The sequence below is a fragment of the Ursus americanus genome, chromosome 3 (assembly GCF_024610735.1).
Source record: "Ursus americanus isolate L20-20 chromosome 3, mUrsAme1.1.p, whole genome shotgun sequence".
NCBI lineage: Eukaryota > Metazoa > Chordata > Mammalia > Carnivora > Ursidae > Ursus > Ursus americanus.
The window spans coordinates 79,030,825-79,102,913 of record NC_142129.1 but is presented as its reverse complement, the minus strand read 5'-3'; the positions used below and the strand labels follow the sequence as shown (position 1 = coordinate 79,102,913).

The window sequence follows — 72,089 nt, the reverse complement described above, 5'->3', positions numbered from 1 at the left end:
TATTTATGCTTCTGTTTTGGCACATTTTGTTGTTGCTTTTGTTGTTCTTACTTTCCTTTTACTTTTTTTTTTTTTTTGTCTTTTTCTTTCTTTGTTTCTTTCTTTTCTTTTCTTTTCTTTTTTTTCTTTTTGAAAAACCAAGATGGTTTCATTTGTAGGGCCAAGAGTCATTTGTTCCTGATTATAGGGCTCAACATGCAAATTACATTCACCTTTTAGTACAGAAATGACAGCATACTACTTCCCTGGGATATTTAGTGCAGACAGAATTTTTCCTGTGCAACCTTTATCTATATGTCTGCCATCAATTACCTTTTTCCTATTCTCAAAATGATCTGCAAATTCTCTCTTATCCAGAATATTTGAGAAATGAGGTCTTTAGTTCAGTTGAGTAGCTATAGATGGTGCAGAATCACTGATTTTTCAATAGATTGATATATTCTCAACTTTAGCTCAGAATTTAGGCTTGTTTAATTTATTTTTTGATGATCTCAAAGGCACTCGAAGATGAAAATCAGTTTATACCACTATCATATTGCAGAGTATCAATCAAATTCAGATATATCTGCTTCTAAAGCTATTGTTTTATCATAATTTGAATTGATAATTAATTACATGTAGCATATTCATGTTCAGATTATTAATCTCACCTTTGATTTTACCCCAAATCATTTATATCCTTTATTACTTTTTATTATGTTGCACCACTCTGAAGTCATACAATAATCCAAAATGTCTAAGAGCCCTATTAATACTCTAAAACAAAAATTCCAAGTCTCAATTCACAGATTCTTATATTCTGTGTCTACTTCATAGTCATATAGACAACAACACCAAAGTTTATCAAACTAGAAAATTCAGACAGAAAAATTAACTATACGGTGCATAGTAAACATTGAGCAGTCTAATGTAGGCTTCTCATTTTTGTTTTCTAATCTGCTTTAGCCATTCAAAATGTTACTATGAGGAATCTCTGACAATGATAATGAAAACAAACAAACAAACCCAGAAGATGTATTTGGAAAGTGTATCAGTCCAATATTAGAGGCTTATATTATAGACTTCTTCATATTAATACTCATGAAGAAATCATCTCATGTCTCGCTTTCAATTCCTCACTGGTCAACCATAGTGTAGATTCTTGTCATACTTAACAGATCTTCCCTCTAACATTTGTGTCTAGTTTCCTCCCTTAATTAAGTGGTTTATGTTTTTGTGTGAAGATATTATACTGAGAGTAAGTCCATAGTCTGTGAGCTTATCCAAAGTTCATGATTCTGGATACATAGTTGACAATAATTTTAAAATAAATACATTAATAAAAAATCCTTGAGTATTACTTTAGAAGTTCAGTTATCTCTTATCACATAAGCATAGTTTGTTAATGACTATACAATTTGAATTTCCTGAAGATATTCAAGTGGACAAATAGTCTACAAGCAGATTTATTTTGTATCAGAAACTGCTCAGACACATTCAATGATTGGCAGAGGAGATTTGCTCCCCTACTATCATAAAGTTTTTGTTCTAATGCAGGAAACTATAAACAAATTAGATTTAACAATTAACAGATTATTACTGTCACTAAGAAAAACAAATAAGAGAATAGTATGGGAAATAATAGAATGGAGAGTTATTTATATAGGGTGGTCAAGTAAAGCATCTCTGATTAGATATTTTAAGCTGATAACTTGAAAATGAAAAAGAACTCATGTGAAAGGGCAATGGAAGAACTTTGCAAGCACCCTGAAGAAAATATATTTTGGTTTGTTCAAAACCTGAAAAAAAAGACCAATGAGGCCAGAGTACAGTGACTGAAGAGAGAGAAGTATATTCAGTAAATTTAAAGAGATAAGTAATTGCTACATGGTAGAGGGTCCATAACCATGGGAAACAATTTCAATATTGTTCTAAGTATAAGAAGAAATAATTGAAAGGTTTTTATCAGAGAAATGACAAGACTTAATGAATTAGAAAAGGGAAGGAGCAGAAGTGGGCAGCCCAGTCAAAGGCTTTTGGTCTAGTAAGAGATAATGGTAAAAAAAAAAAAAAAAAAAAAAAAAAAAAAAAAAAAAAAAAAAAAGTTGTGGCCTGTGTTTAGAAGGTAGCAGTGGAGGATAATAGAATTGGCCAAAGTTGAAATATATTTGTTAAGTATTGTAAACAAGACTTTATGCTGGGTGGGATGTGGAGGGTGGGGAGATGTATGGAATGTATGGTGACTTCTGTATGTTTACTTTTAACAGCTAGGTAGATAGTGATACCATTTGTTTAAGTGTGAAAAATTGGAGGTGGGTGAAAACTGGCAGGGGGAGGGGAGGATTCTGTGAGATAAGTAAGTGATGTCTAGCAGGCAAGTAGGTAGAAGGAATGCAACTCAAACACTGGGTCTGAGCTTGAGATAAAAAAAATTGTGAGTTAGATTTCCAATAATTTAAAAACATGAGTATGGATGACATCACCTAAAAAAGAAAGTTTTTTGTTTTTTTTTTGTTTTTTTTTTTTTTTTTATGAGAAGATGACCTGGAACTGAATCATGAAGAATATCAAAATTAAAACCTCAAGTAGAAAAACAGGAACCACAAAGCAAGGAAGAAGACTAACAGGGTACAGTGTTAAGGAAATTAAAAGAAAATGGAGTTTCAAGAAAGAAGGAAGCTGAACATCCATGTTAATGGTTACTGAAAGATCTAATATATGAGGATAGGGAATTATTCATTGGCTTTGGCCACATAGAGGTTACTGATGATCTTGATGTGTGCTTTCAAAAACGTGGTGGAAATAGAAGGAATGAAGTACATTAAAGGTTATTGGGAAGTGAGCAAAAGTCAACATCTTTTCAATGAAAACTATTAGAGAATTGGAGTTGAAGGCAGATATGAGGTCAATGGAAGGTTTTTCTAAGCCTATATTAGAACATGTTTGTGTGTTTATTGGAATGCTTCAGAAGAGATTAAAAGTCAGATATTGCTGAAAAGAGAGGATACAAACTAAAGGTCATTCATTGGGAAGGCAAGAGTAGGGCAGGTCCTGAGAACACGTGGATGAATAGATGTTTTTGATAAAAGGTGGTGGGTGTGGGCATTCTCCATTGTCACATTTGGGAAGAAGATGAAATATCTGTTAATGCAGGTAGGTCTACAAGTTCACTCACATAAGATGATGGGATTTGAGTTTAATGACTTCCATTTTTCAAAGAAAGATGAGTATAGATAATAACATAGAAAAGATAAAGTTTAATAATTGAAGAGGAGATCTGAATTTTCTTTTTGGTGTGTGGAAGAGTGGGAAACATTAGATTTTCTGGATAGAACTGAGTATTTATTTGAAGTTTTTACCTTTAGTATCTATGAATTTAAATTGAAAGTAGTTAGTTCCATTATATAATTTTCTTTAACAATGTTCATCTAGCTCTTTAGGGTTATACTTGAAGAAGCCAAATGATGGGTATAGTATATTCCTAGGGGTGCCATGACAAATTACTGCAAATTTGGTGGTTTCAAACAACAGAAATTTATTCTCTCATCATTCTGGAAGCTAAAAAAAAAAAAAAAAAAAAAAAAAAAAAAAAAAAAAAAAAAAATCAAGGTGTTAGCAGGGCCACATTTCCTCCATAATCTCTTGGAAAGAATCCTTTCTTGCCTCTTCCAGCTTCAGGTGGTTCCAGGTATTCTTCAGTTTACCAATGCACAGCTTCAGTCTCTGCCTCTCTCTTCATGTGGCTTTATCTTCTTTGTCTTCACATAGCCTTCTCCTGTGCCTCTTTGGCTTGGACTTCTATATCTGTGTCTTCTCCTTTTCTGTTTATAGGGATACTTGCCATTGGATTTAGAGCCCACCTGGATAAACCTAGATGATCTCATCATGAAATCCATAACTCAATTACATCTGCAAAGATGTTGTTTTCCAAATAAGGTCACATTCACATGTTCTGGTAGAAATATCTTTTGGGACATATTATTCAACCAGCTCTAATAGGGTTCACCCAAGAGCTAATATTTTATTTACCGGACTATCTGATAAATTGTGAATACTCCAGACTGAATGCTCAAGTATCAAGTATGTGTCAAGATATCATAAGAAAATGGATTATCAGAATATGGTGGCATTATTTTTGAATACTGCACAAAAGTCAACAGACTGAACATCTTACCTTTTAGGCTTCTCATTTTTAATATGGAAATAATAAATGTACCCACTTGAAGACTAGGAGTTAACGTAAATGATATTCTGTGGTTTCTTTTGATTGAAATACCTCTGGTTCTCTAACTAAAGTATTTTGTTTTTTAAATGATCTTAAAACATGAAGGTGTGGTACAAAAACAATGAAATAGTACACATTTTTTCCTTCTGAATCATAACATGCAAACAGGGAAAGCCTCCTATTAAATACATAATTTTTCTTAAAAGTAAAGACAAAGAAGTATTGGTTGTTTATCACTGAAAATTTACTTTAAACCCATGTTGTAGATTGAGGGGCTTTGTTTATCTCAAGTGTCTGGCCCAAAGAGTAAGAAAATCATTCTCACATAAGTTACTTAAAATGTATTAAACTCAATTGACATTTGAAGTAATAAAAAGATCATTAAAACACATGTTAAGAAGTTTTTTGTTTGTTTGTAGACAGATCATTTTTTTATTTCAAGTTTTTATTTAAATTTTAGTTAGCACATATGGTGAAATTCATTTCAGGTGTAGAATTTAGTGACTCATCACTTACATCTAACACCCATTGCTCATCACAACAGGAGTCCTCCTTAAAACGCATCCCCCACCCAACTCCCTCCAGCAACCCTCAGTTTCTCTATCATTACAATTCTCTTATGGTTTGCCTCTCTCTCTGTTTTCCTTGTATTTTATTTTACCTTCCCTTCCCCTATGTTCATCCGTTTTGTTTGTTAGACCCCACATATGAGTGAAATCATGATATTTGTCTTTCTGTGAATGACGTATTTGGCTTAGCATAATACCTTCTAGTTCCATCCACATCATTGCAAATGGAAAGATCTCATTCTTTTTGATGTTGGAGTTATATTCTAATATATATTTTATAAATAAATATATATTCTTTATTAAAACACATGTTAAGTTTAAAAATATATTGCAATTCTATATTATTGTCAGCTAAGAGAAATTAAGACCCAAGGAAAGTGAGAAAATTGGTGTATCCAAATAATAGAGAAATAAATATAAATGAGCAGAAAGAGAAACAGATAAATTCATCAGAAATGAATCTTGATGAACTAGAGTCACTCATCACAACTTTTCCATTGCTAATCAGTGTTTTGTCAGAGTACACCTGTTATCCATATTCCTTCAGGGATTAAAAGATATTGCTATTCAGGGCACTTGAGATATTGGAGGAAATGGATTCCTATTCTCAAATATTTAATTCTTCATCCTTAAGAATATACCTGTGATACCTTACGGTTTTTGGTGCAATTGTAAATGGGACCAATTCCTTGATTTTTCTTTCCACTGCTTCATTATTGGTATATAGAAATGCGACAGTTTTCTGCATGGCGATTTTATATCCTGCAACTTTGCTGAATTTGTGTATCTGTTCTAGCTTTTTTTTTTTTTTTTTTTTTGGTGGAGTCTTTTGGGTTTTCTGCGTAGGGTATCATGTCGTCTATGAAGAGTGAAAGTTTGAGTTCTTTCTTGCCGATTTGGATTCCTTTTGGGTTTTTGTTGTTGTTGTTGTTGTTGTTGTTGTTGTTGTTGTTGTCTGATTGCTGAGGCTAGCAATTCCAGTACTGCATTGAAGAGCAGTGGTGAGAGTGGACAGCCCTGTCTTGTTCCTGACTGTAGAGGAAAAGGTCTCAGTTTTTCCTCATTGAGGATATTAGCTGTGGGTCTTTTGTATATGGCCTTTATGATGTTGAAGTATGTTTCCTCTATCCCTACTTTTTTGAGAGTTTTTATCAAGATAGGATGCTATATTTTGTCAAATGCTTTTTCTGCATCTATTGAGAGGATCATATGGTTCTTATCCTTTCCTTTATTTGTGTGGTGTATCACATTGATTTGTGAATATTGTACCACCTCTATAGCCCAGGAATAAATCCCACTTGATCATGTAAATAATTCTTTTAATGTGCTATTGGATTTGATTTGCTAGTATCTTGTTGAGAATTTTTACAGCCATGTTCATCAGGGATATTGGCCTGTAATTCTCCTTTTTAGTGGGGTCTTTGTCTGGTTTTGGAATCAGAATAAATCTGCCCTTATAGAATGAGTTTGGAAGTTTTCCATCCATTTCTGTTTTTTAGAACAGTTTGAGAAGAATAGGTATTAACTCTTCTTTACATGTCTGGTAGAATTCCCCTGGGAAGCCATCCGGCCCTGGGCTTGTGTTTCTTGGGAGATTTTTGATTACGGATTAAATTTCTTTGCTGGTTATGGGTCTGTTCAAATATTCTATTTCTTTCTGTTTCAGTTTTGGTTTTATGTTTCTAGGAATTTATCCATTTCTTCCAGATTGCCCAATTTGTTGGAATAAACCTAACCAAAGTGTTAAAAGATCTGTACTTTGAAAACTATAGAACACTTCTGAAAGAAATTGAAGAGGGAACAAAGAAATGGAAAAAGAATCTATGCTTATGGATTGAAAGAACAAATATTGTTAAAATGTCTGTACGACCGAAAGCATTCTATACATTTAGTACAATCCCTGTCAGAATAACACCATTTTTCATAGAATTAGAGCAAAGAATCCCAAAATTTGTATGGAACCACAAAAGACCCCAAATAGCCAAAATAATCTAGAAAAAGAAGAACAAAGATGGAGACATCAGAATTCTGGACTTCAAGCTATGTTACAAAGCTGTTGTCATCAAAACAGTGTGGTACTGGCACAAAACAGACACATAAATCAATGGAACAGAATAGAGAACCCAGAAATGGACCCACAATTATATGGTCAACTAATCTTTGACAAAGCAGGAAAGAATATCCAATGGAAAAAAGATAGTGTCTTCAATAAAGGATGTTGGGAAAACTGGAAAACAACATTCAGAAGAATGAAACTAGACCACTTTCTTACACCAAATACAAAAATAAACAAAATGGATGAAAGACCTAAATGTGAGGTGGGATACCACCAAAATCCTAGAGGAGAACACAGGCAACAACCTTTTTGACATCAGCCATAGCAACTTCTTACTAGACATGTGGCTGGAGGCAAGGGAAAGAAAAGCAAAAATGAACTATAAAGACTTCATCAAGATAAAAAATTCTGCACAGTGAAGGAAACAACAAAACTAAAAGGCAATTTACAGAATGGGGGAGTATATTTGCAAATGACCTATCTGATAAAGGGTTAGTATCCAAAATCTATAAAGAACTTACCAACTCAACACCCCAAAAAACAAATATTCCAGTTAAGAAATGGGCAGAAGATATGAATAGACTTTTTTTTTTTTTTTCTGAAAAAGACATTCAAATGGCCAAAGGCCACATGAGAAGTTGCTCAACATCACTCATCATCAGGGAAATACAAATCAAAACCACAATGAGCTACCACCTCACACCTGTCAGAATGGCTAAAATTAACAACACAGGAAACAACAGATGTTAGTGAGGATGTGGGGAAAGGGGAAACCTCTTACAGTCTTGGTGGCAATGCAACCTGGTGCAGCCACTCTGGAAAATAGTAAAGAGGTTCCTCAAAAGGTTAAAAATAGAACTATCCTATGACCCAGCAATTGTACCACTAGGTACCCAAAGGATACAAAAATACTTATTCAAAGGGGCACATGCACCCCAATGTCTGTAGCAACATTATCAACAATAGCCAAACTGGAAAGAGCCCAAATATTACTAACATATTCTGAATACATACTGTGTACCAAACTCATGTTTAATGCATATATATTATATATGTATGTATTAACATATATGTATATACATATAGACACATACGTATGTGTCTATATGTTCTATAGATTTTCACGTATAAACATACATATGTATATATATGTTCTTTAGATCTTAATGTTGTTATTCTCAAGGAGAAAACAGGTTAAGTGATATCAAGCTGCTGGCCCAAGGTTCAGATAACAAATAGGAGATATAAATACAAATTCAGATCTGTTTGACACACCATCTTTTACAAGGGAACATTTTCTAGCATACTTTTCTTATCTAGCAGTTTAAACAGCTGGTAGTTCAGTAAGTTTTCCTAATACAGATTGATAAACTTCAGTGGTCTCTTGAGGTACCATAAAATACAGCATTTGTTAGAAGCCAAACAAGTCATCAGATAGTTGTCCACAGAAGGCTGGCCAGGTATACCTCCTCCACTAATTGCACATTAATGTTGTTGTCAGTTTCTCCTATTTAGTGTTTCTTATCTGGCTGTCTTGTCCTCTTCTAAACTTGAGGAGGTAAGAGACTGGTAATGGTGTCTTGTACACTCACAGCTATGTCTCAAACAGGGATAATTCCCAGTGTCATGGGCAGAAATTTATAAATTGCAGAACCTAGGTTTGATTTACTAATTCTTCTTTTAATCAAGTTGTTTATCACAAAATTCCAAAATTGGAAGAAATGTATAATTTCAAAGTTTTCTACTGCATATTTACATCCTTCTGATAAACATTTTTATACTTTTTAAATGAGAAAATATCCTCAACCATGTCAACTTTAATATTATAATTCATATGCACAAATCTAATACTTGTAATACATTAATTAGGTCATATCAAACAACTTTTTAAATGCTTGTTTGTGCCTATCACTGTTACTCTTACATTATAGCTTCACAACTAATATTGGTTAACAGTATATAAATGGTTAACAATATTATTTCTAGTGCAAAGTGAAACTGAGGAATAAAGTTCAAATCACCTGCTCAAGGGCTGAAGCTAGTAAATTGAACCGAGGTACTCAGAATCTCTTTAAAACTGAAAAAAATGCAAGAGCTTTTATTTTATTTTTATAAAAATTTTAAAAATCTTTATTTATTTTAGAGAGAGAAAGTACACATGCGCAGGGGCAGGGAGGGGCAGAGGAAGAGGGAGAGAGAATCTCAAGCAGACTCCATGCTGAGCAGGGAGCCTTATGCGGGGCTTGAACCCATGACCCTGAGATCACAACCTGAGCCAAAATGTTACCCAAACAAGTTAAATTGTTACATTTGTTACCCAAACAAGTTAAATTGTTACATTTAAATATGTGTATATGTAGAGCTTGAAATATCTCTAAATTTAAATTAGAACACAGCCAACGTATAAAATTTTTAGTGGTGTTCTATAATATGAAATAATTATATTGATATTTGAACATAATGAAGATTCTAGAGGAAATATGTTTTAATATTTGAGCTCTATGTTATTCATTGTGAATACTGCTACCTTGGTATATATTAAAAATTCAGCAAATGAGTGTTACACGAAATGAGAGTATTTACTCTTAAAGAAATCATTGGTAATTTTTATTTAAACAGATGAAGATTTTAGAGCCTATTAAGAAAATAGTTCTGGCAAAACAAGTCATAACTTAGTGGTCCTCCTTTTACCCAGTGCCCTTAGAATTCTGCTTTGCTTTAGAACTGTGCTGGAACCACATGTCATGTGAGTACTTCAACAATGGAAGGGACTCTCTGAGACTTTCCTGAGAAGACCAAAAACCTCTCTTTAAAATCACATTAAATTTCTAGATTCTTCAAGTCTTCCTATGGCCACATTTCCTAATCATTTGTATTACTAATTTAAATTTGAACAGGGAAGATACTCTAAAATATCAGAACTTTCTTTCTTATGAATGAGGAAGACCATTTACCACATGTATAGTTAATAGCATAATCAAAGGCAGGGATGAAAGCTATTTACGTCTTCTAACATGTATATTTTAACAAGAGACATAAATATCTATGATCTACTTATAACCTATTTATATGTTCCCAAATTGTTTTGTTTTCTAAACTTACCCTAAATATGGTGTAGTAACGAAGACCATAAAATGTCCTTCCCTTCCTATCCCTATGACTTGAAATATATTATAAAATGAACTTTCTCTATAAAAATAATAATGTATGAAAGAAAATATTACATACATTTTTTATTATTACATTATTAAGCTTGTAATATAGTCTTTTTTTATACTCATGGGTAAGTCATCTTAAAAATAGTTTGGCTTTGTCTCCTTTTTTCATTTTCATACCTATGTACAATCACACGTGGATTTGTGATATTCAGAATGTTCCCTTCCTCATATACCTAATTTATAATGCATTTGAGATATTTCCATGGTTTCATTGCCATGTTGGGAGTTTCATTTCCACATGAGGATATATTTTGTGAATCTAGAAAGAATTTTTTTTTTAAGACCAGTGAAACACTTAGGTGTCTTATTTACTTTCACATGTCTCCTATTTGCCCTATTAGTTTGTATATTATTGTTTGGGTTCATGATTAGTTCTGGTGGTAGCTGATTTTACTTTTAATACTTTAAGCAATGTAATGTGATTTATAGAGAAGGCAGAAACTGAGGGAAAGTTGATTAAGGCAGTTTCGGATAAGCTTAACTTCCCTATGGTCCTTTCATAATCACTAATACCCGTGTCTTATCAAATACACTCTTGAATGAATTTTTGGACTGAGATTTACCAAGTTTCTGGGCAAGGATCCATGTCAAATGAAGTGACGCATTCCTCTGTGATGGATTTCTGCATGCATCATTGGTGAAATGCTGGAAGGGCCAGTTGAACTGATGGACCATGTTCTTTATGTTCAAGGTAAAGGCTGCGTAGGTTCAGCACACACTGGAACTCTTGATTTGGCTTGAACTTGTTTTGAGCCAAATAGTCCCACACACATACAAGAAACACAAACACTACCAAGGGATTTATTTTCCACAAGAAGCTATGCAATACCAGCCCAAAAAAAACAAACACCAAGAAAAAGAAAGCTCTTATGATGTAACCAGAACTGACTCCAAATTCTATTTCTCCTTTTCCTAGAGAACAATGGAAGGCAGTTCAGTGGTCAAAGGTCAATCTATGCCTAAAAGGATTTTCTGTGGAATTTCTTGACTTCTCTTTTACCACATGCTTGAACAATAGGATAAAACTCCGTATTTGCCTGAAACAAAAGTTTCTGCAGGAGGTCAATAATCTATTATTCTTTTCCTCCACATTCTTTCCTGAGGGGAAAAAGTTAGAAAAGTTACACTGTCTTTGGTACTGAGATTTCTTTTCTTCCTTTGAACACATCTATAACAATGTTATAATTTATTACTTATTTCTTATCAGTTTGGTATATATAAATATTAGAAAAGTAACTGTAGTCTGAACTAAAATTCATTACCATTTTACACTAAATTATAATATGAGCAGCTTCTCCTGGGTATAGATTTCAGGACTTCACACGTTCTGATGTACACAATTTCAGAGAGTACAGTGTATGTGTACTAGAATGTGAATGCCCTCCCAGAAATTATGTGACTAATGGAGCAAATGAAACGGCACAACAGAAATACCATTTTTATAGAATGAAGAAGAGAAAAGAAAGGAAGGGTGAAGAAAAAAAGGAAGGTTGGATGGAAGGAAGAGGAGAGTAACGAGAAAGCAGTTTTAAATTTTGTATATATGCATCAAAGTATTGCTTCCTTCCCCTTATAATAATAAACAAACAAACCCTCTTTCATTCAGATCAGTGTTTTAAGTCTAGAACTTCCTTGAACTAAATGCAAATTGAGACTCAAACCAAATTTTGTAAGATAACATATAAATTTACCTTATAGACAAATTAATTGAAAAAGCAGGATATATGCTGTTTGGATGATAGTTTTTTCTGATAAAATATTTTGATGAGTTAAAGGCAAGGTATTCAGAAACAAGCAGATTAAGTATTTTCTTCAAATACACAAGGGTTTAAAGAAATAGAGGTTAGACATTTGGCAAAATACTTCGCAAATTTTTTGAAAAGTTATCTGGCTTAAAATATGACTGGGTTTGCCCATCCCTTTAGGAGACCAGCTGTTGATGAGTCATGAAAGGAGAAAAAAAAATAAAGGTCAGTTCAGCTGTGTCTGCAAGCAGGCATGCCAGATGTAGACACTAATACTGTAAGAGGTCACTTTATGTGTGTCTGCATTGACAAAAAAAAAAAAAAAAAAAACCCACTAAAGAAAAGAAAAAAAAAGTGTTCAAACTTTAGGAGCAAAGATATAAACTTATATTAGTAGGAGAGGTGTTTACAGAACATAGCACATTCTTTTCAAAGCATACATTTTTGGAATGGCAACAAGGAAGAATTTCATCTCCATGGAGAACCCATTTGTACGCCTTGTGGGGCTGGCAAATGTGCCAAACCTGCCACCATGAAATAATTGGCAGCAAGGGTGGGAAAAAGAAAAAAACCTCATTTTAATGGTGAATTTAAATCTCAGGAGTCCACAGACTGCTTCCTCCTTAGGGGAAATGCAAACAGTGAGGAACTTGTTGAATAGGAATTTTCAAAGACTGTGATCAAAAGCAAGCCTCAGCAATGTTGCCCAACAAGCAGGGCTGGCTGTGGGAATAGATAGCAGAGGAGCTGGTTGCTTATGTGGTGAGTTTTGTGAAGCTACTGACTGTTTATCAGTCAACCACCGTTATTTGTTATTGTCCTGAATGTTAATTCTGAAATTAAACTTAAATCCTTATGAAACAACCTTCTAATTTTCCAGCTAATGATTTAACAAGGAATAAAATAAGGAATTGCTGATGAATGGGAGCTCCCCATAGCAAACCCTGCCCAACTGATAATTTTGCCAAGATTGGGTCTAGATAGATATAGGATGGTAGATAGAGCCACTGATATGCTCTGTACTCTTAGAGAAAGTGGAAATTCAACAATAGTCAGTATTTACTCAGAGAAACCCCGGTGGTGAAAGCAGTCAGGTGCTAAAGTGTGAAAGGGTAAGGGTCATTAGAAGAAAAGATAATAACATATTAGGCCTTTTATTTGGAGGTTTATAGTTCTCCAGGAACTTTCAAATGAATTCACAGATTTGACCTCTAATTGGTGAGCATATTATATATCTATTCCTGGCTCCAGAAGAGTTTGAGAAATATGTGTGAAGCTGGACTGGAAATAATGGAGTCAGCCAACCTACAGGGTCTGTCACAGACCCAATTCTGAATTTCACCGCAACAGTGAGAAGGGTAATTAGGGTCTTGTCCAGAAGCTATCAAACCCACCTAACTTCATGATCTGACTGAAAATGTTATTTCTAACCTTCTTGTGGTCGTTCAAGTTAAAGAAATAGGAAAACAACAAAAATATAAATAAAAAGTAAAAAAACCCAAAAAACAACAAAAAAAACCCCTCTATGGCAACCACATAGTTTTTTCACAAGCGCACATATTTCTAATCGGAATAGGAACAACTAAAGGGGCAGAGGCTAAGGACTGATGGAGGATAATGCTTCATGGGAAGTATAGAACCTCACTTCTTCTGCAGCTGGGACAAAATTCACAGCAGAATGAGGCCTCTGAAGTTCAGAAATGGCTGGGATTGGGCCTTATTGGTGCTTCCTTTGACTACCCAGTTTGAACTCCTCTGAAATCCTCTGAGAAAGTACACTGTAGACAGCCTTAGGAGATGAAGGTGTAACTTGGGTAAAGTACATGGAATGTCTGATCTAACTGATCTCTGTTTCCACAATGTTCAGCAAAGTGTGCTAAATGAGGTAATGAAATCTTGTCTAAACGCTGATAGTAACACTGTGTCATGTCCTTGAGCTTCAGTTTCCTAATTTGTTTCAATGATAAAAATGTATAATGTGCATAAACTCACTTTGACATTTCAAAATACTGTATATATTATATGTTACAAGAGCTACATGTAAATGTATTATATATACATATAATAAATATGTACAATTTACAAATAATATACTATATTGTATATATACATATGTATACATAATGTAGGTGTGTGTGTATGTATATGTATGTGTGTGTGTATATGTATACACATATATATTTATGTGTGTGTATATACACCCATTGCTGTTTCTTAATTATTACTGACATTAATGACTTCAAATATTCTCCTTGACATCTTTCCGTAACATAAACATGTAAAAATATAGTTCTATTATCTTGTAAGGCTTAGTAAAACTAGTTTTTATTTTTAGTTAGAAAAAAAGTTTTTAGTATTTTTATATTTTCTTAATTGGCATTTGTGAAATGAAAGTTACTTATCAAAGGCATAGACCAGGAGAAGAGCTTGCAAATCTTCTGAAATAATAGTATAACAAATACCAATGAGGAAAGCAATTCTTTTTTTTTTTTTTCTCTTAAAGATTTTATTTATTTGACACAGAGAGAGAGACAGCCAGTGAGAGAGGGAACATAGGCAGGGGGAGTGGGAGAGGAAGAAGCAGGCTCCCAGGGGAGGAGCCTGATGTGGGGCTCGATCCCAGAATGCCAGGATCATGCCCTGAGCCGAAGGCAGATGCTTAACGACTGAGCCACCCAGTTGCTCCGCAATTCTTATTTTGATAAAGATTGATGAAATTTCAGTTATAATCTTAACACAGATATACTTTACAAGCATTTTTCTTTTTATTTATACTAGGCACCTGAACATTTGTTCTGTTTCGGAGAGAATACTCTCCAGTATGAGTCTTGGTGAGAAGAAATATTCCTTATGCAAATAAATAAGCCAAGGGAGACAAATACAGCTTCTTCCCACCTATGACAAACTAGGAGATGGACATGTGCCCTAGACTTGGCCAGTCAGATCCTCATTGGAGACTTTGGATTTTAAATTTGTAATACTAAGTTGTAGAAACAGTTGCAAAACCATTCATGGCAGTGGTGGTGGTAACGGCATATAGTTGCGAAACCAAACCTATGGTAGCCTTGTGAGCCCAGCAATGGCAGTAAGTGCCCAGTGGCGGAAATGTCACCTTTGCTGCTACTGATAGAATATTGATTAGACAATTCCTGGGCCTGGTCTTGGCTATACACCCAGCTCTTGCCTGTTTACTAAAACTTTGTTAAGTCTATCAATGCCGCAAGTTACTTGATATTGATACGATATATTATTTTTTTTCTTTTGTTTGTGAGTATTGGTTGCTATTCCTTAAAATAAGACCCCTGTCTGATCCAAAGACAGACTTCTGTATGTATATATTTGTTGGCATTTTAATGGCACATATAAAACGATTTCCTGCCTTGTTAATGATTACCTCCCATGTACTTTACTTACTATCTGCTCTATGATTAGTTTAAATCACTAAGAGGTTCTTGAATAGGTGACTAATGAGACCTGTAGTTATCATCCAAAGGTTAAAAATAATTATATACTATTCATTGAACAATCTTAGTACTTTGGCAAAATCAAGTATAATTATTTTGTTATAACATTTGCTTCAAAATAGTTAATTTTGACAAATAAGTAATACTGTGACCTTTAGGAAAGAAATGGAGAATTGTTAAACTGAAAATAAATGAACAGAGCTAGTTGGGATGTTTAGTCTAGCATTTCCAAGTATTTTTTAAAATATATTACTTTAAAAAATTATCATATTTTGTAGACCTTATGGCAACTTGGAATGATTGCATTTTTAAAAAAATACAGGGGCACCTGGGTGGCTCAGCCGTTAAGCATCTGCCTTTGGCTCAGGTCATGGTGGGGTTGAGCCCTGCATGGGGCTACCCACATCGGGCTTCCTGCTTGGCGGGAAGCCTGCTTCTCCCTCTCACACTCCCCTTGCTTATGTTCCCTCTCTTGCTCTCTCTGTCAAATAAATAAATAAAATCTTTTTAAATAAATAACTAAGTAAATACAGAGTATTATTGAAAAATTCAGACATGTTTAACAATTTCTATATTTTGATTATTTTTTCTTGATTTTTTTTTTCTTTTTTGCAATTCTTATACAACAGTTTGTAATTTAACTGCTGGGAAATAGCTTAATGAAACAAATAAAAAAACACAAACAAAACAAAAAAATTATGAATTTAATCTTCACTTGAACCCAGTATTCACCTAATTACATATTTTATACATGTTTTCTTAAAATAATTATTTTCAAAATTTCTAATCTTTTGAATATAATAGTAAAATTGTTATTTTTGTTCTTTTAAAAACAGTTACCTGTAATTTCATTGCCATTTCATGAATGAAATAATTACTAATTTATCTTTAGAAATCATCCATTATTAAATTACCAGTGTCTTCACCTCTTTCCTAGCAGCCAGAATTGATATTTTATGTTTATACTATAAACAGAATAATATAATTCACAGATCACCTAGTCTGTTTTGATGTCAAGCTTATCAGTGAATAAATGAATTTTAGTTAAATCCAGGAAAAAATAAATAAATCAATGACTATAATGAGAACTAAAATTGAAAATCACGTGATCCATTGCAAATATCAACTCTGCACCTAATTCTTAATGTTTACATGGGAGATTTATTTTATTTTTCTGACTGGGCTGTGGTTACTTAATTAAAAAAAAGAGTAAATGTTTGAATTTAATGGTTTCTAAATTTCCTTTCAGTTTGGAAATTCTATGAATGTGATGTATATATAGGAAAAGTTTAGTGAAACAGCTATTTCTCTTATTTGGAGGATATATATTGGAGTCGATGGTACAGAAGTATATATAAGAATGTAATTACATAGAAGTGATCCTACTAGAAAGCAGCAATCATCAGTGTGGACAAGCTAGGGTAAACTCATCCTGGTGTGATATGTGAGGAGTGGGACAGTTCCACCTGGCCAAAGTATATTTCTTCCTTTCATCTCCCCAACTGTACTGCTGCCTTGAAACCCTCACAATAAAAGTAATGACAATAAACACATGTTAAGGCACCTTTTACCAAAAATGGGCTTTGTTAAAATGCAAATTTAGAATCCTATAGAAGACTTTGGGGTTCTTGTCTTTAAAACATCGCTGTTCATTACTGGTTAATTAATAGTAATTACATTACTGTTTCTGTGAAAGTATTACAATTTAGATATGAATATTATTAGACATTAATTATCAGTAATTATAATGCCTGACAATCTCAGGCTAGAAAATATGCACAGAGATGAAGAGGCTAAGTACCTATCCTTAGGAAAGTTATAGTATCAGCTGCACACAGAGAATAATGTGTAAAACACTACAGAGCAATATAATAAGATGGTAAATTACTTCTGAGTTCAGTATTTGAATTTTTGTCAGCAACTAAAAATCTTCAGGACTAAATATGCACTTTTCTTGTGAAAAGAAGAAATAAACTTCATAAAGTGATATCCACAATTCTTATTTAATCTTCATTAAAGCAAAACAAAACAAAAAAAAGCTGTTGTTTGGTTCCTAGACTATTAGTAACTCAGTGAAACTGGCAGATGCTGGAGGTCTTGGACCTTGTAGCTCAGAGTGAAGTCAGATTTTGAATTCCTGTTATCTGATTCTGGCCTTGAAGGTTGGCTGCAGGAGCTGCCTCAGAGAGGTGGAAGAGAACAACCTCCCTTAGCTCAGGAAATCTCCACCCTTCTTCAGTGAGTCAAGATTTTTTGGGTGGATCTTTGGCAGATTAACCCAGAGCCATCTGTTAAAAGAGAACTTAAAAAGAACCTGTCCTTTCTAGATTATTATGTCTTAGCCGAAGCAATGGGAGAAAATAGTACAAAAAATAAAGGATATAAAAGGAAAAATTAAGAAGTAGATGCTGCAATAGTTCAACTTTTAAGGAATATCAAACCCCATGTTTTAGACCATAGTTCCTGCATTTGCCAACTATCTAGTTTAATTTTTAATTAAAATAATGCATATTCATAATTTAAAAGTTAAATTGCTGTCTAGAGCTTAAGTTAGAAAAACAATGTTCCTTAATGTCCCCACTTCTTTCCCAGTATCCAACTCCTTAAGTACTGTTTTCTCCAGATCATGTTCAACTCTGTTAGCTATTCCTTCTGGTCTCCACTTCCACATATCTATAAAATGCTGCAGCAGGCACTTGTGAGGCACCATATCATTTCTCCTTGGGCCACCTGATGGACATTTCCTTACATGTTTGCCAGTGTTCCACATTTAGCTACTCTTGTTTCCACACAAAAAAAAGTCATTCACCTGTGGCTTTGCACAATCATGAAATGCAGGAGTTAATTTCCATGGGACAACCTTCAAATAATGAAGGACGCAAATGGATACTTAGGTGCCCCAGCCCCCTCATTTTCTGGTGGGTTAATTCTGTGGCAGGTTCTACATGATACCCAGATGGTCACCCAAGGGATAGTGTCTCTCAGTTGCTCACAGTACTAACCAACTAACCAACTTGGTAACACAGTCTTTATTGTCACTTAACTCTTCCTCATCTTACTTTTCCCATGTCCTCCCATTTTCTAAGATTGTCTTTCCAATAAACTATATACCTGTACCTCCTTTTCTCAAGTTTTGCTTTCAGAAGTAACCCTAACCAGAACAGTTGGTTCTTCAGAGCCTAGCTAGAAAACAGCCCTTTAAGTTAGGATTTTGGAATTGGATCACTCACCAGTCAGATAGCAATAAGAATAACATACCTGGTAAATGGAGTGATGATAACCTCTGACATGCTTCAGTTTCACATTTCCTAAAGCTCTCATTTGGACTGAGTTGAGATGAGATATAAGTGGAAGAAGCAGCCCTGATTACACCAATGATTCTCAAAGTGTAATCAGCATTCCTGGGTGGGGAGGAGGGAAGCAAGATCCAAAATGGTTGAATCTTTTCAATGTAATATACTTACAGCATAGAACAACACTTCAGAATAGAGAAAGAAATGAACATCTAACAAGGTAAAATTCAGTCTCTGGGATCCAGTAAAAATTATCAGACATTCAAAGAAGAAGAATACAACCCATGATGAAGAGAAAAATCAATTATTTGAAACCAACTTATAAGTGAAACAGATGAAAGAAAAATATTCAAGGACAAAATGACAGTTATAAATGTATTCCACATGTTCTAGAAGCTAGAGGAAAAGTTGAACTTATTAAATAGATACATGGAAGATATATAGAAGATATAAATCATATTTCTAAAGGTGCCATTATAATGTCTGAAATTTTAAAATACACTGGGTCTGATTAATGGCCTATTAGGATATATTAGATATACGGAGGAAAAGATAAGTGAACTTGAAGTCATAGCAGTAGAAACTATCCAAAATGAAACACAAAGAGAAAAATGAATTAAAAAAAAGTGAACTGAGAATAATTTTAAGCATTTACTAATGTATATATAATTAGCATCCCCAAATGAGAGGAAAAAGGGGAAAACAGAAAACAGAGAAGAAATGTTGCAGAAACTGTCCAAGTTTTATAAACTCACATATCCAAGATGCTCTATTAATCCCATCTTTAATAAACATGAAGATATCTGCACCAGAGGACATAATAATGAAATTACTTAAAATCAGTTATAAGAGAAAAACATAAAGCAGCAAGAGGGAAAAAAAAAGACCAATTACATGCTAAGGACCAGAGATAAAGATTTTATAGCAGATATCTTGTTGAAATCAATGCAAACCAGAAAACATTGCAGCATCTCTAAAGTACTAAAAGAAAAATAATGTTAATTTAGAATTCTAGACCCATTTCAAAAATGAAGGCAAAATAGTAATCATAAGAAAGTGTATGAAAAGGTAAAATAATTCAGCAGAAAACCTAAACTAAAACCTAAAACTAAAAACCTAAACTAAAACTTTTCCCCTAAAGGGAAAGTTTCTGGGTATAAGGCAAATGATACTAGATGTAAATCAGGATCCACACAAAGGAATGAAGAACTCTGGTAACTACCTGGGTAAATGTAATCAACTTTTTTCTCAATATTTAAACATCTTTTAAAAAATAGATTGTTTGAGTAACAATATAGTAACAATGCACTGTGGGGTTTTAACATGACAAAGGAAAATGTATGGTAATAATAGTATAAATGTTAGGATGGAAGAAAGGAAGTACACTCTTGTAAGCTTGTTAATACGGTTTGTATGCGGTACAGTATCATTTGAATGTAGATTGTAATAAGTTAAAGTTGTTTGTTATAAATCTTAAAGCAATCACAAAAATAATAAAAATAGTGTTAATAAATAAATAGTGGAGATAAATAGAACCAATTAAAATATTCATTAATCCAAAAGAAGGCAGGAAGTAAAAAGGGAATTAGCAAAGAATAATATGGGATAAGTAAAAAAAATAGTAAGATGGTAGATTTAAAAATACTATTTTAATAGTTGTATTTTATATATGATCCAAATGCTCCTATTCAAAGGCAGATGTAGGCTGGATTAAAAAAAAAATCGGACTTAACTGTATGCTTTTTACAGTAAACCTAATTTAAATGACATTAATAAGTTCAAAGTAAAAGGATGGGGACACATTTACTAGACCAACACTATTAAAGAAAATGTAGTCATATCAGACAAAGTAGATTTTGTAGCAGAAATAATACCATCAATATAATGGGTCCCATTTTTAATAATACAAGGGTCAGTTATTAAAGAGAACATAATTGCAAATGTTGGTACACCTAATAACGATGCTGCAAAATACACCAAGAAAAAATGATACGACCACAAGAGTAATAGACAAATATGTAAGTATAGTTGGTGATATCAACTACTCTGAATAGTTGATAGAACAAGTAAAGAAATAATCAGTAAGGATACAGAGACTTGAAAAACATTATTAACCAACTTGAATTAATTGGCATTTATACAATCTCCATTTCAAACAGAATGCACATTCTTTTCAGTTGCATACAGAACATTTACCAAGATGCACCATATCTTGGGCCATAAAATGAGTCTAAATTAATTTAAAGTGATTTAAGTAATAAAACATGCTGTGTGATCAGGATGGAATTATCTTACAAATCAATGGGAAGATCTGGAAAACCACCCCAAATTTGGAAACTAAAAAGGCATACTACTTAATACTGTGGGCCAAAGAAGAATTCAAAAGGGATATTAGAAAATATTTTGAACTAAATGAGTATGAAAATACAAAATATCAAAATTCATGGGATAGGGCTAAAGTCATATTTGGAGAAAATTTTATAGCACCAAATTATATGGAGAAGAAAATGAAGGTCTCAGAACAGGGACTTTAGCTTCTGCCTTAATTAAAAGGTCAGAAAAAGAAAAATGAATTAAACACAAAGTGTTAAATGAGAGTGGAAAACAGGAAAAAAAAATAGAGAAAATGAATTAAACACAAAGTGTTAAATGAGAGTGGAAAACAGGAAAAAAATAGAGAAAAATCAACAAAATCAAAAGCTGTTTCTTTGAGAAGATCAATAATATTAATAACCCCTTAGTCAGGTGGCTACACTGATAAGGGAAAAATATTGGGAGAATACACAAATTACCAATATGAAGAATAAGGATAATGACATCACTACAGATTTTAGAGATATTGAAAGAATAAGAAGGAATAATAAGAATAACTTTTTGCCACTAAATCTAACTTAGACAAAATTGAGAAATTACTAGAAATATACAAATTAAGAGAGCTGTCTGAAGTAATAATCTGAATATCCTTATGTCTATTTAAGAAATGAATTTGAAGTTAAAACACATCCGCCAAAGAAAACTGCAGGGTCAGAGGGTTTCACCGAGGAATTCTACATTTGAGGAGAAATACTGCCAATTCTACACGAAGTCTTCCCAAAAGTTGAAGAGGAAGGCCTACTTTGCAACTTAATATGGAGATCAGCACTACTCTGAAACCAAACCCAGACAAATACTTTAGGAAAAAAAAAAAAATAGAACTACGTTTCATTAATTTAGACAAAACGCTTATTAACACAATTTTACCAAATTCAGTAAAGTTCTAGAAATGGAAAAAAGGAGCCCAACAAGATCATTTTTTGAATCCACTTCTTTCCATGGACAGTTTTAAACTTTGGAATTTACCACTATGGGATCAATAGATTACTTATTTGCTTGAGTTAGTTTTAATTGGGTTTATTTCACTTATAATTTAAAATATCCCAATTGTATATAGAAAGATAATTACATAAACACATAGAAACATGTAATCTTCTGATTATTAAAGATAGTTATGATATATTGTTCTATTAACAATGACATTTTACAGATAGAAAAATAGAAGAATACATTAAATGAAATAAAAGAAGCTTATGAGATAATAAGACAACAGGGATAAGCAACTAGCAACAGGGATAAACCTATCAAAATATGTGCAAAACATTTATGAAGAACTAATTTATATTTCTATTGAATGTTGTCAATATTTTTATGATGTTAATTTTCTTTAGAACTATATATTTATTTAAGGCAATTCCAATCAAAATATAAATATTTTTAGAAGCTTGATGCACTTTTTCTGAAATACATAAAAAAGAGTTAATGTTTAAGAAAATACAAGACAATCCTAAAGAAAAATAATAGGGGTATAAATATACAAATTAAAATGTGACACTTTTATTTTTTTTTCAAGTATCAAAGATTTTTGTTTTTAATACTTAACGTGGACAGTGTTCTGTAGAGTGACAAGTGCTCTTAATGCTATCTTAATGTACCAATATATCACCACTTTGGAAGCATCCTATAAAAACCTTATCAAGTCTTTAATTATCTAATATTTCATTAACTCAAAGACTATATATAACATATAAATAAGTTATGAAGCATAATAATGAAATATATACCTATGAAACAAGTACTCAATTTTTGAGCTAAGCCATTATTACTAATGTTCTGAGTTCCTATATGATCCTTCTATTTAACCCATCCTCCTGCCCACCTCCCCTCCAGCAGTGCTCAGTTTTTTTGTTTGATTGTTTGTTTGTTTCTAGTTAAGAGTCTGTTTCTTGGTTTGCCTCCCTTCCCCCCCAGTATGTTCTTCTGTTTTGTTCCTTAAATTCCACATGAGTGAAATCATATGGTATTTTTCTTTCTCTGATTTATTTTGCTTTGCATAATATTCTCTTATTCCGTCTGTGTTGTTGCAAATGGCAAGATTTCATTCTTTATTATGGTTGAGTAATATTCCAGGGTATGTGCGTGTGTGTGTGTGTGTGTGTGTGTGTGTGTGTGTACATTATATGATCCTCCTATATCCTGTACCCTTGTCTCCATGCTGTTACTTTCAAGGATTTAGATTTTAGATTTTTCTCTATTATGTCTTATTTTTAAAATGAGGTTTGGGGACTCCTGGGTGGCTCAGTTGGTTAAGCATCTGCCTTCAGCTCAGGTCATGATCCAGCTGGGAGCCTGCTTCTCCCTCTGACTGCTGCTCCCCCTGCTTGTGCACGCTCTCTCCCCCTCTCTTTGACAAATAAATAAAATCTTTAAAAAAAAATGAAGTTTACCAAAATAGAAATATGTTCCTAAACATATATTGTTTAGTTTTCTGTTGTTCATTGGAAGCCCTATGTAGTCTGCAGTCAGTAACAAGAGATTTTTAGAGAAAGTAAGATTGGGGGAAAATAAACTAAAATTTTAATTGCTTATGGTGGATTGAGTAGTGGTCTCTCAAAAGATACGCCCACACCTTAGTTTCTAGAGCCTCTAAATGTTACCTTATTTGAAAAATAATCTTTGTTGACATACCTAAGGATCTTGAGATTATCCATGTGGGCCTTACATCCAGTGCCGAGAGTTCTTGTGAGAGTGAAACAGAGGGAGATTACACAGACACAGAGGAGGAGGCCACATGACCACTGAGGCAGAGGTTGGAGTGATATGGTCATAAACCAAGGAATGCCTGGAGCCACCAGAAGCTGGAAGAGGAAGGAAGGAAAGGAATTCATCCTTAAAGCCTCTGGAGGAAGTGTGGCCTTGCTGAATTTCAGACTTAGAGCCTAAAGAATTGTGAGAGAATACATTTCTGTTGTTTTAAGTCATCAAATTTGTGGTATTTTTTTTTCCAGCAGCCTCAGAAAACTAATTAAACTTTTTTGTATGTATTTCATTTTGTCCAGAGTTTCTATAATCAGTTTGCTTATTATAATTTTGATAATAACATAAAATATTTCTTTAATAATAAAAAAAATAAAGGACATTTAAGAAGATTCCATAATGGCAAATGTGTTATGCTAGGCTCTCCCCACCACCTGTGGGGGATGTGGAACCCTAAACACTCAGGAATTCTAATGAGAAATGCAAGGAAAACAACCTGAAACTGTTCTGGAAATTAACACAGGGAGCTCATATGGCTTTTTATCGCCAAGCAGTGTCACAGCTTAGCAAGGAATCACATAGTTTACAGGGCAATCAAGAGCACGAAGACAGTTGATACAACAGCAAATGGAAATTTAAGTGTCTGGGGAGAGCAGTCTCAAAGCCTGATACTAACCTGGGCTAAGATATGACAGGTTTTTCTTCACTTTAAGAATGATTTAGAGAGAGTTAGTTTTACTCAGCCTGAGAAGATCTCAAAATACAGAGATTAAGAATCATTGAAAAAAGTCTGAGTGGAGCCTAACTTTAGCTAGTTTATACATTGTTTTACATTGTTTCGCTAACATTTAAGTAAGTGATTAGATAGTCTAGTTTGATTGTTTTACTTTACTGTTCTAATATAAAATTCCATTTGTATAGGAAAAGCCCAAATGAGGTTGAAAGATTTGAAACCTGAAACCAAAGCCAAAGCATCCCCGTACATTTGTTGGCTACAAACCAAAATACATGTCAATACATCTATGAAGTAATAGTCTCTGGAGTGCTGCTTTGCAAATTAAAGTCAGTTGTTGGTAAACATCACCAACTCAAAGTAGTTCATTAATTAAAGAGTGTAAGATGTGGTCACTATCCTTTGGATGACAGAAATATAGTAAAACAGAGACTCTAGTTTTCTTATTTTACAACTACACTATGATACATTGCATGTAAATGTGATTTTGATAAAGAATTGAAGGAAATAAAAAGCTGTAGGCCACTTTATTAATTTGGCATTCATTTACCTTATGAAAAATGCATGAAATAATAATACACAAGCAAACTCTAAGGTAGATTTATTTAAGTTGATTAATTTCTAGATGAGCTCAGTTCTAAAATCTTTTCACATGCAATATTTCTCCTATTCTTTCCTATTGTCTTCAACATTAAGCTAAACTGCCTTCACTTATGTAAGTTGGGTATGTGTGAAGTGTGATTGAGACCATCTTTTTTTATTCAGAAAGCTATTTTTGATCCTCAATCTTGTGTAAGTCATCTTATTTTATTATACACCTTATTTTATTATACAATTTTATTATACATCTTATTTTATTATACACATCAAAGGATACATGATGACAAATTTTCAATTATGTCCGTTTCTCCCTATTGAGTTTTATACTCAGATTCCATTTATTTGCACGAGTTAAATAGATACTAATTAAAGCAACTATTAGAATAGAAACTATTTAAATATTCTATCTCACATCAGATTTTTATTTCATACTTCCTCCTTGTTGACAATAGCCTCCAGATGGGAATGTACATGTGTAATCTGGAAATTAGCTATCATCACTACCCCTAAAGGTTTAATTCACATTGTATGCATTTCTTTCCCCACATCTCTGAAAAATCCCAAGAGGACTTTACATCATCATAGTCCCTTCTGGCTCTATTTTTCTACTTCTGCCTAATTAGCTTAGTTTATAGATTTTCTTGCTTTTCCCCATATGCAGTTCGTATTTGGCCTCACATGGACCCAGCTGCGGAACTCAGACCATTTTCTTAATGTCCACAAAGATAACCTCTCTCACTCAAAATTGTGCTTGTGCATAGACTTTATGCATGATTCAGTGGAGGGAAGAAGGGAGAAACACCCCAGAAACACAAACAACTTTGTAATGAGAATTGAACATCCTGTTCCACAGCAATGGGAACTTTTTTTTCCCTGCCATTTTTTCTGACTACCTACTGCCATGTAACCAGTTTCTGTCTCTCGCTCTGTCTCCCTCTCTCTCTCTCTTTTTTTTTTTTTTCCCTCTATCATCTCTCTTCTCCCCATTCCTCCACCCTTCCAGGCCAACCAAGTAGATTCATGTCTGGACCTAAAAGGATGGCTTGATTTTGAAGCTCTAGGTTTAAGAGTTTTTAAAAGTCACTGGACTGGCAAAAAAAAAAAAAAAAAAAAAAAAAGTAGATAGAGACTATCCTATGACAGAGGGAAATCTAGCATTTCAAAGTGGAAAAGAGAGTGGTGTCAGCAAAGGAGACAAAAAGTGAACATTGATGTGGGACGAAACCTAGTAGAGTGTGGAATCATAGAAATCAATTTATAAAATTATTGAAAAAAAAGGAATTATCAATAGTATCAAATAGTGGTGGTAGTTTAAATTAGATAAGAAATGAGAATTGACAATTCAGTATGGCAAGAAAAAGGTCATTAATAACCTCATCAAGACCAGTTTTAGGAAAATGTTTTGAATGAAACTTTAGGATTAGGCAGATAAGAAATTTAGAGGTGAGACATTGGGGGTAAGAAGTATAGACAACTCCTTTAAGAGTTCTGTTCTAGTGCAGTTGTAATTGCAGGCTTCAACAGGACAATACGGGGTCTCTGGGACTTTATTATCTTAAGATAGGAAAATTTCTGAGTGATTGTAGATAGGTGGTGATGATAGACCAGGGAAGGAAAATCTATGGTACAAGAAAAAGAATAATTAAGTAAGATGTGAGCTATAGCTCAGTGGTGGGGTTGGTTTTAGATAGAAGCTGAGAGAATCTGTTTTGACCAGGAAGAAAGGCAAAATAATATTGCAATAGATACAAACAAGTATATAGATTGTGATATGTGATATTTCTTGTTTGATCATCTATATTTTTTCAATGAAATAAGAACAAATGCTATTTGATGAGCTGGGAGATTGGAGATAGGATGTTTCCACATAGCTTGCTATGGTATAAATTGTTAGCAGCAATTTACCTGAATATCCCCCTCAACAGTGTTAGTCATTTGGGATGATTTTTCAAATTGTAACTTGCTGTCAGTTAAATTTGTGTGTCTTTGATAATTTGCAAGTGAATTTTTTTTATATTACAGATCCCTATTAAAACATATAAATATATTTATATATATGTATATTTGGAGAATAAAATATAGTCATTAGAGAATAGAATATATATATATATTCTCCAATATATTTGAGAATAGACTAGAATATATATATATATATATGACTAGAAATAGAAAAAGGATCAATTTAATCCAAGATATGGCTTCTTGAGAAATTTGTGCTTAAGTTCTTTTCATTATTGGTAACTGTGTCTGCTGTGCTTTGGGATAGAGTCCAAGATTCTAAAATGACTTTGGATCTTACTCAAGACATCACTTATCCAAGAAATTCAGGATATATAACCATGTGGAGACAATCAACATCAGGTGAAGAGGCTACACAATCAGAGCTAATAAATGAATTTTAGGACACTGTTTCTGATTTTCTTCTTGCAATTAATAGAAATACATTTTAAAAAGATTTTATTTATTATTTATTTATTTGTTTATTTATTTGAGAGAGAGAAAGAGCATGTGAACAGGGGGAAGGGCAGAGGGAGAGGGGGAAGGAAAGAATCTCAAGCAGACTCTGCGGCTGAGCGAGGAGCCTGACTCAGGGCTCCATCTCATGACCCTGATCATGACCTGAGCCAAAATCAAGAGTCAGATGCTCAACTGACTGAGCCACCCAGGTGTCCCTAGAAATACATTCTTAATATCATGATGTGTTCTATCTCCACTGCGGAATATTCACAGAATTAATAAAACTAGTCACATTACAAAATACCAAACTCATAACTAGTTTTCCAGTCTACATAGTTAATGGTAACTGGATTTATTTCCCCTCTAATTTTTGTGTTATTGCTTTCCTTAGACATTGGAACAAAGATCAGTAAAAGAGAGGACTTTAAACCTGAATAAATGTAATTTTTCCAATTCTGTCATTATTTACTGGTTCAGTAAAGGATTTCCATGGTGTCTTACAAATCAATTCCCTAATGATGAAGTTATAAAATTTAGATTGCATGAATACTACCAGAGGTTAAATCTCTCATGGTGAGGTGGTTAGCTGAGGTGTACCCTGCCAAAGATGAAGCTTGTGAGTTTGAAATTAAGTGTGGTTTGCCAGAGATAATATTTTTGAAAGTAGCTTTGCCAAAATATTTTTTGAGTTAAAGTTAAGGTTTGCTCTCATTTACGATACAGTTACTTAGGTATATAAACTTTGCAATTCAAGATTTCAAGGTTCAGTTATGATTTACTTACTGCATACTTAACTGGATTGCAAGGGGTAAATTTAACCTTTGCATTGGCTATAAGGGATTTAAATGAAATAACTTAGGGAAAATTGTCAACTGTATTAGAAATGGATTATTAATACATCCATTCTTTAATATCCTGAACTAAAATAATTTTCCGTAACAATTTTCTTTTTAAAACAGAATACACACACATCATGTAAACATATTGTATATGTGTGTATTGTACCTCTGACCAAAGTGGTCTTAGACTTTTGCTTGTGAGTTTATTATTGATTAGTCAGATTCTTAATCTGATATCTACCCATATTTGCAACCTCGAAGTCTCAATGTCTTTCCTTTAATTTTCACCTTCATATTGAACTAATATCAAGCCCTACAAAGTAATCTTTCCTAGTATTTTTCATTTATTTATTCCCACCCATCTTAGTCCAAGTGTGTTGTTTCTTACTCCAGAGTTACTGAAACAGCCTCCTGCTGCCCTCTTCCCTCTTAGTCCTGTTCGTATAGCCACACTTCTTTTCTCTGTCTTCTTTGTGACTAGGTGTGCCATACAACTGACTAGTAGCCATTACAATATAAGTGGAAGTAATGTGCACTACTTAGCTAATTTTTTTTGTGCTTTGCTGTAGTGTGTGGATGCTCTAAGGTGGGAAAAAAAAGTTTGACAACTTCAACTTTAAATATAAAACTCCATTATGATTCAGTGGTAGCTCATTTTGATTATCTCATCAAATACATCATTTTATCAACTTTAGATTTATTTCCCCCCACATTCTCTAAAGTAAATCATATGTATATATACCAAATACTTTCATGACATTAAAATTAGAAATTAGCATAGAACTTATGCTAAGGTTATGTTAAAAGAATAAATAATATTGCCATTTATTTTGTTTCTCTAGATTCCAAGGAGGTTCCGATTCTTTGATTAAGAGTACATTTTTCTTCTTTATTTTTCCACAGTAAAATTGAATTTATTCTAGGTTATATCTGAGGGGGAAACAAATATAAAATACAGTGCTTTCAGAAGGTCATTTCCCAGACATGTGGCAAAACCTGACGCAAGTCCAGATTGTACTGGGTCCTCTATATACACAATTACAGAGTGTTCAGCATCACAATTTAGAAACAGTATCAGACAGCATGGCCATAAGCAGCATACATAGCATAGCTTTAGAGTTCTCACAGACACTTAGGTCAGTAACTAGATGAATCTAGAGGCTCTTCTGTCCAAATATAAATAGTACAATAAAACTCAATCTCTCTGTCCTTTGGTAGTCACTAGTATTGTTCCGGTAGGGTATGGTTATTGTCCTTTTTGAAGTGGCTCAAGTTCATTCTTCAGTCTTTCTTAGCCACTCCTCTTCTGTCTTTCCCCCCAAATCCTCTTCTCCTGTAAATAGGGTGATGATAAATTTTGGCTTGCTCCAGTCATTATTCTGGAAGAGCTGTTCCAGTTGGGTGATGAATTAAGATTGTCCTGCCTTTAAGCTTCACCTCAGTTTTTACCTCAGTTAGATATGGTCACTGCTTACACTATTTTATAATGTGATTCTTTCATATCATACTATTGTAATACAATTATAACTATTTTTAAAATCCTTGTAATAACAACTTTAGAGCGAGTTTTATATCTTATTTTTACCTCTGTATCCTCATAACCTAGAACACTTCCTCACATATGTTAATGCTTAAAGAGTACTTATTGAATGAATGAGTGAATGTATGAATATGTGAAATTTAAACAAGAAAGGAAAACTTGGAGGCTTTAGGGCACAATCAAGCATATGGCCTTGGGGAGGTACTGAACTTGCTCTTGCATAGTTGACTCCATACCAACATTTCCTTCATCAAAGGGTGTTTGGGTTAAAGAAATATGAAGTCTATTAAGATTCATGACTGAGCTGTGGTGGTCTGCTTTTATTTTCTAGTTCAACATTCCCACCTACTTCAAGAAATTTAGGTTGAAAATGTTAAAAGCACTTAGGGATGATATGGGGGAATGTTTTCTGTTTCTCAATAATAACTCACATTTGAGTTTGAAATACTTCAAAATATTTCAAATAACAGAAATCCTCTGAAACACTTTTTAATCAGAGTAAAAAAAAAAAGTTGGCATTTCTTTTACTGACGGTGTATTTTCATGTATTTACCTTAAGCCATTAAAAAATACTTGCCTAAAAATTACATACAAGAATACATAGCAAAACAGATTCTATGAGTGAAAAGAAATTAGTCTTCTAAAAATAGTGTAAAATACACATTTAAGATTCTCAATTTTGAATGGGACAGGTTTATTAAAAAAATTTTAATAAAGAATAAATGTTAATTTTCTACATGCTTTTGAAACTTAAATATTTGTTTTTGAGTAGTGTATGTTTCTAATACAAATTTGAAATAAAACTATTCTTTAATAGACTTTGCATTCAGTTAATTAGAATTAATAAATCAGTGACTGTATATGACACACATGTGCAGTGACTCCTTTAAATATATTTCTTGGATTTCTCCTTGTAAAAATTTCGATTGCATTTCAGTTATTTACTAAAACAATGATTTTTTTTCTTTTAAATCTAAATTGAAAATCATGACATCTGTATTTAGGCAAAACTTTGTTTCAAAATGACATAAATTGTATACATTCTTCATCGTTTTAAACACTCTACATTTTTTTAAACACTCCAAATTTTTTAAGTTTTTTGTAAAACTTTACACTGTAGAATTTTTCTTCAGTAATTTCTTGAGCAAACCACACAACTAGAAATATTTTGTTTGTGTAAATTAATTAACTACATATAAAATAATTTTTACTTAAAAAGCTAATTCATAAAAATACTTCAAGGACTTTGAAATTAGTATTGATTTTGTGTATAAATTCACTGAGCTTTCATTTTAATGAAAAACTATAAGTAATAACAACAACATATATCCTCTCATATGTATTTCTTATTTCAATCTTAAATATCTCTGGGAGATAGTAAGATTTTTTTCATTCTATTTTATGAGAAGGAGGTTGAAGTCTTAAATAACTTCGAAAATTTTAAATGACTTCTCCATTATTAAAATTGGTAAGTATTACATTTAGGATTCAGGCCCAGTATATGAGCAAAGTCCATATTCTTTATACTCTATCATGTTACCTCTCTTGTACTGCTACTGAAAAGGAAATATTTTTGTAGTGTAATTTATAATGGGTAGAGAAAAAGGATTGAAGTTAGAGAATACACAGATTAAATCCAAAAGTCAAATTGCATAAATTGGTCCTCTCAATTGTCTTTAGTCATCTAATTAAGCTTTATCTCTATTAAAAAATTATAAATTTTGATGTATCCAGCTATCTATAGTTAACATTTGTTAAAGGTCAGCTCTGCCAGACATTGGGCCATTTACATTTATTTTTTTTAGGTATTATTCAATAACAGTATAAATTAGGTACTATTTTGATTCCCATGATACCGATGAGGAAAATAAGACAGAGGTTACTTCACTTGTTAAAATTTATTTATTTAGTTGTTGGTGCAGCCAGGTTTACTAGAAGCAGGGATTGGTTCCCAGCCATCATTAACATACCCTCATCCGGTTACTGTGAGTTTACTTTATAGAGTGGGCTTTCAGTAAATAATTTCTGTGGAAAAATAAAATTACATCAATGAGACAGTAAATTCTTCTTATGGAAAAAGATTAAATTATAATTTTAGAGCAGTTACTTTTCAGTTCCAGCTAAATATCCATGTTATGCTTGTGAAATAGCATATGTGTATCATAATCTTATTATAAACTCATTTGTGGTTATTAAAAACATAGTGTATAATAAAGCATGTATAATTGCCCATTCAAACCTTGTGTTAATGTAGTGAATTAAAAATATACCTTACATAAGTTTAAAATTAGAACAATATTTTCCCACTACTTTAATGAACAAGGACCTATATTTAATTTTATATAAAACTACATCCATTTATTATACAGTAAAATGACTTTACTTATAGTTCTAATGTGCATAGAAGTCATATATATATATATATATATATATATATATATATATATATATATTACCATTTGGTATGATGATTATATAAATGTTATCACCATTTTTTAGATGTATCCACTAAGTTTTCAAAAATCACATAATTAGGACACACAGGATGATTACTAGGTTGTGTTCTAACCACTCTGTGCAGAGTTCTAACATGAAAAATAATATTACTTTTAATTAGCAATATTTCTTTTTAAAAAACAGGCTAAAAGTAATAATTTGCTATATAGTCATTCATACTCAAATGAGAATAGCAATGGGTAATGGCGTTATGTTTAAACTGGTAAAAGAATCACCAAGGCCACTCTCTTTCAATTATGCTTAATGAAATGTTTCATACTTTTTCTTTAACATAGTTTCATTCCTGAACAATAAACCAACAGATTCCTTACATGGAATATGATTAAGATTAGTGAATGGCACCACCTTTTTTGGAGGGGTAAGTCCCTTGTGATTTGTAACAAATAGGAAACAAAATTTCTGCTTCTAGATTTTACCATAATTTAATTCATATGACTATCCATTCAAGAAATACCTGTTAGTAAAGTTAGGCTGCTTCTTCTAGAAGCTCATGCCTCTATATATCTATTTATGTTTTCAGGAGGACTAAAGACACCTTTTCAAAAAGATTTACATTTATCTTTCTAAATACTATATACATTATTATTATTATTATTAGTTTGTTTCATTTTATTTATTTATTTACTGAAGTGTAGTTGACACACAATGTTACATTAGTTGCAGGTGTACGACATAGTGGTTATGTAAGTCTATATGTTATGTCATACTCACCACAAGTGTAGCTACAGTCACCATACAATACTACTATTTTTTAAATATTCATTTATTTATTTGAGAGAGAGAATGCATGGTTTCATGTGAGCAGGGGGAGGGTAGAGGGAGAGACAGTGAGAATCTCCAGGAGACTCCCCACTGAGCGTAGAGCTGGAGGGGCTCCATCTCAGGACTCTAAGATCATGATCTGAAGTGAAATCAAGAGTTTGATGCTTAACTGACTGAGCCACCCAGGTGTCCCTATATGAAGCTATTATTTTTAAGGCAGTAACTACATTTCGGCTATCTTTTATTGCTTCTCAATTATGATTAAATCCTTTTTCAAAGGGTATTTTTCACCTACATATCACTATCACTTAGCCCAATGTCTTGAATATATAATCACTCGGTATTTGTAGGATTAACTCATTAATTAAATACACCACCCATTATACAATGCTGAGTATAAAGTAGGCCCTTGATGGTAGGCCCTTGTGGATAGCTGAAAATTAACTTATTAAGATGTTCATTTTTATATGAAGAGTGAATATTTATATAACATGTAGGACAGTTCAACTTCATTGTTGCCTCCAGTGTTACACAGATTACATCCTCTTATATGTGTGATCTGAAGAATTCTAATGTAAACTTATGTAAAATTCCATTGATGTTTTGATGTATGGTCTTTTATATGTTAAAGAACCAACAGGATGTATTATTACTTAATATACCTCAAAACATGATCCCTTTGTAGTAAGAAATTGATTTTGTGGTGACTTCCAGATACACCTGATTTTTTTATGCCCTTCTGTACTGTTGAACTATCTCAATCTTTTGTAATCTGCTCCTTTATACCTAATTGACAGATGAAGTGAGAGCTCTTAAATATATTTATGTTCTACAGTAGAATACTCTTGCCCTGCATATTTATATATTTACAGATAGTACTCAGATAGTAGAGGAGTTACCATAGGCCAGAAGCAAAGAAAGTAAAATAAAATAGAGAGAGAAAGACAGACAAGTGCAATGGGTAAGGGAGAGGAGAAGGAGAAAAGAGGAGAGGGGAGGAGAAGAAAGAGGAGAGGAAGGAAGGAAGGGATGGAGGGAGGGAGGAAAGAAGGCAGAGAGGGAAGAAGGAAGGACAAAAGAATAAGTGGGCTCTTAAATGTGTATTCATTTGTAGTAGAGACGTATTTCTCCTCAACAAACCAGTTGGGGCAGGGCTGATCCAATCCAACAGAAAATTAGTTTCGTTTCTCCATTTCTCTTAAGGAAACTTTCAGATCACCACCAAAGTAGAACAAAAGAAATACACAGTTTTAAGGAGATCAGTTTATCTCATCTTGTTTACAAGAAATATCAATCCCAGACTTTCTCTTACATAAGTCAGGGATCCTCTCTTGCCTTTGACATTCTTAAAAAGCTGTGGGGATAATATTTCAGTAAGGGTTTATATTGGATTTGGATGAATATTAATCTTCATAGAAACATGAGTTAAGATGCATAGGTATTCTCATGCCTTCAAAATTTCACTCTAGTGTATAACAGGTACAAAAAATTGATCACAGAATCCTGAAATATATGTACTTGCTTAAACATTCATTTGTTAAGTGTCCATTTATTTTAGCTCCTTCTAGGGAAATTGCCAGGAAATAAGAATACAAATATGCATGGACAGTGTTTTGCCTTCAAAAGCTTATGGTTCAAAAAAAGAGAGAGAGAGGGAAAGAGAGAGAGAGGCAAACCATACGAGACTCTTAATTATAAAGAACAAACTGAGGGTTGATGGACGGGAGGTGGGTTGGGGGATGGGCTAAATGGATGTCAGGTATTAAGGAGGGTACTTGTGATGAGCACTGGGTATTATATGTAAGTGATGAATCAATAAATTCTACTCCCGAAACCAGTATTATACTAAATGTTAACTAACTAGAATTTAAATAAAAACTTAGAAAAAGAAAACAAAACACAAGCTTATGGTTCGGGGGGGGATGCAATTAAACACACCATGATTCATTTTATATTAATTGGTTCAGAAACAGAAACAAGGTGCTATGAAAACACATAGAATTGATATTTATCACTTTAGATACCTAATTTACACTTACCACTTGGAAGGCTATTTGGAGGAAATGCCACCTGAGATGGATTCTGTAGGCTAAGGAGGAATTAGCCAGGCGGATAGGTAGAGCTCTCAGGCTGAGAAAAAACCAAAAAACAAAACAGAATGTGTATGGTGGGACCAGAGAGTAGAAATATTTTGTCACGGTTGAGAATAGATGAAGACACAATATTTATAATACATTAAGGAGATTGTTCTTTATTCTGAATAGTATTTAGTGCTATAGATTATTTATATTTGCATTTTAAAACAATCATTCTTTGATAAGAGTAGAAATTTTCTAAAGGACATTAACAGTGGGATATAACAGTATCAATTAAGAAGTTATTCATAGGGACACCTGGGTGGCTCAGTCGTTAAGCGTCTGCCTTCAGCTCAGGACGTGATCCTGGAGTCCTGGGGTCAAGCCCCGCATCGAGCCCCACATTGGGCTCCTCCGTTGGGAGCCTGCTTCTTCCTCTCCCACTCCCCTTGCTTGTGTTCCCTCTCTTGCTGGCTGTCTCTCTCTCTCTGTGTCAGATAAATAAATAAAATCTTAAAAAAAAAAAGTTATTCATAGTAATTAAGGTAAAAAAAAAAGTTTGTATCCTGGATATGAGCCTCTTCTTTTTGAGAGAGAGAGAGAGTGCATGCACATGATCAGGAAAGGATGTTGGGGGCAAAGGGAGAGGGAGAGAGACTCTTAAGCAGGCTCCATGCCGAGCATGGAGCCCAAATTGGGGCTTTGATCTCAAGACCCTGAGATCATGACCAGAGCCAAAATTAAGAGTCTGTCGCTTAACCAACTGAGCTACCCAGGCGCCCCTTGTATAAGAGCTTCTGAACAAATGGAACAGTGAGTGGGGGAGGCTGTTAAGAAAAATAAGTAAGATACAATTCCAAATTAAAGGCTAGCTAAGATAGTGGCAGCATCAGTACTTTTAGAAGGAGATATGGCATCCCAGAAGATGATCTCTTTCTGAGGTATATTGAGTTTGAGTGGTGAACATAGTCATTATTAGAATAAATAGTCATTATTAGAATAAATATTTCTGGCACTCAGGAATTAGAATGAAGGGGAGGATATTAATTTGAGTCATTAAAATATACAAGAGATAGTTCAAGCCATGTACATGGATGGGATCAATTAGAAATCCTGGAATCACTGAATTATAAGGAGTGGCTGCATAAGAGGATTTAATAAAGGAAAATAAAAGTGGGCAGAGAGACAGAAGGAACATGGAGGTAACATCACAGAAGGCGAAAAATAAAGAGCATGTTGCAGAGGGTAAATGAGATAAGACTGCGGAGCCAGATTTAGGAATAAGTCAGTCATTAGAGGTTTTGGAAAAAAAAAATTTTTTTTTACAAATATGCCTGAAATGTTTTAATAGAATATAGCTTCTCCTTAAATGGTCTTTTCATAGTCAAAACAAACAACAAAAAACACCCAATGTTAAAACCACTTAATAAACTTACAAACTTGAAAATTTAGACACTTCAGATAGGCAATAAACAATATTATGAAAACAATATATTCCAAGTTTCAAAGATTTGGCAAGTTCTCCAGAATATCTTTCATCTGTAGATGGACACTCTGCAATCTTCTGCCAAGTAGGACTGAGTGTCATTCACTGGTGTGAAGTCGAATCCATTTCAAGGCATGTGATAGTGGCACAGTAATGGTGGGATGATAAAATGTGTAGTCAGGTCTTGTACACTGAGTGTTACATCTGCAGTGTTTTGGATGATAGAAGGGACATTCCATTTTCTTACGAGCGGGAAAATAATGGCACAGTTGACTACTAGAATGTGGTGCCAGAGTTGCAATTGCTGGTTTTGGAGGCAGTACTGGAATTCCTCTACTCATATGAATGAAGGGACAATCTGGTTTAGTACTTTTTTGTATCATATTTACAATTTGGATGAATGAAGAAACATTTTTTCAGCAAATTTACAGTTGGGGAAGGCTTTGCAAGTTGAAACAGGATGATGATAAGCACACTGATCCCCATTTTTACAGGCAGGCTCCAAAAGTTTTTCTGGTTTCTGGACCACATTCAGTTCACTCATCTCAGCATTTGAAAAGCTACCATTTGGCTCATTGAGCTGCCTGCTCGTTAACTGCAAGTGCTGTGGGTGGAGGAGACTCTGAGTCCCTTGTTTCAGGCTGCATTTTGGTTTACAGATTTCACTCCGTCAAAACACACGTCCTCCTCTTGATCTGACATGTATCCTAGGGGGCTGGGGACAGCATCCAATGTCACTATGAACTTGGGACTTGCAGGTTTATCTGGTGGTACAAGATCTCGTCTGCATAAGGTGTCCTGAAAGTACCTGAAGGGTATCTGCAGTCTTCATCCTGGACTCTTGGTTTGGTGCCGCTAGTATTTCCTCAGACAGCTTTGGCTTCTTCAGAATAAATGATCTTGTGTCTGCATGGACCATGAATTCCATGTCATAGTAATCTTGACTGATCTGCAGAGTCTCTGTCATTACTGGGTCAATTTGCAGTCGGGATAACAACTGCCTCTGTTGAGTTCCTTGGCTTTTTTCTATATTATCTCCCTTTGTTTCCTCTTCTTTAATGGGGGGACTTATTCTGGAGGTCCTGCTTTGCCCCTGGACCATTTCTGCCAGCAATTCTTCTTGAGAAGTTCGAGTTCTGGGAGCATCTGGGAGTGTCTGTTTCTGTGAGACTGAGAAGTAGTTGCTTTTGTTACAGATTCTTGAGCTTCAGAGATAGCCTTCAAAATTAGATTCTTGTTAGCTTGTTTCGAAGGTAGAAGTGAAGGTCTCCTTTCAGCCTTTGCTGGCACCGAGACACTGCTGGAGATGCTTCCTGTATGAGACCCACAATCATCATCTTCCTCCTCTTCTCCATCACAATGGACATTTTTTACTTAAACAATTGAACTTACCTCAAACACTTTCCTTTCCGGAAAGTTTCCTTCCTCAATACCCATTTTTTTTTTTTAGTTGTTTCTGAAGAAGGGGCTGTCAGTCTCTTCTAGGCTGTTAAGCACTTCTGGTTCACAAAAACGGCCTGTTTCACATACCTGGCTGTTCTGTTTATCAGGTTATTTGGCTGCACGAATACTGTTTTGCTGCTGCTGAAATTGCGGCTTGCACCAGTATCTGCATTTTGGCTTGCAAGTGGCAAGAAGAACCATATGTAAGTGTCACTGTAGGGTTTTTTTTTTTGAGATAAGGGATTCTCCTGCACAAAATTGAGGTCTTCATCAATGAGATCATCTGGTTCTGGCTTAGTATCAATCACATCTTCAGAGGGTGCTGTCTCCCCCAGAGGCTTCACAGTCGACATTAATCAGGATGCAGCTCCATCATCATAAGTCTGTCTGACAGTAGTGGTTTTCTGCTTCTGCTAACAAGTAGAAACCCTGGAATCTCTTTTCTCAGGTCTAGTGCTAGCAGTCGCAAGGGATGGCATTGCAGCTTCATGCCTTCTGTCATCTCCCTGACTAAAACTGCTCTTGTTTGAAGACACGTTCTTACCAAAGATGTTGGTATAAGAAGACTTTAGACTGGAGGGGTCAGTTGTAACAGAGCGAAGTTTATCTAATACACCATGAAGTCATAGGATGAATCGAATTGTGTTGTTCCCTAGAAACAGGGACAGGTCCTCTGTCATTTGGTCCTGACTTTTCTTGACCATCACCATAATGCAATCAGGAAGTTCTTCATCAACATAAACTCTTGCAATTTCCCCTTAATGGCAGTCCAGATCTTCCACTCATCTCGGTGCCAATTTCCTTGGCTCCCATGCGGGCAGTGGGCTCAGCACTGTATGGTGCTTCACTTACCCAGACCCTGGGCCAACTCCCAGCCCACAGCTCTGCAACAGCAACCGCCAGCTGCTAGCGCCACTCTGGGCAGCGTGCTCTGTATGACCCACCCCCAATGGCCCCGTCAAAAATATTTTTAGGGTGATGGTGGAAAATCTAGAATAAAAAGTAAGTATGGACTAATATAGCTAGTAATAGAGTAATAGCTGAAAATATGTAGAGCTGAGGAAGGCTGTCTGTTTTATTTTCTTATGCATTTTACTAAATGGCTTATGGTGGGGGTTGTCTGTACATGTTTAAAAGCTACTGTAAAAGAGCTGATAGAAAAGGATAGGGTGAAGTTAGAGGAGAGAGAAAATGAGTAACATCCAGGCAGTAAAGGCAGTTACTGTTGCCATGTACCCCTACTGTTTAATAGTTCTATCTTCTCAATATGTCTCCATCTTTAAAAAAAAAAAAATATTTATTTGAGAGAGAGAGAAGTGGGGGAGGGGGTAGAGGGAGAAGGAGAGAGTCTTAAGCTGACTCCACACAGAACATGGAGCCCACTCAGGGCTGGATCTCACAACCCTGAGGTAAACCTGAGCCAAAACCAAGAGTCCGACACTCAACTAACTGGGCCACCCAGGTGCCCCGATATGTCTCCATCTTGATACAATATGACTGGATGTAGAGAAAGCATAATGTGTGTGCGTGTGTGTTTTTTTTTAAAGAGAAAAACACACTAAAAGCTATTTATCCGATCTTTCTGAGTGCATACACAGCTGCTATTTGAAAAGTGAAGAAATACCTAATCCTGTGAAAGCTTACTCAGAATCACACAATTTCAACAATCCTTTCAGTTTATCTTGTATAAAATTACTTACCTTTTCCCATGCTTTGATCTTACATGATATTTGAATGTATTCCTGAAGGAGTACAGGTACTTGCTCTCTTAGAATTAGGAAAAGTGACATTCACGCTGGCCCTTGGGTCTGAGCTGTCTGTTGTGCATTGGTTCATTCCTTTAAGCAGTTTTGATCTCTTTTGCAGAAGTCCATGGTGGATGGACTCATAGTTTATTCATGTTGCTTAGGCAATGGTACTACGAAGTCCTGGGCATTTCTCTCCTGCTGATGTAGTTTCTACTTAGTTCTTGCCGGCTATGGACTCGGGCTCAACTACCCATCTCCAGCCTTTGCTGTGAGGTCATCACACTGTCCTTTGTAGGTCCTAAAGCCAGTTTTTCAGTCTTTAGAGTTCATGTCACCTAGGAACGTAATGTGGCTTAGCTAAGTTTATTTGCCACACATCTTTTGATTTTTTCTTTCTTTTCAATTTGGCCAAGTACTCCAAGTTGCTATATGCCAGGTTAGTAAAGAGTTAGTTTTTTTTTTCCCCCCCAGAATCCAGAGGTCGATTGAAGTACTTTTTGCTTTTCAAAAGGTATTATTCTTGGTATTATTCTCATTATTTAACAGATTTCCCCAGTAAGGAGTTTCAAAGACCCAGAGAAAATTAGCAGATTTATTTTCCTCACACTATCTTTAGCCTTAAATGAGAGGAGTTACCTTTTTTCCTTATGAGTGAATGCTGGGAGATGAGTCCTCCAGGCTTGTGCTTGATATGATAAATAAGGAGAACAAAAATAGAGAGCAAGTCTTTTCTACCGACTTGCCAAGAGATCTAGTACCAACCTTCTGGCCTGGATACAGGCTGCAAAGAAACCAAGAGCACATGTAAAGTGTAAGCAGCAGCTGACAGGTTATGAGCCTATTGGGATGTTCAGGGCAAAACAATGCTGTAGACATAAGCACCAATGATGCATAAACCATATCTCAAACAGAAAATCAGGTGCAAGACTCGGAACAGAGCACCACTGCCTTGAAAATAACATCTGGTTTATTACCTAAAGGAAAAGGATAGTGAGGCAGCCAGCTTGGGAAGGGTGGTAGGGTCAGCAGCCCAAATACATGAGTGAGCATGTCTTGAGAATTTACAAAGAGTCTGTGATTCTTAGCCTTGGCTCCACAATAGAATCACCTGAGGGAGGTTTTATTGATCCAGGTGCCCAGGCAATGCTCTATTATATCAGAATCTCTAGTTATAGTACTCCTATTTTTAAAACTCTCTAGGTGATTCCAACGTGCAGCCAAGTTTGAGAACGACTGCACCAAAAGAAGAAACCTAAAAGGAGACTGGAATTCAGGCTTTTGTGAAATTAGGGGCTGTTATGCTGTCATAATCTCTTTTCAGTGTGGACACACATTTCTTGTAAACTTTAAGATGTTATCGTGCCTAGTGTTTCTTTAAAGTTCATGTGTAGTTAGAGGAATGGGCTTTTATTAGGGTTCTCCAATATTTCTCTAGACCCATGATTCCTTTCAGTATTATTTTTCAGACTGTACCATTGAAAATAGAGAAATAAGAAAATCTTGCTAAAAAAAAAAAAAGAAAGGAAGAAAAGAAAGAAAAGAAAAAAGAAAATGGGCCTGAAAAAAATAAATCATAAGGTAGAGGATTCATGAATCTAAAAAGAGTTAATTTTGACAGAACTCACAACTAAACTTTTCACCCCTATCACTTAAACAAAAAGTAATCTCAGTTTCCAGATGCAAATTACCAAAGCTCTAAGCTCTGAGTTTAAGGGAATTAAATTATGTGCTACACCTTTCCAAATATCAATTAGCCAAGAAGTCATCATTCAAAAGTTCTGGAAAATAATTCATTAACATTTGTAAATCAACCCAGTATTTCAGTGTAAAGGCAAATGTAATATAGTTCACTTAATCAATATATTCTCCAAGGGAACTAGAAAAGCCTTAATGTTATTTAATTTCCAACACAGTCCCACACATTGTTTATCATTGTATACTGTCCTTTTAAAAATGACATTTTTATAATGCAAAAATCATGTTAGCTTGTATAAGTATTAATTCACATATTTCACTGTTGATGTCAGCCTGACAGCGTTCATGGTGAGGAAACATTACACATTGTTTAATGTGAATGTTAGCCCTGGAGGAGATAGCTAGAGATAAATTCTGCCCTTTTCAGTGCATGGCAACCACCGCTAGGAAAATGAACGTGATTAACAAATTGTGGAGAGGTTAGTAAGCTTTGTGTGTTGTAAGAATTTAAAAAAAAACATGATAACGTACAGGTACTATATCAAAATAAGAAGCTCAAAGAAGACCTCTGGGAGAGTGTGTTTGCTAGCAAGCATCCAGTTTTGTTATACAAAGATAGTATTTTTCAATAGATCACAGTATATATACACATATGTATAGACACACATGCATATGACATTTAGTCTCCCAGCAGAATCTTTGAGCCTTTTCTGCCAAATCCCACTTAGAATTACAGAATATTTTGGCCAAATGGGATTTTAGATATCATGAAATTATGTTGGGATAATACATAGCTTCCTTTGATCACAATTTTGCCAGTTAATTCCTCTAAGATCTTAGACAAGTTACTTAAACTTTCTGACTATGCTAAAATTGTAATAACTAAGCAAGTATTATAGATTAAGTGTCCATCCCATAGATGATGATCCAGAAATGTTAGTTGGGTAATTCACAAACTAAGTAAGATTTGAGTGATTAGTCTTTGGCAGCCCAACTAGTCTCTGGCAGAGTTGAGACCAGAACCTCAGGCTTCTGGCTCCTCTCAAGTATTTTTGCTTTTCCTCCTACCTCTTAAAAGTCAGAGGAGAGGTTATGATTCTTTAGGTTTCTTAGAATTTGTACTAGGACTCCCAAGCTCTTTTAAAAGGAAGAGACCACTAAGTGGCTTTTATATAAGATGTCTGGAGATAACTATAGAGATAATTCTCAAATTCTTTACAATTAGAGCTTTGAAGTCTATTTGGAAAGTTATTTTGAAATATTCACCAATGTGTTTTTAATTTGATTTTTTTCTCCCACATGACCCTTCTCCCCATTTCATGGAGAGTAAGAGTAGTTTAAGTTTACTGCCTCAAGAAAGGAAAGATAAAACAAGAAAAAAAATGAGAACGAAGTCAGTTCTTGTGTCCCAAATTTCAAAATACGCTTACGAATTCAAGGAAGACGTAACAGTCTTAACAAAAAAGGCTTTTGAGTTGCACAATACGGGGTACTTTAAGTATTAAAAGCTAAGGTCCTGACCTAAATTACTGACACAGAAAAATAAATATTCTGTTAGAACGAGTTTTTATCACCTGGTAAATCTCCATAAAGAATTTGGGAGGAGCATAAGTGAGATAGTAAGAAAAGAAAGATAGCCATGGACCAGTACCCTCTTGAAGTAAAAATTACTCTGGCTTCTGCACCCCTGGAAGAATGAGAGGACACACAGCTTCCTGTTTGGAATACTGTTAACACTTAGTAAATTCCTCCAACTGTGGTTTTGAGAATACAGAAGTGATATTTAAATGGAGTTATTTGACTGATGAACATAAACCCAGAGCCCCTGTGAGCAATAGGTCCTGGAAGTGTGCAGTCACATCCTTTTATTTCCCTTGCATTGCCCTGAGTGGCACAGCTGTGTCCTGGAAAGACAACAGTTCTGGGATGGGCAGAGATGAGAAAGTCCTTGTGGAATGTGGCACAGAAACTTACATATATAACATGGAAGCCTCATCTTGCGCTAAGGTGGAGGGTTGATTATGCCCATGGAGCAGAGGAAGTGAGAGGCTTGTAGAGCACAGGAATTTGAACCTCAGGTTCTAGAGTACCACTGCTGTGTTCATACCCAGTTTTGTCTCTTAATTGCTGCATAAACTTGACACAATTTTTTAACTGCTGTGTGTGTCAGTTTTCCTGTTAGTAAAACATGGATAGTGATAATAGTACTTACTCCATAGGGCTATTATGAAGATTGGTAAATATAGATATTCCTATAGATAGATAGATATAGATATAGATATAGATATAGATATAAGGGTAGTGCTATGTAAATGTGAACTATTTTTTAATGGTCCTTCTCAGCAGATGCCAGCTATGGATAAGTGCACTATAAGGATGAGGTTTTTACTCCCAATTTTCACAACATTCCATTAGACTTACCTGAAGTTTAGGATTTATACCAAGTTGGGAGTTGGTGTAGGGACAGAAAAAAAAACAAAAACTTAAATTTACTGGGAAAAGTTCAAAGGGACTATTTGATAAAGGTTCAGATTTCTGTTACCAAGTAGAATTATAAATTAAGCTATAAATTAAATTATCTATATTCATATATGTGTGTGTATATGTAGTCATATATATGTTTATTTCTTTGACATGTAAATATGTGGCCTATGGGATTCACACTACTAAAAATTAAGTGGGGAAAACTTAAAAGGCTTTTAAACTGAAAATTCCTTTTTAGTATGACAGTAAGATATTTGTTGCTGATATATATCTACAGCTATCTTTTTTTTTAAAAAAGATTTTATTTATTTGAGAGAGAGAGAGAATGTGAGAGACAGCATGGGGGGGCAGAGGGAGAGGGAGAAGCAGATTCCCTGCTGAGCAGAGACCCTCCCCCTCCCCCCCACCCCCGACATGGGACACGGCTCCATCCCAGGACCCTGGAATTATGACCCGAGCCAAAGGCAGACACTTAACTGACTGAGCCACCCAGGCACCCCTATATCTATCTATATCTATCTATCTATCTATCTATCTATCTATCTATCATCTATCTAATCCATCAATCTATCTCTTTCTCATATTTGAAAGACGATTACAGCAAAATAATTAAATATCCTGCTAAGTGATTATATAGTATATATATATAGTGGCATAGATTTGGAGTCAGGATTCTCTCAGTAATAACGTATATATATAGTGGCATAGATTTGGAGTCAGGATTCTCTCAGTAATAATCTTTTTAAATAATCCATTTTATAACTGTCTTAATTGACTAGCAGGTAATAATAAATGAATATTCTCTAAACATTGGCAACTCAACAGAGAATGAGTTCATATCCTGTAAATTTTGAATAAACAATATATATATATATATAAATATATATATATTTAAATTTTGAATAAACAGAATATATATATATATTTAAATATATATATATTTAAACAGATGTTATTTATTTTTTTGAGAGAGAGCACATGAGTCGGGGAGGGGAGGCAGAGGGAGAGGGAGAGAGAGACTCTCCAGCAGATTCCCTCCTGAGCACAGAGCCCAATGCAGGGCTTGATCTCAGGACTCTGAGATCATGACCTGAATCAAAATCAAGAGTTGGACACTTAACTGACTGAGCTACTCAGGTGCTGCAAAATTATATTTTTTAACAGAACAAAAATGATAAGAAATTGGTATGTGTTAAATAATTAATAAATACCAAAACCAGAACTATCAAAAATTAATTACGTTTTGCTGAGAGTGTATACCATTTTAAAGATCTAAAATTTGGAACTGGAAAATTCCTGAGACTTCCGGCCTAAATAAAGGAGTATAAAGAACATCAAGTTGCCTTTAATCTTTACGAGTGGATTCCTCTATTCATTCATGTGTCTAAAACTGCAAATTTGTGAGCACCTTAACTCACAAAGACAGATGTCAGTACTTAAAAGCATGGCTTTCAGACTATAGGGATTACCATTTTCTGAGGCATTCAAAGTGGGAAAAAAATTTATTCACTGGAACTCAGAAAATGAGAGAGTTTTAAAGAAGGGAGTGTGGGGCAACAAAATTCATGTTTTACATATTTAATCTAAACTTGTAACTTTTGTCCATCAAAGAACCTTCTCTCTCCACACTCTTCATCTCTTTCCTCCTTTCCCTCCCTTTATCAGCAATCTGGTTTTAGAGTCCATCTAGGTTAAAAGGTGCACTATGCTGCACTAAGATGGGATGCTTTAATGGGCAAATAACTTCTAGGTTACATACCAAGATTTTATAGGTCCAGTCACTCTGCAACTAGACTTGAGAAAGGTAATGTGATATAGAAAACATTAGGTCACTTTTAAATCAGAGAAAATTATAGTTCGTAACTAAGAGGCAGTTGTTCAACACCTGGAAATGACTGTAGGGATTCATTCATTTATTCATTTATTCTATAGATAAATATTGATCACTAAGTGCCAGATACAAATCCATTACATGATGGTGTTAAATCTTTTCAGCTAAATTCTTCCCATCTCCGTCTTAGTACATACATAAATGTCAAGATTATTAGTTTCTGGGCCATTATGAAAACTCAGTAATTCATATATATTTCTTGTTTCATATTCTATGTATTTGCCATAGGTAGTGTGGAAAAATAAGGAGAGGAGAGTGGCTGACAGCGCTCTTTAACACAAAGAAATAAAATATTGGATGATGGTCGTAATCAGAAGAATAGGGAAAGAAAGGTCACAGGAGATGTCTGGGCATAAGAAAAACAAGCAGTCCTGGATTTCACTGACTTGGGTGGAGAAAGAACACTTTTGAGGAGCAAAGGTCAGGTTTTTTTAGTTGCATCACTGTTCTACTCAAAACTTCCTAAAGATTAAGGCACAAGAGTATAATAAGGCTTATGATACATCTTATCCTCCTTCCATAAACAACTAGAAAACTAGACAAGTTATACGAAACAAACATTTTTAGATGTTAGACAGCAGGAAGTACAAGGCTTTATCCCTGGAATTAGGAAAACAAATCACAGTAGCCTTATGCTTGGAGAAAATTTCTGGAATGCAATACAGCAAGGGGAACCCAAACAGAGTTCATTGGTTTTGCTGTGTTGACAACATGAGGACTGAACTTTTAAGATGCTGAGATGACTAGAATTTACAAGGTAGAAAACATGAGATGAGAGAGATACACAGAGAAATTGTTCCAGTAATTTGCATAGAGGTCTTAGTTTTTAGAATTCCATTCTGCACATATTACAAGTAAAACCTCAAAGGGTAAAAATCATCATCATCATCATCATCATCATCATCATCATCATCTTGTAAGAAAAGAACAGTTATCGGGGAGTTGTAAGCCAAACAGTTCCCAAAGATCACGCAAAAGTAGAAATTATTCAAGGCCTAATTTTTTGTGGAGTCTCATTAATATGTGGGACACTATGTAGAGTCTCCAGATGTATCGTGCCTTAGGAGTAGGACTAAGTGCTAGAGGAAATACTACTCTAGAGTAAACAGTGCACTAAAATAAATAAATAAATTTTTAAAAATAATAAAAATAAATTTAAAAATAATAGTGTTTAAAAAAAAGCTTTGAAAAGATCAAACTAATCAACAAGTAACTGTCTACCAAAATGATGTCATCAACTTTTAACCTTTAAAGGAAGACAATAAATGTCAGCACTTAACAACATCAAATTCACAAGCATCTAATGACCAAAGTACATAGATGTGAAGAATTAGGAAAAGGAGGCTTAGAGCCAGCAGTAATGTCTATCAATGTAAACATTCTCAAAAATGACAGGAATGGGAGAATTTTTCAATAAGGACTATAAAAATCAATTATAAAATATGCTGAGAAATTTAAAGAAAAATGTGAACATGAGAGGATATATTATAAATACATACAATAACTATTTTCTGACAAAGGAAAATACAAATATCTGAAATTTAAAATATCACTACATAAAATTAGTATCAGCTTAGATTCCACAGGAAAAAAAATATTAAACTTGAAAGTTTAAAACTCTCCAAAATGAAGTAAAGAGGTATAAAAAACTGAAAAAAAAATACAGGTAAAAAGGGACTTACGGGCCATGATTAAACAGTTTAATATATGTGAAATTGGAGTCCATTAAAGAGGGTAGGGTAAAAAGAAACAAGTTAAAGAAATTGCCAAAATTTTTCCAAGTTTGATCAATATAAACTCACAAATCCAAGAAGTCCAACAAATATCAAGAAGAAAATGAAGGAAATTACACCAATGCAATTCATAATTAAATTACTAAAAAAAATAATAATAAAGAGAAAACCTAAAAAAAAAAAAAGATAAACCATATAAAACAGGGGTAAATAAATGGTGGCCCATATGCCAAATCTGGCCTATACCTTGATTTTGATTGACTCCAAAAGTTGCTACAGTTTTTTATTAAAGAAGAATATGTAACAGTGACTATAGCCCACAAAACCTAAAATATTTACCCCTGGTATGAAGGAATAAAGATAAATATTACTGTAACCTTTTCTTCAGAAATTATGCAAGCCAGAAGACAATGGAAAAAACATTATTAAAGAGCTGAAAGAATAAAACTGTCAACCTAAAATTCTTTGCCCAGTGAAAATATCTTTCATAAATGAAGGCCACATAAAAACTTCTTCAGGCCAGCAAAGCTGAAAGAATTTGTCTGTAGAACTACGTTGTAAGACATGTTAAAGGATTTTCTTCAAATGCAGAAGAATGAGATCAATAAACATGTGTGGGGCATATTTTTCTTATTGTGTAGTATATTTAAAAATAATAGGGGAGGGATAAGAGACAACTCTTACAGAATAATTCTAATTAGTATATGTAAAAGTAATGAGGGAAATATAATATCGTTAGAGCTCTACAGTAATTGTTGCAGGCAAGATCTACCAAAGCATGCTAGGAGGGCAAAAGTTTAAGGTGAAACAGGGTATTTTATAGCTTCAAAGCATATCACCTTAAATATGTACGTGTGTGTGTATATGTATGTATATATATATAAATTTATATAAATTTATATATATATTTATATAAATTTATATATATATATTTATATAAATATATATATATACATATTTTTTTGCAGAGAGAAAGGAGGGGGAGGGACAGAGGAAGAGGGAAAGAGAGAATCCTGAAGCAGACTCCCTGCGGAGCAGGGAGCTGGACATGGGGCTTGATCCCAGGAACCTGAAATCATGACCTGAGCCAAAATCAAGAGTCGGCTACTTAACAGACTGAGCCATCCAGGCGACCCACCTCACATATTTATTAAATACAAAGGGAAAAAATACTAATGTTGCAGTGAATAAATCTGATAGATACCACCTGAACCAAGTGATAAATGTTAACATAACCAGTAATAGTCAAATATATAGCATGTACTACTGATTTGGTGCCTAAGAAGGGACATCAACTCTGGTATTTTTCTCCCAAATCCATAACCTCAATCTAATCATGTGAAAACATCAGACATGTACAAATTGAAAGGCATTCTGCAACATACTTGGCCATTACTCTCCAGAAGTGTTAAGGTCATTAAGAATAAGGACAGACTGAAAACTCACTGTTGAGAGGAGATTAAGATAGGAAAACTAAATGCAATGTGGAATCCTGGATCGGCTTTCAGAATAGAAAAAGGATATTAGTGGTAAAACTGGTGATGTAAAAAAAAAAAAAGTTTGTGGTTTAGTTAATAATATTATACCAAAGTTAATTTCTTAGCTTCAATAATTGTGTAGCAGTTATGTAAGATGTTAACATTAGGGGAAGTTAGGTGAAAGGTATAAGAGAACTCTCCATACTATCTTTGCTAAGCTTCTGTAAATCTAAAATTGTTTCAAAATATCAAGTTAGAAATGTTAAATGACAGCTTAAAGAAAGATAATGACAGAATACTCTCAAGTCAGACTGCTTCAATTTATAATCTGGCTATTCAATTAGTTTCCATATACCCTGACAAAAGTTACTTAACTGAGCCTCAGTTTCCCCATGGGTATAATTCTCTATTGGGGGGATTAAATTTATTATTAGATATAAATGTCTTAATATATGACTTCCTATTAGTTAGTATATGTACTGCCTGACAAATAATAAATACCTCTAGTAGGGTAAATATATGAGAAAACAGGAATATTAATTAAAGGAAGAAAATCTATAGCCTGATACTACTAGTTTCTTCAAAATAAAATTAATCAAATAGCATTCTGTTACTACTACTGGTTGTTGGGCAGATTGTTACCTGAAACAGGCAAAAAGAAAGTAGGTAAGTAAGTAAATAAATAAATAAACAAAACAAAGCAAAGCAAAAATATCTACCAAATTGGGAAAAATGTGAAATTTAATTCTGAAATTACATGTATGAAGGGTCTTTGAATATCTAAATATCAAAATATAGGGTACCAAGACTAATAAATAGAAATGAAAATTTAATTTGTAAATTGTAATTGAATACTCTCATTTTAAAATAGTCACTAAGCTGGTAAGACTAGGTTTCTTTTAGACTATCTTAGTCTTGTTAAATTAGATTACTGAAATGTCCAGATTATAGCAGTGAGGTAGATTTGAAAACATCCTTGATACTAATAGTTTTCTCTTCATTTTTGTTAATTATTTTTAAATTCCCTATAAGATTTCATGTTCATGGACTTTCTTTTAATAAATTAGATAATAGGACAGTAAGAAAATTCCATGTAAATAGGTAAAGATTTTGTTTTAATTGTCAAAAATAATAGCAGCATTTTTCAATACAGTAACTAAAGTTTAATTAATGTATATTACTCTTAATTTTTTGACCAAAGTTTACATATTATGATGTTATAGAAGAATAGTAAATCTTGACCTTTGTGTTCCAAATTCAGTACACTCCTTAGAAATTCAAACATTTTTATAGGAATATACTCAAATATTTTCAAGTACTTATCAAAGTAAAGCAAGAGTTGATGGAATAGGAAGCCTTTTTTTTCTTTACCTGTATACACGGTTGAGAAAGGTCAGAGGGAAGAAAAACTCACACAATGCAATATAATCATAAAAAGTGTTCTATTAATGAATTAGTAAGCATTTGCTTAAAAGGAGATTTGACAAGAACTTTTGTAGCATTTATTTCTAAAAATGACAGATTTCAAAAAGCATTATCCAAGGTAAAGAAAACTAATTCCAAGAGAAATCAGGGTTGTGTGTAATTGTTAAATTCCACACTCTCCAAGTTTCCACTCAAAGGAATTCTTTGTGAGCTTTTCTCCACCATAAATCTGTTGCTTTTGATTTTAAGCCTGTACATTTTGATGTTCATTATTCTGATTGCCTTTTCTGTTTATTTCTCCAATTCACTGACTCACTTCTTCATTCTATTTTGGCCTCTTATTTTCTTTCTAGTGTACATACATTTGCTAGAGTATTAGTTATCACCATGTTCAAAATGGAATCATCTATAAAGTCATTAGAAGTCTTAGCAAAACAGAATGAGGAAGTTAAAAACAGACATTTCCAGCACTATGAAGTTTTCTAGACTTGAGGGAAGAATTACAAATTACTATAGAAAGAAAAATGAGAAGGCTAAGTAAACATTGTCTTACATAATATATGCAAGAGTTTCCACTACAAAGTATGGGTGTCACAAATGTATGTGTACATGCATGTATATGTGTATAAGCGTGTGTCTATATGTGTGCTTTGTGCGTGTTTTCATTTATGTGTATACATGCATTTGTACAGATGTATGTAAGCATGCAGCATGTGAATATGTTTCCATACATATGCACATGTATGCATGTATATATATATATATATATATATATGGTATCAACACATCTGTATGTACACATGTGCTTTCTTATTTACATACATGTCCACAAAAGGTATATGCACATACTTGTGTACACATGTCTATATTTTCAAATGATGTGCACACATGAAGTTGAGCAAGAGAAACTATGAATTTTATAGCAGTAATCAACATGAATAACCACTTGCAATCATTGAAATCACTTAAGGAAGACTGTAAAAACATCAAGAATAACATTTGCCATATTGTATGGGTCACGAGATAACCTTCCTTCATTGGTAAAATGTTCTCTTGAATCTTGAAAATTATATTTGCATAGTTTTTTATTGAAATAAAGAGTGATTTGTTTGACAGGCCTTTTGTTATTTTTTGAAATGATTGCAAAAATACAAGTTACAATTGTAAACTTATATATCTGGTGGAAAAATATGTAAAGTCTGTAGTAAGAACTTCTAAACCAAGGTTTCTCAAACTTCTGTACACTTTAAAATAATCTAGCACAGGTAGAAATATTGATTCCTGGAGTGTAACCCTGGGGACCAGTGAATAGTGAGTAGATTCCAGAATTCTAAAATTTTATGGTGTACCCTGGGTGATTTTAATGCAGTTGGCCCATGGATCACACTTAGAGAAAAAAGAGAACAGTGCCGCAATTTGAATTTCATAATTTTTCTCTAGGATAAGGAACTAAGTAGAGCAGACATGTATGAATTTCTATATAGAGTCTGCCAAATGGACAGAGATACTACAAAGTTACTTCTTGTATTACAAATGTTAACATTTGTGCACATGTCTGTAACTACACAATTTTGGCTAATGAGGGGATTTTTAAGTATTTTATGTTTCAATACTAAGCAAGGAGGGAGACTATATCAGATTTAAGTAGTAGACCTGTGTAGACCTATGGAGATTCAGGACTATTGATGCATGTTAATTAAATAGCTATAAGCTTGTAGGTGCCAGGGCCAAAGGTAAGAGACAGATTTATTTAAAACACATTTTAAAGCCACTTGGGATTGCAATCATTAATCATTCATCTCTTGATGAATGTGTGGTAGCAGTCAGGTGGAACATGCCTGCTGTGTTGCACCCAGAAAGTCCATTCTGAGGTTGCACTGACTCCAGTGGAATGTTGATGGCAACATCAGCTAAGCAGATGTGGCAGGAGAGGGGCACTGGCTGCAGCAGTCAAAGGAATCCACAACCACAAACTTCAGATGCATATTAAATGACATATTAGACTAAATCAGATGCTTTAGAACATTCACAGTCCTTGAAATGCTACATCATTACTTATCATTCGTCAGGGACAGTGTGTGCTAGTGGGCATGAGGATGTTCTTTGTTGTGAGTTCTCTGTGTCATTTGCTGTAAACATGAATTCAAACAAACTGTTATTCAACTAAATCATGTTTCAACAAGACCTAGAAGCCCCATTGCTCTGTTTACTTGTGTTTTGTAGAGTAGAGGGTAAAATTTGTGCTTGTGAAACATATTAGGCTCCTTTGGCCCCACCATGATCGTCTGTGGATACAGCAGTTTCGAGGCAAATGAACTCTGTATGTATATTATTAGGAAGAAAAAAAAGCCAATCAACCTCTATTCTGCTAACAATACTAGCAGACATATTATAATCATGTCAAATCATATTAAAAATAGTCAAATTCATGAATGGTTGATTTTACTACAAGGAATTTGATGACCTTCAGATAAGTGGAAAATCAGATACACTATCTGCATAAATTATTTCTTTTGTTTTTATGTAAAACCATAAATGTCTTTTTTTTATTTTAATTTTTTTTATTATATTATGTTAGTCACCATACAGTACATCCCTGGTTTCTGATGTAGAGTTCAATGATTCATTAGTTGCGTATAACACCCAGTGCACCATGCAATACGTGCCCTCCTTACTACCCATCACCAGTCTATCCCATTCCCCCGCCTGAAGCCCTCAGTTTGTTTCTGAGTCCATGGTCTCTCATGCTTCATTCACCCTTCTGATTACCACCCCTTTCTTTATCCCTTTCTTCCCCCACCGATCCTCCTAGTTCTTATGTTCCATAGATGAGAGAAATCATATGATAATTGTCTTTCTCTGCTTGACTTATTTCACTTAGCATTATCTCCTCCAGTGTCGTCCATTTGCAGCAAATGTTGAGAAATCGTTCTTTTTGATAGCTAAGTAATATTCCATTGTATATATGGACCACAAGTTCTTAATCCATTCATCTGTTGAAGGACATCTTTTTTTTTTTTTTTAAGATTTTATTTATTTATTTGACAGAGATAGAGACAGCCAGCGAGAGAGGGAACACAAGCAGGGGAAGTGGGAGAGGAAGAAGCAGGCTCATAGCAGAAGAGCCTGATGTGGGGCTCGATCCCAGATCGCCGGGATCACGCCCTGAGCAGAAGGCAGATGCTTAACCGCTGTGCCACCCAGGCGCCCCAGGTTGAAGGACATCTTGATTCCTTGCACGATTTGGCTATTGTGGACAATGCTGCTATGAACATTGGGGTGCATATGGCCCTTCTCTTCACTACGTCTGTATCTTTGGGGTAAATACCCAGTAGTGCAATGGCTGGGTCATAGGGTAGCTCAATTTTTAACTTTTTAAGGGACCTCCACACTGTTTTCCAGAGTGGCTGTACCAACTTGCATTCCCACCAACAATGTAGGAGGGATCCCCTTTCTCCACATCCTCTCCAGCAATTGTTGTTTCTTGCCTTGTCAATTTTTGCCATTCTAACTGGCGTAAGGGTAGTATTTTAGTGTGGTTTTGATTTGAATTTCCCTGATGGCTAATGATTTTGAACGTTTTTTCATGTGTCTGTTAGCTATTTGTATGTCTCCATTGGAAAAGTGTCTGCTCATATTTTTTGCCCATTTTATGATTTATTTGTTTCTCACGTACTGAGTTTGAGAAGTTCTTTGTAGATCTTGGATACCAGTCTTTTATCTGTAGTGTCATTTGCAAAAATCTTCTCCCATTCCGTGGGCTGCCTCTTAGTTTTTTGACTGTTTCCTTAGCTGTGCAGAAGCTTTTTATCTTGATGAAGTCCCACAAGTTCATTTTATCTTTTGTTTCTCTTGCCTTTGGAGATGTGTCATGAGAAAGGTTGCTGTGGCCGATGTCGTGGAGGTTGCTGTCTATGTTCTCCTCTAGGATTTTGATGGATTCCTGTCTCACATCGAGGTCTTTCATCCATTTGGAGTTTATCTTTGTGTATGATGTGAGAGAGTGGTCAAGTTTCATTCTTTTGCATATAACTGTCCAATTTTCTCAGCACCATTTATTGAAGAGACTGTCTTTTTTCCACTGGATGTTTTTTCCTGCTTTCTCAAAGATTAGTTGCCCAAAGAGCCGAGGGTCCATTTCTGGGTTCTCTATTCTGTTTCATTGGTCTGTGTCTGTACCATGCTGTCTTTGTGATCACAGCTTTGTAGTACAGCTCGAAATCCGGCATCGTGATGCCCCCAGCTTTGTTTTTCCATTTCAACAGTTTGTTGGCGATTTGGGGCCTTTTCTGGTTCCATACAAATTTGAGGACTATTTGTTCCAGATCTTTGAAAAATGTCCTCGATATTTTGATCGGGATAGCATTGAAGGTGTAGATTGCTCTGGATAGCATGGACATTTTAACTGTGTTAATTCTTCCGATCCATGAGCATGGAATATTTTCCATCTTTTTGTGTCTTCCTCAATGTCTTTCAAGAGTGATTTGTAGTTTCTAGAATATAGATCCTTTATGTCTCCAGTTAAGTTAATTCCAAGGTAATGTATGGTTTTTGGTGCTATTGTAAATGGGATGGATTCGCTAATTTCTCTTTCCTCAGTCTCATCATTCATGTATAGAAATGCAACTGATTTCTGAGCATTGATTTTGTATCCTGCCACATTACTGAATTGCTCTATAACTTCTAATAGCTTGGGAGTGGATTCTTTTGGGTTTTCCATATAGAGTATCATGTCATCTGCGAAGAGAGACATTTTGACTTCTTCTTTGCCTATTTGGATACCTTTTCTCCCTTTTTGTTGCCTGATTGCTGTTGCAAGGACTTCTAGTACTATGTTCAATAATAATGGTGAGAGTGGGCATCCTTGTCGTGTTCCTGATCTTAAGGGAAAGGCTTCCAGCTTTTCCCCATTGAGAATATTTGCTGTAGGCCTTTCCTAGATGGTTTTTATGAGATTGAGGAATGTACCCTCTATCCCTACACTCTGAAGGGTTTTAATCAGGAAAGGATGCTGTATTTTGTCAAATGCTTTTTCTGCATCAATTGAGAGGATCATATGGTTCCTGAGTCTTTTCTTGTTATTATGATGTATCACGCTGTTCGATTTACAAATATTGAACCACACTTGCATCCCAGGTATGAATCCCACTTGGTCATGATGGATAATCCTTTTAATGTACTGTTGGATTCTATTAGCCAGGATCTTCTTGAGGATTTTGGTGTCCATATTCATTAGGGAAATCAGTCTGTAATTCTCCTTTTGGATGGGGTCTTTGCATGGTTTGGGGATCAAGGTAATATTGGCCTCATAGAATGAGTTTGGTAGTTTTCCTTCTGTTTCTATTTTTTGAAATAGCTTTAGGTGAATAGGTATTATTTCTTCTTTGAATGTTTGGTAGAATTTCCCAGGAAAACTGTCCAGGTCTGGAGTTTTGTTATTTGGAAGGTTGTTTATAACTGACTCAATCTCTTCATAATTAATTGTCCTATTTAAAAAATCAATTTCTTCCTGTTTCAGTCTTGTTAGTTTATAGGTTTCCAGGAAGGCCTCCATCTCTTCCAGATTGCTTAATTTATTGGCATATAGCTGTTGATAAATGTTTCTAATAATCCTTCCAATCTCATCGGTGTTGGTTGTGACCTCTCCCTTTTCTTTCATAATTTTATTAATTTATTTAATTTATTAATTTATTAATCCTTTCTCTATTATTTGGATAAGTCTTGCCAGCGGTTTGTCAATTTTATTGATTCTCTCAAAAAACCAGCTTCTAGTTCTGTTGATCTAATCTACTGTACTCCTAGTCTCCAATTCATTGATTTCTGCTCTAATCTTAATCAGCTGCTTCCTCGTGCGTGAATTAGGCCTGTCCCTCTGTTGCTGTTCCAGCTTCTTGAGGTGAGAATATAAAAACTGCATTTTAGATTTTTCTGTTCTTTTGAGTGAGGCTTGGATGGCTATGTATTTCCCCCTTAGGACTGCCTTTGCAGTATCCCATAGGATTTGGACCGTTGTGTTTTCATTCTTGTTGGTCTCCATAAATTGTTTAAATTAATTTTTGATTTCCTGGTTTATCGAGTCATTCCTGAGAAGGATGGTTCTTAGTCTCCAAGTGTTTCAGTTTCTTCCAAATTTTTCCTTGTGGTTGAGTTCCAATTTCAGAGCGTTGTGGTCTGAGAATATGCAGGGAATAATTTCAGTCTTTTGGTATCAGTTGAGACCTGTTTTGTGACCCAGAACATGGTCTATTCTTGAGAATGTTCCATGGGCATTAGAATAGAATGAGTATTCTTTGGTTCTGGGGTGTAGGGTCCTATATATATCTATGAGGTCCAACTCGTTGAGTATGGCATTCAAAGCTCTTGTTTCTTTGCTGATTTCTTGCTTAGGTGATCTCTCTATTGCTGAATGTGAAGTGTTGAGGTCTCCTACTATTAGTGTATTTTTATCTATATGTCTCTTTATTCTGGTTAAGAGTTGGCTTGTATATCTTGCTGCTCCCCTGTTGGGGGCATAGATATTTATAATTGTCATATCCACTTGTTGGATACATCCTTTAAGAATAATATAGTGCCCTTCTGTGTCTCTAACTATAGTCTTTAGTTTAAAATCCAACCTGTCTGATATGAGAATTGCTACCCCAGCTTTCTTTTGAGGTCCATTGGTGTGAAAGATGGTGTTCCATCCCTTTACTTTCGATCTGAATGTATCTTTAGGTTCAAAATGAGTCTCTTGTAGACAGCAAATGGATGGGTCAAGTTTTTTTTATCCAATCTGCAACCCTGTGGTGCTTTATGGGAGCATTTAGGCCATTTACGTTGAGACTGATTATTGAGAGAGATGATTTTAATGATGCCATGTTGCCTATAAAGTCTTTCTTTCTATCGATTGTGACTTTCTGTTCTGTATCACTCTTGGGACCTTTTTACTTTTATAGAACCCCCCTTAATATCTCCTGTAGGGCTGGTTATGTGGTTACAAAATTGGTCAATGACTGGCGATTCTGGAAGGTCTTTATCTCTCCATCAATTCTGAATGACAGCCTTGCTGGATAAAGGATCCTTGGCTGCATGTTTTTCTCTGAAAGAGCTTTAAAAATGCCCCCCCCAACCCTTTCTCTCATTCCAGGTCTGTGTAGACAGGTCTGACGTAACTCTGATACCTTTGCCTTGGTACGTGAGAAGTTTCTTTGCCTTGGCCGCTTTCAGTACTGTATCCTTGGATCTAATATTTGGGAAATGCACTATGACGTGACATGGTGTAGGTTTGTTGTGGTTGAGCTTGGGAGGGTTTCTCTCTGCCTCTTGGACACGAATGTTTCCTTTGCTAGATTAGGGAAGTTTTCAGCTACAATTTGTTCAAATATCTCTTCTAGACCTCTGTTTTTCTCCACCCCTTCAATGATTCTGACATTGGTTCGTTTCATTGAGTCAGTAATCTCTTGTAACCTACATTCCTGAGCGTGGATTTTTTTAAGTCCAGATTCTATTTTAGCTTTTTCTTCTACTAACCCATCCTCCAATTCGCTGATACGTCCTTCTGCCTCATTCACCCTGGCCATCAGAGCCTCTAGTTTTGACTGCATTCATAGAAATTTTAATTTCTGCCAGATTCGCTCTCATTTCCACCCTTAGAGATTCTACATTTTCATTAACATTTTCGTTAATACTTTTTTGGAGTCTACACATCATGTTGACCATTGTTACTCTGAATTCCATTTCTGATAATTTGGTTATATCCATATCCATTAGTTCTGTGGCAGAGGCCACAGACTCATTGTCTTTTCTTTGCCTGGGGGTTTTCTCCTTCTCATCATTCTGATGAGAGGTTGCGGCGTTGCCCAGAGCCCAAATTATTGACCGGGACCCAGGCCGTGCGCCCTTGTTTTATAGGGATCTTAGGGATGTGGGCTTTGATTTTTCAGCCTGCCTTCTGGGGGAGGGACCTGCCGCGCCGATACTCAGGCAACCCTGTTTGGGTAGAGTCTCCCTGTCCCCTGCGAGGGGGGGTGGGGATGGGCACACTGTAAGCCGGTATTTCCAGGCTTTTGTTCTGTGGTGGCTTTCCCTGGCAGTTTGCTGGGCCTCTTCTGAGAGTCAGAGCAGCAGTAGCCGAATTTCAGCCTCTGTCTCAGAACAGAGGGATCGCGGACCGTTCACCACTGATGTTCTGGCCAGTTTAACTCTGTTTCTGTTGGTGCTGCTCAACCCTGCAGCGTCCCGGGATGTGCGCCCCACACCCGGCGTCCCAGCCCTCACTTCCAGGGCCTGCGCGTCTCTGTCCTTTGTGTTTCTAACACCCCCATCCGCCATCCACCGTGCTCCCCGAGCTCCTGGTCTCAGTCTGGTTCCAGTGAGCGCACCGGAGCTCCGGTTTTCAGTCTGGTGGTGCGCGTTCCCTGGCTCACGGTCTCTGCTCTCTCGCGGGTGCTGGTCCGCGGGTCCACCCGCTCCCCTGTGCAGGTGGCTACCGCTTCCCCGCGCCCGATCACGGCGGCTCCCTCCCCCTTCCATTTATCTTCCGGTATCTGTGTACGGCTTCACGGATCCCCGCTTGGTACCTCAATACTCAGCACTGGAGATGTTTATTTGTAGAGATCCAGATGCATCTTCCTGCGTCTCAGGCTGATTCCGTGGATGTTCAGGCTGGTCTGGTAACTATCCAACTCGACTCAGGGGACCGAAGGAAAAAGGGGTCCCCTACTCCTCCGCCATCTTAACTCCATCCCAAGAAAATTATTTCTTGTATCTCATTGTGATCTATGGGTAATAGAAAGTAGACATAAAAAATCTCTCTATTGGAAATTAAATGATAAATGATAAATACTAGAAACTAGCACATGGCCTGTGACAGTTTCATGAGATATCCAAATGAATAGCACAAATTGTATTTAAAAGTGAATGTTGTTAAAAGAATTGAAAAACATATCTACAAGCTAAAACTTCCCTATAATTACTTATTCAAAGTTTTACCAACTTTTTGCTTATTTTACTAGCGTTTTTTTTTTTTTATTTTTACTGAATCCATTTATTCAACAAGGGCAAGCATAGTCTAGACATTGGGAACATAGCAGTGAAAAAAAGAGACAAAATCCGCTACCCTCATGGATCTTACATTTTAAAAGAGGTAGAAGGATATATAAGATAAACAAGATACAGAAGCAAAATACAATAAATTAGAGATTATAATTATTAGGGTGGGAAGAAATCAGGGATACTGCTTTTATTTGCATGGGGCTTGGTGGGGACAAGTTGAGATTTTAAATAGTAGGCCAGGAAATATCTTAGTGAAAAGCTGAGATATGAGGAGAGATCTTAAATTGTGAATTATTTGGGAGGTATATCAATTAAAAAAAAATAGTAGCTTTGTTAAGTGTTCAAAATACCTGTAACTGAGCTAGAAACCAGAAACATGAGAGTGATGGAATAAGACACAGTACCCTCCCTCGCTGAGCTGACAATCTGGTTGGAAGACAACCACTTAGAACAAGCAAAGTTATTTAAGAAGTTCTATGAAAGGAAGCATTACAGAGTACTTAGTTAGTACATAGGAGGAACCTCTGAGGAATCAAAGAATGGTTTCCCAAGGGAAGTTACATGCAAGTTGAGACATGAAAGATCAGTAGATGTTAACCAGCACAGTTAAGAGGGAGAGAGGCTCGTGTGTGTGTGTGTGTGTGTGTGTGTGTGTGTGTAAGATATCTGGTTGTAAAGGGAGAAGTGAGGGCTAGGCAGAGAGTGCATAATTGGAAAGTTTACATTTGATAGTATACATATACAAGAAAGCAAGGTAGGTTGTTGGGGAATTTGGAAGATAGAGTACTAAGTTGGAACTGGAAAGGTATGCAGGAAGAGCCTTTATTTCCCTAATGAAGGACTGTATCCTGAGGTTACCAGAAAACTCAATTTTAAATTGAAAAGCAGTTGTTCCCATTTTTATTTCAAAAGGTAACTTTGTTACAGAGTTGGTTAAGTAGTTATCAAACTGTTGGAGTAATTCAGGCAAAATGTGATGGAGGCTTGGGTTTGGCAATAAACAAAAGTCAAGGAAAAGGAGGAAGATATATATACTCAGGCATTTGAGGAAATACAATTTGCAAGACTTGGTGATTTATTAGTGGGCAGGACAGTAAAGAGGAAGGAAAGTTACCTGGTGTCTGGTTTGGGCAGCTGGCGAATAATGTCATTATTGAGATAAGAAGTGCTATAGGAAAAACAGTTTTGTGAAGAGAAGATAAGTTTAGTCAAAGATCCTTGTAAACATTCAAGTGTTCATGTTCAGAATACTGTTGGATATATGGATTTTCTATGGAGAATATCTAGGAGAAGATACACATTTGGCAAAACTATGTTAATTTAAGGCATGGGAGTGGATGAGATTGCTCAGAGAATGTATAAACTTTGAACACAAGAGAACTTCCAGCGGTACACTTAAGAACCCAGATAATTAAGGACTAAAAGAGGAAAAAGTACCCTTAAGGAGATACCAGTGGAATAGGAAGAAAATTAGACATCTCAAAAAAAAGGAATAAAAAAAATATTTAAATAGCGGTCATCTTCGTCTGTCTGGGCTGCTATAGCAAAATTCCATAGACTGAGTGACTTACAAACAACAAACATTTGTTCTCATAGTTCCGGAGACTGGGAGTCTGAGATCAAGGTGCCAGTATGGTTGAGTGAGGGCCCCTCTTCCTGGTTTCAGACTTCTCATTGTATTCTATGTGGCAGAATAAGCTAGGGAGGCCTGCGGGGTCTTTTTTACAGAAACATTAATCCCATTTATGAGGGTTCCACCCTCATGATCTAATACCCTCAAAGGCCCTACCCCCTAGTACCATCATATTGGGTACTAGGATTTAAACATGTGAATTTGAGAGGAACACAAACATTCTAATAATAGAAGAAAGAATGGTCAGTGTTGATAAATATTACTGAGAAGTCAAGTAATGCAAGAACTGTAAACCATCCATTGTATTTTCTAAGAAGTCATAGTTAGTACTCTTATGGAAAACAGTCTCATTCAAATGGTGCGGACTGCAGAGTTGAAAGGGTGGATGTGGTGAAAAGAAGCAGAGAGATGTGGACATTGTGATAAACTGGTTGGCCATATATTAAAGGTTTACAAAGGAGCTCTGTTTTAAAGACAAAAAGCATATAAATTCTGAATGAAGTTCACCAATAAAAGAAACAAACAAAAACAAACAAGAGAAATGGCATAAAGTTGTTCTTTACACCCTCTGAATGGCTGCCATTAATCACATACTGATGAGTTTGGCTTAGTAACAAGGACAGTGTCAACTGGGGAGGAATACACCCAACTCTAGAAGGATGCTGGACTGCTGCATGGTTTGCCAATAGCATACCTTACTGAGGGCAAACTCTTCAGATAATTATAAACACAAAGTCTACAACTTAAGCCAGGGTCATATTTCAGAAAAGTCATCTATAGAGAGCAGGAAACTCAAGTTTGCCAAACACAGGGGCCAAGAGTAGTTGATATTGTTCCAATTGAGTTATTGCCAAGGAAGGCATACTGTAGGGGAACTCAGAGAATTTGAAGATCTAAACTGTCAGGGCAACAGATTACATCCAAATGGGTGAACAAGAGAGGAAGGCTGCATAATATCAAATATGATGCTAAGGGATAGAACAGCAGGAAACTAGGAGATAAATTATGTCTGACAAGAGAGGAGCAGAAGCCCATCTGGGTCCAAGTCATGGGCCAAAGCCTCTTCTCTGTTCTTCTAAAATGTAAAAGGCAACATGTCAGAAAATAAGCTCAGAAAAATGAATGGCCAAGTACTAGATTTCCTGAGTCCTTGTACCCCAATATACCCTCTTGAGGGTTCTTAATATTTAATACTCAAGGCTAGAAGATTTATTGTAAAAACAGTGTGGGGGAAGGGATTTATTGCATGTTCTACAAATGACAGGTAATTTGTTAAAAAATACAAATTGTCTCTGACATGTAAAATCAGATAGATGTGTTTAAACAATAGTACATTTAACAATTTCACAAATAAAGGAAAATATAAAAAAAACAACCTTTGTATATCTGCAAAGGTAAAATCTGCTTTCTAAAGGAAATAAAACATGCTAAGGATTGTCATAATTCTGTCATCTTGGTTGATTCCATTGTCATTATGTTACCAATGAGATGACACTGAGCAAAATTTTGGTTCTCAAAGCTTTCCTTGGAAGCCACAGTTACATGTACTTAACAGTTGTCCATACCTGATTGTGAATAAATCTTAAAATCTCACAGTAGAAGCTAGCAAGATTAATAGCACTGTTTCTCTAATGGGGGGAGGGAGTCATATTTTAAATTTAACTATATCATTCTTGGTAAATAATGAGATTATGTTCAATTTGGAACTGCTATGTTACTTATTACAAAATATTAAAACATTCTAAAATGAAACATGGGAGATATGTATGTCAAAATAAAGCAATAAAAAAAAAGTTGTTCACTGGAAATGAAAACATCAGTTCATACCAGATGCATAATGTATTTCCCCCAAAATGTACCAAGAAAATGTGCATAATAAAATACAACTGACAGATATTTTTAGTAACAAATGACATAATTTGAATACGTAATTTCTAAACCTTGAGGAAAGAAATCAAAAGCATCATTTGGGATATTTCTTTAAGATAAACTGATAAAAATGAAAGTAATAATGAATAGCATTTTGATGAATGGCATGACAGGTAATGAGGTAAATATTGCATCATTTTGCTTGGCACAACATTGATATGCTTCTGTTCTGACAGAGACAATAATCAAAGATTATCGATCCTTGTGAATATTTTAGGTAACAAATATATGTGGACTTTCTATACATTAAAAACTTTGACAAGCTATAAAAAAAATCAGAGTAGAAATACACTCTTCTATTTAGATCAATTAAAAACTAGATTTTGTTTGCTCTGTTAACAGGAAGGAAGTGTGTCTCTATTGAGGTTTCCATTTACCCTAAAGAATTTCACAGCTTTGCCCAATCACATCTGGTCAGACCAGTCTATTACAAAACTTGATTCTCACTGCTATGCATATTAACTGTTAAAACCAGGCATTGAAAGGTACTGTGGACTCTTTTCCATTTATGAGCACATGCTCCTGCTGTTCCAGATCTCTGACTATAGTGCAGAGGTGCTCCAATCTGCCCACTGGGGCTACAACTGTTTTATACTACTGTGCTCTGAACTTTGTTTTTCAAAGACCAGCTTTTGACCTCAGAGCCAGAAGGAGTCCTCCATAATATTCCATCTACATCTCAAAACATTTTCATTAGAATGAATTTTATATGTTAACTTACTCTGTTAATCTCTCAACCTTTCTATTGATGTCACCTACCAATACTTATTATTTCACTCATTAATAAACTTTTGTCATAAAATGCTCTCCCTGCCCAGGCAACATCATTCTTGACTATATCAACACCCACATAGCTAGACTTTCCAGGACCTGGTCTTTCATTTTCTTTATCTCCCCATTTTAATGGCATTTTTTCCCTGCTCTATCTCTAACCACTCCCACCCATCCTTGTTACCTTCTGGAACTTGTGATGACCAAAAACTGTATCTTAGGTCAATTTTCCAAAACATGGCATCACAGTTTTTGATGAGTTCTTAAAACCTGTTCTAATTTCATGTCCATTCGATTCAAACTTGTTATCCAGTCATAAAAAGTCTTGTTTGATCAAAGATAAACTTCTATGCTAAGATTCAACTCACCCCTTGCCCACTGAAGCCCATCCTGTCTCGCCTACTCAGGGACTCTGTTCCACTTAGCCACTCTGTCCTTGTAGTTCCCTCTCTGTGAGTATATCTGTTAACATGTTGTCATATTTCCATCTTAAAAAACAAAACCGACCAACATCAACAATAAAATCTCTTGATTCCGCATTCCCGTTGCTCTTCCTGAAAGCAAAACTCTTCAAAAGATGTGCATAATCATTGACTCTATTTCTTCTCTTCTCATTTCTTTTGATGACTCTCTAATCAGGCTTTTGCTTGCATTGCTCTACTGAAACTTCTCTGGGCAAATTCCCTAATGTGGAAAAAGATTTGAATAAGTTCAGTGATACTAATTTATCCTTGACTAGAAATTATAAGTGAAGCCACATACAACAGACCTAAGTTAACATTTTGTTGATGAATCGTGAATAGAATTTGAAAGATCTTGACACAGATGCTCAGAGAAGGCAAAGCTCTTACTTTAGACTATATATTTGATTTGAGTAGATAAGAAAAACACTTAGCATTGGAACACTGGATATGCAAATAATGAATCATGGAACACTACATCAAAAACTAAGGATGTACTGTATGGTGACTAACATAACATAATAAAAAATGATTATTAAAAAAAAAGAAAAACACTTAGCAAACCTTTTTTTCCTATAAATTTTAAGGTAGATTTATTTTTCTGTATCTTCATAGAGTTGAGTTTCTGTTTCAGTATATTTGCTAAGAAAGGCATAAAGCTTTCAAGTAATGCTAAAAGGGTTATTTTAATGTTTCTAAAGACTCTGAATGTAAACTTTGAAACTATTAAAGTTTGTTACAAGAAATAACTTCTGTTGAAATGTGTCCTGAAAAAATATTTTTCTCATTTAGATTGTAAATATGTTTGTTATAAGAAATTGTGATAGTTGCCTCACAATCTATATTACTGACTTTTTTCCTTTAATGTAATTCATAGTTAACTGGACTGACTTTACCTAGGAGTCAGCCAACATTTGAATACTTTGTTTTCACTTTCTCACGAAGAGTTTCTTCATAATGAAACCCATGACTAAAAAAGCAAAAAATAATTGAATTATTCTGTATCGACAATGACTTCTAATTTGTCAAATCTAGTGTATAGTTTTCAATTCTTCCGTATGACCTCTTAGCTAATCATTTTTACCTTTTCCAAAGGCTTTCTTCATTTGTTTTTTACTCTCTTGGTTTTTCACTGTTCATATTGGCTCTTCCTTCTCCGCCTTCTTTGTGGAGCCTCCTCATCTTCCCCAACTTCCCCCAGGGCTTTTCCTCTCATCCAGTCCTGTGAATTTGATATGCTTATACATTTCAAATTTATATCACTAGGACTGTCCTCTGAACTCCTGAATCATTCCCCTTGCTCTTCAGTATCTCCTTTTGACATCCTAAAACAGGAGTCCTATTTTCCTTATCCACACATTACCTAAATCTGAACTTCCCAAGTTTTTCTAATGGAAATGGCACTTTTGTCCTTTCTTTTCAGTTATGTAAGTCTAAACTTCACATGATATCACATACTCTGTCTCTCACATTTAATATCAATATATCAAAAAAATGTACCCCCTATACATCTAAAAAAAAATGTAGCCAATCTGACATTCTTTGTAACCTCTACACTATCATCATGGTCTCAGCATGCAACCCGAGTGATCCTTTAAAAAAAAAAATCAGATCATTTCAACATTCCGCTTAAAACTATCCAGGAACATCCAAGTCATTACCATGGCCTCTAAGGCTATACCTGATTTGGTCCTGGCTATCTCTTAGATTTTAGCCACCACTAGCCGTCTTGTTGCTCCTCAATGAGACTGTGCTTACCTTATTTCCTTTGCACTCTGCTATGAAATTTCTTTTCATAGATATTTTCTTAGATGTTTTGGGGATTTATGCTTCTCTTTAAACATAACATCCTCAGAGTGGCCTGCCCCAAACAACATTTCTTAGGCCAAACCCATCACTCTTTATTTTTAGAATGTGCTTCATTTCCTTAAATGTACTTATTATTCCTGGAAGTTATAATTCACTTTATGCTTACTTTATGCTCATCTTGATCAGAAGAACCTTAGGAACTTGATCTTTGGGCCCACTGCTATACGCTCACACTTAGAACAGTTCCTGGCACTAAGCTCAATAGATACTGAACACATGGCCTGGCCGCCATCAACCTCCAGGCATTATCACCTTCCCCACTAAGTGCCAGTCATACTTGTCTCATTTTAATTCTTCTAACTCTTTTATCTTGTGTGTCAGAGCCCCTGCTCATACATTCTTCTCTACCTGGAGCAATCTATCTTTTCCCAAATAATTTTTTTTTCCTTTCATGATTAATTTCATATAATTCGAATTCTTGGTTTCAATATTACTTCTTTGGAAAGGCCAAACAAGATTGCCAATATAACACCCATTCTTCATAGCCCTCCTACTTAAATCTTTTGTTTTTCTTCATGTATTTGCTACTATTTGCTTTTTTAAGTTGTTCAGTGTTTATATCACACATACTAGAATAAGCTCTCCATAAACAGTGATTATATCTGCATTATTTGTTAATGTAAATAGCACAGTGCCATGGCAGAAATTATACACTCAATAAGTGTTTGTTGAATAAGTGAATATACACAGGAGTGGAGGGGTCAAAGATGACTCTAACATCATTTGCCTATTATGTTAAGATCAGTTTACCCCATAAGTTCTTGCCATTTTTTCCTTTTCTTTTTGAACTTAGTTTTCTAGTCTCTGGTCTCCAGCTTCACTTTCTCACAGAAGAATGACATTGTATGATAGGCCTACATCCTTTCCTAGAACTCTGCATATAAACAGAGAGACAGGGATGAAAAGATTTTATTAGTAATGAATTCTGGGGTAATGAATGACTTTTCCTATTTCCTAAAGGATGTCCCAAATCCTTTAATAGATTTAATATAACAAAAATGTTGTTAACATCATTTAAGTTAATTTCATGATCCACTAATAGGTTCCCAGCTCCCCTTGTTTTACATTTGAAAAACATTGCTTTTGAATATGCGGAGGATCTGTTCATAGACTGTAAGGTAATTTCAGGTCACTGCTTCTATAGAAAGCAGCTGGCTGGCTGATTTGAGCACACATAAACACAACTACATAAACATAATCATAAGTATTTCTCTTAATATTGGGCCTTGGAGATCATCTTTTAAAAGGTAAGGTGATGGTGATTCCAACATAGAACCTTGTTAGAGTGTTCTTAGTATTATTTAAATTGGACCATTTTATGGCAAAGGAAAATTTCACATTAGCAATAAGAACTTTGGGAATGAGCCATGTGGTCTGCCAACCAATCACTGGTGAAGATACTATCCATTAAGTTTCTTAGAGTTATTTTACTGAAAATTGTTATGAAATAGACATAAAAATCAGATAAATTACCTAGCGTTGATGACTCCTAGGCAAAACAATATTGCTTTTGTTTTCTTCTAGAATTCTTGCAATAACTCAAACTACATTTTCCTTAAAATGCAAGAACCTTGTCATAGAAATCAAGGGAAAAATATAATACATTTATAAAATTTATATAAAAAATGATGCTTGTTTATTGCAGAAAAAAATAAAATAATTATTAAAATTTTAACTAAAAGTAACACCATTAAACTAAGGAATAAATTCATTTATTAGCAAGATTTAAATTTGTAGTCAAGATTTCACCTTTAAAACAGTTTCACTAAAATATATATATATATTTAACATTTTTGCTCGTGGTCTTTCCCAATTCTGAAAAGTTGTATTATTTTAGGATCTATCATTTTTAGGACATACTGTGATCTGATATATTTAATTATAGTGAGGTGGAATTTCAGTAAACAAAAGTTCAGCCTGTTAAAGAGTTCTTCCACTGACCTTTATTCCTTCCATATTATAATCTCCAAGCAATTGTGGATGTTAACTTTTAGCTACCTGCCTCTTGGTTGAGAATGTCATTTGTCTAAAGAGCCAAGGGCCTGAGCTAGCAGTGGTTTCCTGTGTTGGGAAGTGGATGTTAAAGCTTAGTGCCTACCATTTATGGCCAAAATTCTGCAGAGGATTTCTGAACTCCCACTCCAGCAAATGGTGTGAGTGGAATGACCTCTGTCCTTTTTAAGAGTAATCTTTTATAAACAAGCGCTTGCTAGATCAAGATAAGAGTTACTCATAAACAGTGTCATAACAAAATTACATTTGGTCTCCTTATATGTCAAGTGTTATTAGATCATTTGATTTTTCTTTTGCAAATTTTGGAAAACAAAGGAACACAACCTTTCCAATATATATATGGGAGACATACATATCAAAAGAATAAGTTGGAAGGATTTCTAAATTAAAGATCTTGGAGTGGAAAATTTATTTTTGTTGCTAAATCTCCCTCTGTACTTGGGAGAAGTAAATGGAAATTTTAAGCAAGTAGGTCTTAGGAACAAGAGATTCAAGTTATCAACACTCTATTTTTTAAGAAGAAAAATCATTAAAGGATCAGGAAATTCAATTCATAATTGAAAATTTTTCTCTGGAATCTCACTTAACTAATTTTCTCAAAATGTGTTCTCTGGAAAACTGATACTTTGGTATGTTAATAGGGGTATTAAAATAAAAGAGTTGGTTAACCTAATACAATGATTTTCACAGTATGCTCCATGGACCTCTAGAGTCCATGGATGCAGTTAGGAGATCCATTAAGTTAAAACTGTTTTGATAACATTGCTAACATGTTATTTGCCTTTTCCCCTCTATGTTGGTATTTACATTGGTGATATTCAAGCTATGGTCGGTAAAACTACAGCAGCACCAAAATGAACTTGTCATTATATTCATGAGTGCCATTCATTCACATTACAAATAAAACAAACAAATGCATGAGTGCCATGCATTCATATTACAAACAAAACAAATAAAAACTCAAATCTTTGCTGTAGCGGTAAAAAATGTTAAATTATTAAATCTCAGTGTTGCATTACAAGTCTTCAATATTTGTGTAAGAGAATAAGAAGGACACATAGTCTTTTTGCTGTATAGTGAAATACAATGCTTGTATTGAGGTAAAGCATTTTTTGTAATTGAGTTGCCATCTAAATTAGCAAATTTTTCATTGAAAACAATTTTTACTTGAAAAAAAAAAAAGACTTATAGGAATACCTGGGCATTTGGCAGTCATTTCTACAAAATTCAAAAATGACCGGTATACCTGTCCTTCCAGGGAAAAAAATCTGACCTTGCCACCGATGATAACATTTAAGCTTTCAAGTGAAAACTGGAACTTTGGGAAATATTTACCTGTCGCTTTGTGCTCTAGACATTTAAAGTCTCTTGTGATTGATGGCAATTTAATAGTATGATTTTTAAATATTGTATAATGAAATGCTTTGACCTTAAAAAAATGAGTATAACTCAGTGAATTGATATATTCCAACTATATGACATTGCAAAAGCATGTGGTATGGTCTGAATGTTTGTGTCCCCTACCCCCTGCCCCCCAAATTTATATGCTGAAATCCTAATGCCCCATGTGATGATATTAGGAAGTGGGGCCTTGGAAGGTGCTTAGGTCATGAAGATAGAATCCTTTGAATGAGATTAATGCTCCTTATAAAAGAGAGCCCACAGATTGAGCTAGCACTTTTCACCATGTGGAACTAATTATGCCAAGCACCTAGATAACTAACTGCAAGAGAAAAACTAATAAATGATAAGAACCTAATGCTATTAAACTCAAAGCAACAACTGATAGGGGTGGGAAAGTAAAAAAGGGGGAGAAGAAGAAGAGAGAAGGCAGAAATCAGTATAGATTTGAAGCATTTTGTAAGTATCATCTTATTTAAATATTATTAAAATCATCAAATAGCTGGCAAGTTTGCAATCTTTACTAAGCCAAAACATCACGATAAACAGAAACTCAGAGAGTTAAAACAAGCCACAGTGCACAAATGTTTGTAGGGCATTTAAATATGTACTTTTGTTTTGGCCATCTCAAGGCATGGGGACAGAAGTTAAGACTTAGGAGGAGACAAATAAGAGATCCTCCACAGAATAAACCGTTACTTACAAAGCCTAGCGTGAGTCCATGCCTGGTGTAGTGAGGCTCTGGGGGTATTGCTCATGTAGTATTCTGTGTCAGTGTTGTCTGCTGGGGTTGTGCAAAGTGGCCTTATTAGGAGAATAAGTAAAAAATACCCCCAACGTCCGCTCCTGAGGAAGGTTGGGACATGCAGGAAGGAATAACAATCTAAGAAAGCTGTGAATATGTGTGATTTATCATCTATCTATCTATCTATCTATCTATCTATCTATTTTAATTGAGGTATAATTGACATACAACACTATTAGTTTTAGGTACAAAACATAATGATATGTAATTTGTATACACTGAATTTGTCTGAATTTAATGAGCAACAGATACCCAAAACGTTAGCATGTAGTGAGAATAAGTAGAAAAAACCTAAATGAAGTTTAAGTGTCTTAAATTCCTTGTGTTATTTGGGAGGAGAATGAAAGTACTGATTAACTTTTGGTTTCGATATGTTAAGGGGGCAAAAGATAAACTGAGAATCCTGTATAATAGAAAACTTGCTTTGTTAAACAATCATAGCCCTCAGTATGTGCCTATGAATACACTTAACCAGGCCACAGACAATAGAGTTCTCTAGGTGGGAAATGAGAAATAGGGATCATTTTTGCTAAGAGGTCACCCAAGCAAATATTTAAAAAATTATCTGCTCTATTATGTGTATATATGTATGAATTAAGAGAGCTGCAAAAGAATGTTCACTGAAATTAATGTTATTTAATCCTTGGGCATATATCATTGGATATATTCTAGAGTTATCATAGGAAAGTAGGGTTTCAGTTCATTTTCTCTTTTCTGCTATTTATAATTTGTGAGAAGAACTTCTAATAATAATAATAATAAGGCTTCTTTCCTTAGAAATAAACAGAAATTATTTGTTTTATAGAATGATCAATTCTTATGCCTTTGATTTTATGGAACTAAATAATAGTAACATGCAAAATTAGAATATCTAAGAAAATCACCCTCCCCCAATATCCAGTTTAGGCAAGGGTGTTGGGAAAGTGATCCCCTCAAATACTTGTGTGAGTGGAATTTAGTACAGATTTTCTGGATGGCAAGGCATACACAATAAAAGCTTTCACATGTATGTAAGAATTAACCTAAGTAAGTAATCTACTTAACCTAAAGATATACTCTAGAATGGGAATGGTTGTGAAAGCAAGTTTTGGGGAAAAAAATCTACATGTTTAAGAATTGGCTGTTGCGGGACGCCTGGGTGGCTTAGTTGTTAAGCGTCTGCCATCGGCTCAGGGCGTGATCCCAGAGTCCTGGGATCCAGCCCCGCATCGGGCTCCCTGCTCCACTGGGAAGCCTGCTTCTTCCTCTCCCACTCCCCCTGCTTGTGTTCCCTCCCTCGCTGACTATCTCTCTCTCTCAAATAAATAAATAAAATCTTAAAAAAAAAAAAAAAGAATTGGCTGTTGCTAAATAAATTACAAATACTATATTACACAGTCATAAAATGATGTCCCGGTTCAGAGCACAGCAAACTACATATAGCCTGTGGACCAAATCTAGCCCACTTTCTACTTTTATAAATAAAGTTTTATTGGAAAAAAAAACCAGTCATGTGAATACTTATAATGTGTTGTCAATGGCTGCTTTCATACTACGATAGCAGAGTTGAGTGGCAGCTGCCATAAAGACAATATGACATTTTTAAAGCCCAAGATACTTATTTTTTGGAGTTTTGTAGAAAAGCTTGCCAACCCTTTGTCTTGATGAAT

The 72,089-nt window shown here is 34.8% G+C and overlaps 1 pseudogene; it reads right to left on the bottom strand.

The window, feature by feature from the left end:
- Window positions 1–36,726: 36,726 nt before the first annotated feature.
- On the bottom strand, window positions 36,727–38,424 carry LOC123788709 (zinc finger CCCH domain-containing protein 14 pseudogene; annotated as a pseudogene).
- Between the last annotated feature and the right edge of the window lie 33,665 nt (window positions 38,425–72,089).